General features: G+C 47.5%; 2 long non-coding RNA genes and 1 pseudogene across 2 annotated transcripts; 1 reads left to right on the top strand and 2 right to left on the bottom strand.

Annotated features, from left to right (window-relative positions):
* Nucleotides 1-164: 164 nt before the first annotated feature.
* Nucleotides 165-1413, bottom strand: LOC123090748 (uncharacterized). Its single transcript, XR_006442574.1, has 2 exons — nucleotides 560-1413; nucleotides 165-474 (listed from the first exon to the last, which is right to left on the bottom strand). It is a non-coding gene; the product is annotated as an uncharacterized lncRNA (long non-coding RNA).
* A 2474-nt stretch (nucleotides 1414-3887) lies between these two features.
* Nucleotides 3888-5322, top strand: LOC123121649 (uncharacterized). Its single transcript, XR_006459815.1, has 2 exons — nucleotides 3888-4848; nucleotides 4965-5322. It is a non-coding gene; the product is annotated as an uncharacterized lncRNA (long non-coding RNA).
* A 32446-nt stretch (nucleotides 5323-37768) lies between these two features.
* LOC123121642 (coatomer subunit beta-1-like) lies at nucleotides 37769-43693 on the bottom strand (annotated as a pseudogene).
* Between the last annotated feature and the right edge of the window lie 28396 nt (nucleotides 43694-72089).

Below are 72089 nucleotides of genomic sequence, written 5' to 3'. Positions count from 1 at the left end.
AATTTTGCATCGAAGAAAGTGAGCCGCAACCCAATTCAAAACAAACTGCATGTTTTTTTTGTCGTAACCACCAAGGGGTTTTTAACAGAGAAACTACATCATGCTTTGTAGAAGTTTTTACAAAGTAAACTCCTCTATACTATGCACTGCACTGCAAATCTCAATGGTTAATTTTATTTGAACTTTACCATGGGAGCCCCAATCGAACTCCATGACCCGCAATACAGGACATCAATCAAACTCTAAACAAACTACATGCAGGAGAGCGAGTCTTACGATTTTTTATAATTGGTTGTTCCTCCTTTTTTCTGCATTAGAGAACAGAGTGGACTGATCTGTGCCTTCGTTCGAGCTCACACCGAACAACACACACGCACTGCAAAAAGAAACTTTAACATGCGAATTGCAAAAATAAAAAAGTGGGCTGCAGCACTTGGTCGCCGGGGAGGTCGCTGTCGAACGGGAGCCACACGCCTGCCCAAACCGAACTGCAGCTGATGAGAAGCCGCCTGAATCAGCAAAGAGGAATCTTCGGTCGGGAAGGGAAGTCGGACTCTACCTCTGTTCGTCGGGGAAGTTGGTGCTTTTTGTTGGAGGCTAATTCCCCGGGGACACCATCAGCATCGGATCCAAGGCCGAGGTACAGAGTGCGGCGGCGGTGACGAGGAAGATGACCGCCGAGGGGAGCAAGCAAGATCAGGGGCAGAGTGGTCAAGGCAGTCGCCGGGATGGCGCTGTGGACCGGCGGCTGCCGGATCCGTCGGCTGGGCGGCGCGGTGGGGCTGGATCCGTCGTCTGGGCGGCGCGGAGGCGTGCGGGGTCGTGTTGCGGCTGGGAGGAGCTCCGACGCTGGGAGGAAGTGCTGTGCGGGGAAGAAAGGAGCGAGCGGCCCTGCGGCGGTGGGAGGAAGGAGCCCCGGGGGCACTCTGGCGCGGAGAAGAAAGCTAGGCAGCGGCGCGGCACGGCGATGGAAGGCCGGGGCAGGTGCGGGAGGAGGGAGGTGAAGAAGGATTCCGCCGGATCCGGTTGGCGAAATCGGTGGTGCTCGACCGACCGGGGAGGAAAGGAGCCAGGGAAGTTCTCAAGGCCGGCGCGACGATGTGGGTGGGTGGCGGTGCCAGGAGGCCCGCGCACGGATCTCGTCGTGCGGGTGGATACAGGGCGCCATGGGGAAGGAGGGGAATGGGCGCGCGGCGTGGGTGGTGGGGCATGTTCGCGTGCGGGGAAGAAGGTGGGAGGAGGGAGGTCATGCCGTGGGATGCGTCGGCGGGTAGGGGTGCGACGAAGAAGGTGGGGTGGGTTGCTCCAGGTTCTGTCTGTGGTTCACTTTATCCGCGCCGCAGTTTGTTTGGTGTTAGCAGAATAAGCCTGTTGTTATCAGAATAAGACTCTTAAGGGTGTTATCATAATAGACCCACCCTATATATATATAACCCTATATATATATATACATACATACATACATACATACATAGAGAGAAAATGCATCCTACTACCGGGTGTAGCTACACCCATTTCTTATATACTACCATGTGATAGTATATACTCTACTTTATTATTTTTATTACATTCATATATTATATCTAAGATACTTCAAAGTGAGTTATATGAAAAATTTGCAAGTGAGTTCATAGTTTTATTGTATTTGTGAAATATGTACATATTTGTACGCGAAATGAAGTATGCACAAAATATGATACATACTACCAAAAAAGTAGTATATATACTACCTAAACACGAAAATGGCCTTTGGTGGCCGAGCTACCTGCAGGTCGTAATCACCCCCGTCAATGCTTGTTGCGATCAGCGCCAGGAGTGCATGAGGCTACCGTATATTGACTCTAGTCTTAGAAGAGTCAGCTGGACAGCGCCCGTATTTGGTATTAAATAATCAGTGTGGGCTCATGTACACTAGCAGGCACAGGAGTGCACACCAGCTGCATGTCGCGGGGCATACACGCATCACGTCAGACCCATGTACACGTCACGGGATTTGACTCCATCAACTCCTCAAACCCAGGATAGCCCACGCATCCTTTTCTTTAATTCTTTCTCAAATTTAGCAAATGCTCATACATTTTATGCCATTTTTTTGGTGCACATTTTTCTGTGTGAAACGGAAAACTACACATTGATGAATTTTAATCTAAAAGAAAACTACAGTTTTTAGGTGGCCTTTTTTTGGGAAGCCTGCATTTTTACATGATATACCACAAAGCAACACAATTTAGTCACTGACAGAATGTAAAGGCAAAATCACTAGTTAGGAGTACTCGTTACAAAGATCACTCCCACCTCCCAGGTTACGACATGTGGCGCGCTGTATGTGCGCCACTTGTCGCAACCCGGGAGTTTTCCCTTTTTCGTATATTTGTTTATTCAAAATGTTTTATCTCTTAAACCGTGCGTCCAAATCTTGAACTGTTTTCACTGTTGGATTCTTCGCGTCGAGATCTTCAAAACTAGATCCCGTATTGATATATTTTGACGAACTTTTTTTATGAAAAAAAGGGATAAAAAACAGGACGAAAAAACCGACCCGGGAGCACGGGTTTTTTCCCTTTTCAAAAGAGGCACGCCCGTGCTTCTTGCAAAAGCACGCCCGTGCCTCTCGGGAAATCACAATCGTGCTTTCGCGGAAGAAAAAAAACAGAAAATGTATTTTTTCCGTTTCCGAGAGGCACGGCCGTGACTCTGGCGAAAGCACAACCGTGCCTCTCGCGGAAGGAAAAAACAGAAAATATGTTTTCTTTTCTGTTTCCGAGAGGCACGGCCGTGACTCTCGTGAAAGCACAACCGTGCCTCTCGCGGAAGCAAAACCGTGTCTCTCGCGGAAAGAAAAAACAGAAAATATTTTTTTCCTTTTTCGAAAGGTATAGCCGTGACTGTCGCGAAAGCACAATCGTGCCTTTCGCGGAAGCAAAACCGTGACTCTCGTGAAAGAAAAAAAACGCGTATTTTTCGCGCAAAAGTTTTTTTTCAAATATTTTTATCTAAAAGCTAAGGAAGACCAGTAGAAAATCAAAATGTCAAAAAAGACCCGGAGAAAAAACCATTTAGAAAGCCGAAAACGCATGCGGAAAAATAAAAAAAATAAAATCTGAAGAAAGCGCCAAAAGCGCGACACGTGACGAATGGCAGAGAGCACGCGAAATGGCGCTGATAGTTGCGGGACTCCGAAAGAAGCGCTCGTTAATTAGTTACTCCAAAGCTACATGTGCTACTTTCAAATCAGCCCAGCAGCACATGACGTGCTTGCGTATCCCGCACACTGGAGGCCCACGTACAGCGCTAGCACATCAGCCCACGGCACACATGTATTTGCATTTACTATCTACCGTATACCCGCGAGACAATAGGCACGCACACATCGCGGCGCTATACTGCACGCGCGAGATTCCGGCCTGCAGGCAGCTCGGCCACCAAACGTCCGTTCTCACCTAAACATTCTTATATATTACATACTACACGTACATACTCTTCGATATAATAGACACTACCTAGAACGTATGAAACAAAAGTGGGAGTAACTACACCCGATAGTCACGTACATACTCTTCGATATAATAGATACTACCTAGAACGTATGAAACAAAAGTGGGAGTAACTACACCCGATAGTAGGGTGGTCATATATATCTTATTTGCATGTTCTTGACATCATAACTTATTTTTATCTTCAGGGATCTGGAGCTTCACGCCCTTCAGCAGGGAGGTCCCGGTGAAGTTCAGAGACTCACTCTGTCAGTGCAGAATTCAGACATATAGGGTGGTTCTATTCTAATAACACCCGTTAAGAGTCTTATTCTGCTAACAGCACGCTTATTCTGCACATCCCCCACCCACCCGAACCGGCTTCTTTCTCACCGCCGGACGTCCCCCCCCCCCCCCCCCCCAACCTCCTCCACCGCCTCCTCCCACCTCCCATCCACCATCCACTGCTGGTGCCGCCCCAGCGCCCAGCCAACTCCCTCCCCGGGGCTTGCGGCGAGCCGCCCATCTCCCCGGTCTTCCTCCCCCGCAATCCATTCCCACCCGTTCTCCCACCAGCTTCACCCCCACCGCGCCACTTCTCCACCATGGCCCCGCCACCTCCCGGCGACCTATGAGATCCCAACAACCACCAGATCGGGCGGGATCCTCCTCCACCTCTCTCCTCCCGCGCCTACTCCGCCCTTCCTGCCGCCCCACCTTCCCCTCACCCTCACCTCCCCATCCCAATCTCTCACGCCGCTGGATCGACGTCGGAATGCTTCCACACAACCTCCATCCACTTGGAACCCCCCCCCCCCCCCCCCCCCCCGGGCCATGGCGCCCATCGGCCCCCTGCTGGTCGCCAGAATCTTCAGTTGCCGTCGAGGCCGGTGACCGTCGGATCTGACCTCCACGGCGCCAGTAGCCACGGGATCCGTGGACCAGCCGCGTGTGTGTTCCCCCACCGTCAGGCTCCTGGTGGCTCAACGACGAGCACCATCTTCACTTGGGTGGGCAGCCCCGACAGCTGTGACGAGCACCTTCCCACAGGGATCAACAACTTCACCCGCGGCTCCCCGATTTCATTGTTTTTGTGCGTGCGTTTTCACTGTTTTTTGCTGCAGGCATCCCACCGGTGGCGCTGCCATGCAATTTAGGTAGTGCTCTTGCACAGCTCCTAGTCCACCTCGATGCCGTCCAGACTGCAGGGCAGATCAGGCAAGAACAGGGGCATCACCGGCTAGTAGCTCCACCTCTCTCGAGTGGCCATCGTCGTGCAGTTCTGCTGCCCGACACATGCAGTCAACAGCGGGAGTGATAGCTGTAGACCGTCATATGCTAGCTGTGCAGTGCGCCTCCAGATGCAGTGCTGTCGGTGTGTGTGCCGTTTCAAAAGTCAAGTGCAGTTTATTTTTTCAGATTATTGATCCACATGGAGGTTGAGATTCTTATTTGCATGTTCTTGACATCATGACTTATTTTTATCTTCAGGGATCTGGAGCTTCACGCCCTTCAGCAGGGAGGTCCCGGTGAAGTTCAGAGACTCACTCTGTCAGTGCAGAATTCAGACATATAGCATTGCGTGTGGTTGTTTTGTAGTTTAGTGCACAAGTACATGCACTTTTAGTGCGGTCCAGTGCGTGGAGTTTGCAGTTTGCCGCCTCCTATTTGGGTAGCTGGTGACGAGGAGCTACAGTTTTCTACGATGATTAGGGGACACGGGCGATTACTTGCATGATTGTTTGAATTTTTTGTTGCTGATTTAGAGCAGTTTTCATATTACCACTGATCTGTTGGGTTTGTTCTTCAAGACGGTTCTATAGTGCAGATTCTTCTCTTGCAGTTAGTACGTGCAGCTGTTTTGAGCTTGCGAGAAATTCTTAGCAGTTCTCTTAGTTCTCAAATGCAGCAGCGAGAAAATAAGTAAAAATACAATTATAAAAAAGTACATTATGTAGTTGCCAATTATAAAATAAGTAACAATGAAGAAAATTGAGGCAGTGCACTCATCTTGTCCTCTGCGATGCAGAAACTACTAGAGTCGACCCCCGCAGCCCTCATGCATTTATAATAAAAAAGTTAGGAAAAAAGCTACGAGGAAATGATGCATTTATGATTTTTTTAGAAAAAGAAAGTAAAAAATATGATGCACTAACATCGACCATGGAAGCCGGATGCCCCTATAAAAAAAGATAGAAAAAAACTAAAATAAGTTATATATAAAAGTTACTACAAAAATAGAAATTAAAAAAGATAAAATGCCAGGACCCCGATTCTATGCCACACCGATCTAGCATGTAACACTTCATATCACTTTGCGGCCTCACGCACGGTATTCTCACGGGTGTCGCCTTACCATGCCGGGGACCGCGCCTTTTGGCACACGTATATGATAGTGTCGCTAGCATCTATATGACAAGAACCCGGGCTGACATGGCTAGTCGTGAACCCAAAGTGGCACTAACTTACAGGGACAGGCATACATGACCCAGCAACGAATGTGTCGGTCATCAGCGAGTGAATCCGGGCTATAGCAACTGGGCTAGCAGGACTCCGGTAAACCGGGCTGTAGCAGGCTAACAGGACTCCGGTAGACACCGCGTGACATTTCCCCGAAGGGACAGACACGGGAACGAAGAAGGACACATGCCGGCCAGCCTAAGTGTTCCGGAGCAGTAGCAAGCTACCAGGGCTCAGTGGAAGCACTAGGAGACATTTCCCGGTAAGAGAGGCTACTAAGGATAAACAACTAGATAGTCAGATCCCACACATAGCAATACACATTACACGTACGCATAACATGCAAGTATGTGTTGTACAACATGGCATCATAGCATAACTCAACAACTCAAATAGATAAAGGCTCAGAAGAGCCATCATAGCATTTTATTGCAAACAGGGGTCACAGGACCCATCATACAGAGCATACAAGCAACAAGCGGAAGCATTACATGTCTGGGTACAGACATCTACAAATGAAAAAGGCTAAAGAGCCTGACTAACTACAACATCCGATCAAGATCGTAGCTGAAGTACAAGCTACTTGTCAAAGTCCACGAGAACACTAGTAAGACCGAAGTCCCCGCTGCAAAAACATAAATAAAGCAACATGAGTACAAAGGTACTCAGCAAGACTTACATCAGATCCTATCATACATGCATTTGTATCAAGAGGGTGATGTGGGGTTTAGTTGCAGCAAGCCAGCTTTGACTCTGTGGCTATCCTGTTCTACGACTACCAGAACTTCTTTGAGGTGATATGACGCACACGAGTCCACTAATCACCACACAATACACTACTATGGATTCATCCCCGTCTCCTTATGAGAAGGCCGTCCATAGCACTCACACTTGTCTTGAGCATTTTATAGTATCCACTTCAAGTTATCTATGTACCATGTAAGCATCCAAGAAGTCCATAACCGCGGACCCGGCTATTCGAATAGATCACGTTAACCCTGCAGGGGTGTACTTCTTCACACACGCTCTCGCCACTTACCGCCATGTACACGTCATGTATCTCGGCAACCTTCAAGCGGAAGCCTGGCGAGGGTGTCGGACACGACCTGACTAACCACACAAGACTCTAGTCCAGGTTTATCGCCTATTCGGGTTCCATCCGCAAGGAGATCCGGCCGGGGTGTCGCTCACGGCCCCAAATGATGTGTGCAGGGTTCCCAAGCCCACCTCGCCGGATGGATCTACGCTTGGTACACCGTGCCACTTGTGCCTAGTCTGTCCCAAGCCCACCTGGCCGGGTGCCACTTGGTAGACTACTAACACTACCTACAAACACCAGAAACTAGTTGCAACTCCTGGACAGAGATCAAGTTGGTTAATAAGCCGAGAGGGGTCGAGTTACCGGAACCCAATGTGTGGTAGTATCGAGTCATTGGACGACATACACAGAACTCAGTGCTTAAGGACGTTTCAGTGAGACAACCCACCATGTACTCCTACATGGCCTCTCACCGCTACCTTTACCAAATCGTGTTCACACACTTCACTCTCAGCATCAGAACATATCGTAACACTCCAATTCATTCTCAATGAATCAGACCTGACACAACTCTAAGCAATAGCAGGCATAGCATGGTAGGAACACAACATGGCTCAATCAACTCCTACACATGCTAGTGGGTTTCAACTAGTTACTGTGGCAATGACAGGTCATGCAGAGGAATGGGTTCAACTACCGCATCACAAAGTAGCAGATGAATCGTTGTTGTCCTAATGCAATAACTGAGAGCAGGAGCGAGAGAGTAGGATTGTATCGAAATGAACAAGGGGGGTTTGCTTGCCTGGTAGATCAACAAGGGGGGCACTGCTCCTCAAATAGGTACTCTGGAATGGTCTCCGGAGCAGGACCTATCGAGAAGTAACGGTGTCGGCAATCAATACACAAGCATATGCAACAATATGATGCATGAACACGTGAAAGGGCATTTCCCTACCTTATGTTTTGGATGATGATGACAACCCTTTGTTGGTCTAATCCTGTGCTAAATGTTTCAGGTTCTCGATGATTAGGCTTACATCAGTTAGTGGTTTTCTCTCTAAGGAATCGTTTGAAGACGGAATTCTCTACGCTTTTTATCTCTTTGGTCGTAGGGATCCCGTACTATCAAGAGGGAATCCACTTTGGAAAGTATAGGGTAATCCGTTCATGTACACCTCCATCACCCCTCTTTTGTCGAGAGAGTGCCTCCCTTTTAATTTAATCTTTGCTATGTTTTCCCAGCGGTTGTACCGCTCGTCCGAGCGGTTGTACCGCTGGCTCTTGGCGCTTCCCTGGCTTTGTCGAGCAGTGGTACCGCTGCCTCCGGGCGGTGGTACTGCCACCTGACTCTGCAAAGTCCAGCAGCGGTTGTTCCGGCCATGCACCGCCCATGTACCGGTCAGGCTTCTGTTTTGATGCGGTGGCTGGGCGGTGGTGGCCCGGTTGGTCCGGTTGTTTCTTATCAACCACAACCGGAGGTTCGAGCAGTTCTTCCGCTCATACCTTAGCCGCTCAAGCGCTCAAGGCCAAGCGGTTGCACCGGCCCTGCACCGCCCAACTACCGCCCTCAAGGGTGACTCCGTTCTGTTTCGGTGCGGTAATTGTGCGGTGGCTGGGCGGTTGGTCCGGTTATTTTCTAATAACCGGTACTACCGCCCGTTGGCCCGGTTGTACCGCCTGGTAGGGTTCTGTAGCTACAACGTGAGTCCCGGTTGTACCGGGACAAGGAGCGGTTGTACCGCTGCAGTACTGAAAACGCAGTAACGGTAGGATTTATGTGGGCTGCTATATAAGGTGGTTCTTCCACCTACCACGCTCACCTCTTACCTCTCTCACTCCACCATTAATGCTCTCAATCTCTCTTGCCCGATCTCTCCCTCTCTAGACACTCAAACTCGTTGATTTGCTAGGGATTGAGGGAGGAGACCTAGATCTACACTTCCACCAAAGGATATTTGCTTCCCCCATACTTTCTAGTGTGGATTTTGTTACTCTTGGGTGCTTGAGCACCCTAGACGGTTGAGGTCACCTCGAAGCCATAATCCATTGTGGTGAAGCTTCGTGGTTTCGTTGGGAGCCTCCAATTGTTGTGGAGATTGCCCCAACCTTGTTTGTAAAGGTCCGGTTGCTGCCTTCAAGGGCACCAATAGTGGAATCACGGCATCTCGCATTGTGTGAGGGCGTGAGGAGATTACGGTGGCCCTAGTGGCTTCTTGGGGAGCATTGTGCCTCCACACCGCTCTAACGGAGACGTACTTCCCTTTAAAAGGAAGGAACTTCGGTAACACATCCTCGTCTCCAACGGCTCCACTCTTGGTTATTTCGTGCCTTTACTCTTGCAAGCCTACTTGTGTTGGATCCCTTGATTGCTTATGTGTTAGTTGTTGTTGCATCATATAGGTTGCTCACACAGTTGCATATCTAGACAACCTTTTTGTTGCAAAGTTTAATTTGGTAAAGGAAAGCTTAAAAATTGTTAGTTGCCTATTCACCCCCCCTCTAGTCAACCATATCGATCCTTTCAATTGGTATCAGAGCCTCGTCTCTTTTTAAGGGCTTTACCGTCCGAAGAGTATGGTTGATGTCGTAGATGAGGTGGGAGAGCACTCCGGTGCGAATCCGATGTCATCTATGGGAGATGGGGGTAACTCGATCTCACGTGAGGAATTCAATGTGGCTTTGGAAACATTGAAAACCTCCATGACGACCGAGGTCAAGGACATGTTTAAGGAATTCCTAGAAGGACTTAAACAATCTACCTCGCCGATGAAAGTGGGTGATCCCACCAACAAGGTGACGGATGCTACCTCTGACAAGGGGGAAGCTAACATTGAAAAGAGTCCTTCTATTAGTGGTAGAAATGGTACCGGCATCTTTGCCCATGTGGAACCCCCAATTTATGGAGGGCCAATTCCCTCCACTCATTTGAATCATGCCGGCCCTCCTCCTAAATATGAGAAACATGAAGATTTTGATTCTTGGGTCTATCGCTTTAAGCGTCATTTAAAACATGTGAACACTAACCTTTGGAGAACCATTGAAGAAGGTTTCTATCCTCATGACCCAAGCAACTTCACCCCTCGAGAAGCTGTGGACAATCAATTCAATGAGAGTGCTCTCTTCATCATCCAAGATGCAATCCTTCCCTAAGATCTCCCTCATCTTCGACGTCATGCCATGGCTAAAGAAGCATGGAAATGTGTTGAGTCTCTCTATCGTGGAAGTGCTAGCATCCAACGCTCCAACTATGAAGTGGTGCAAGATGAAGCCGATGAGTTTGCAATGAAAGAAGATGAAGAACCTCGTGAGCTCTTTCGAAGAGTGACCAAACTCGCGGTCTCACTCCGAGATCATGGAAGCAAGGACACGGATGACAATTGGATCAAGCGCAAGTTCCTCATGGCCATGATGCCCTACAACAAGGCCATGTCCTCCGTCATTCGTCAAAGACCGGACTTCCACTCCATGACCTCAAGTGAAGTGTTGGATGAGTTCGTTGCAATGAGCATCTTGGACAAGACCGCCGACAATGCGGTGCTCCGTTCTCAAAGGGCAAAGAAGCCCAATCTTGCTTTGAAGGCCAAGGTCATCATGGAATAAGAGGAAGAAGTGGAAGATGAGGAGAGCAATCCCGAAGACACCAAGTATGATTATCATGAGCACATGGCCCTTGCTTCAAGACAATTTTGGAGCAAGAAGAATACAAGACCCAACTTCAACAAGAACAACTCAAGTGGCGTCAAGGGCAATGTGAGCCATTCGTTGCGGATTGTCCTTACGAGAAGCGGGAAGACAATGGTGGCAAATTCATTCAAAAAGACAAAGCCAAGTCCTTCCCCAACAAGAACAACTTCACCAAGAAGACTCCAACTCGTGGGTTGGTGGTTCAAGAAGAATACCAAGAGGATGACGATGATGATGAAAGTGGAGAAGCAATGGCCATGGCATCCGTTGCCATTGCTACTACTCCCCCGGTGTCTCTCTTTGATTCACCCAATGAAAACATCACCGCCAAGTGCCTCATGGCTAAAGCTTCAAACAAGGTAACACCCAACATCACAACCACCATCATTACTAATCCCTCCTTGGAGGATTGCATTGATGAACATGTGGGTCTAATGAGGAAGTGAATGAATTTGAGTCTTTTATGAGTAAGCTCAAGGGCAAGTCCAAGAAGCACTTTGTTGCTCTCTTGGAACAAATTGGTGAGGCCAATGACATGATCGAGGCTCACGAAGAAACCATCTCTAAGATGGAAGGTCATAGTCGTGACTATGCCGATGAGATACCGGATCTCTCTAATGCTCTTGAGGAAGAGCGTGTGCATCGTTTGACTTTTGAGGAGTCACACAATGATGACCATGCTAAGTTAAAGAAAGATCTTGATCATGCTCTTGTCGTGTCTCGTGTGCTAACTTCCGAGAAGGCTAAACTTGGGGTTGATCATGCTAGACTCAAAGAGGACCTTGAGATACTTGACAAGGCCCACAAGGTCTTGAAGGGTGCTCACGCTAACCTCAAGGAGTCTCATGCTCAACTCCAAGTTAAGCTAACCAAGGAAAAGGCCACCTTTCCTCATATGGTATTAATTGATAATGCATGTGCTACTAACCCGTGTTGTGAGCATGTGCATCTTGTGGAGGAGAATGCCAAGTTGAAGGATCAACTTGAGAAAGGCCTTGTGACATGCATTCAAGGTGAGAAGAACCTTAACGACCTTTTGAGCAATCAAAAGGAAGTTGTGGCCAAGGAAGGAATTGGGTTTGCACCCAAGTCCAAGAGCAAGAAGAAGAAGAACAATAAGACCAAACGTCCTCCTCCTCTCAAGCAAACTTTTGTGAAAGAGGGAGAGGGTGCTCCTAAGGAGAAGAAGGAAAAGTGAAGGGAGTTGATGTCCAAAAGGGCAAAAGCATTTCCTCCAACAAAGCCGGCGACTTTAACCCGTCATATGTGTTGTGCCGTGCTAGTGATGGACATGTTTATGCTAAATTTGTCGGTTCTCCTTATGAGTACATTGAATGGTCTATTTGGGTTCCCAAGACCCTTGTTACTAACATCAAAGGACCCATTACTAAATGGGTACCTAAAACCAAGCATTGATCTCTTGTAGGTGTTTGCTTCCGGTGGGGGATCATGGTTGCTCGATAGTGGAGCAACAAATCATATGACCGGGAGCAAGGACTTGGTGGTGGACGTGCAAAAGATTCCATCTATGCCCACCAATGTCGAGTGGGGTGATGCATCACATTCTAAGGTATTGGGTCTCGGCAAGGTTGTCATTTCTCATGATCTAACGATCGAGAAAGTCATGCTTGTTGAGTCCCTTGCATACAATTTGCTTTCCGTTCGTCAACTTGCACTCATGGGTTTTGCTACTTTCTTTGACATTGATACCGTGGCCCTCTTGTGGAGCAAGACTCTTAAAGTAGCCTTTGTTGGGCATGTCGAGAATGGTCTCTATGTGATTAACTTTTCGGAGCGACCCACTAAGACCGCGACATGCCTAATGGCTAAAGTTGACGTGGGATGGCTTTGGCATCGCCGTTTAGCCCACGTCAATATGAGATCTTTGCAAAGTCTTCTCAAGGGGGACCATGTTCGTGGACTAACAAATGTTAGTTTTGCCAAAGATCGTGCTTGCAGTGCTTGTATCGAAGGAAAGCTTCATGAAAGGCTCACCCTCCATCAACCATCATCTACTCGAAGAGACCCTTGGAGCTCCTTCACATGGATCTCTTTGGGCCTCCATCTTTTGATAGTCTTGGAGGAAGAAAGTATTGCTTGGTGATTGTGGATGACTATTCAAGATACACTTGGGTATACTTCTTCAAGAGGAAGAGTGAGACTCAACAAACGTCATCGACTTTGCAAATGAAGCTCAACGTCAACATAATGCAAAGATCTTGACAATAAGAAGTGACAACGGCACCGAGTTCAAGAACTACACCTTGGATGAGTTTCTTAGTGATGAGGGGATCAAGCACCAATATGCTGCTCCATATACCCCTCAACAAAATGGTGTTGCGGAGAGGAAGAACCGGACGTTGATGGATGCGGCTAGGACCATGATGGCGGAGTTCAAGTCTCCATACAACTTTTGGGCCGAAGCCATCAACACCGCATGTCATGCATCCAATCGGCTCTATCTCCGCAAAGGCTTGAACAAGACTCCTTATGAGATACTCACCGGCAACAAGCCCAACCTCAAGTACTTCCGGGTGTTCGGTTGTAAGTGTTTCATTCTCAAGAAAGGTGTTCGTTTGTCTAAATTTGAGGCTAGAGCTCATGAGGGCATATTTGTTGGTTATGCTACAAACTCTCATGCTTACCGTGTTCTCAACAAGTCCACCGGACTCATTGAGGAGACGTGTAACGTGGAGTTTGACGAAAATAACGGCTCCCAAGTGGAGCAAAGTGGTACTTGTGATGTAGGTGATGAAATTCCTCCCCAAGCCATAAGAAGAATGGGTATTGGTCATATTCTACCCATTGAGGAACCCCTTGTGGCCGAAGGAGAAGGACAATGCTCTACTCAAGTGGAGCCATCACCTCCCCAAGACCCACACGCTTCCGAAGAACAAAGTGAAGGCCCTCAACCTCGTGAACAAGACCAAGGGCAAGATCAACCTCAAGATGGTGGTGAACCTCTAAATGATGCCCAAGGTCAAGTTCTCCCCCTCGAGCAAGTTCAAGATCATGAGCAAGCTCAAGATCAAGAACAAGCTCAAGACGGCGCTCAAGATGATCAAGTCAACCCTCCTCCTTCCACACCCGAGGAGGAATTAGAGCGTCGTGCCGCGAAGATTGCTTCCAAGCTCACCACCCAAGGCCATCTCATGGAAAATGTGGTTGGAAGCCTAAGAAAGGGGGTAAGCACTCGTAGACAATTAGCAAACTATTGTGAACATCACGCGTTTGTCTCTTGTGTTGAACCCCAAAAGGTCTATGAGGCGCTCGAAGACTCGGATTGGCTCAATGCCATGCATGAAGAACTCAACAACTTCGAGTACAACAAGGTGTGGAGATTGGTGCCAAGGCCATCGGGGAACCACAACGTCATTGGAACCAAGTGGATCTTCAAGAACAAGCAAGATGCTCATGGGAACATCGTTCGCAACAAGGCAAGATTGGTAGCACAAGGCTACTCCCAAGTCGAGGGTATCGACTACGGTGAAACCTTTGCTCCCGTTGCTCGTCTTGAATCCATACGTTTGTTGATTGCTTATGCTTCCCATCACAACTTTAAGTTGCAACAAATGGATGTGAAAAGTGCTTTTCTTAATGGTCCTATTAATGAGTTGGTCTATGTCAAGCAACCCCCGGGTTCGAGGATCCCTACTTCCCGGATCATGTGTATCAACTCGATAAGGCACTCTATGGCCTTAAACAAGCCCCACGTGCGTGGTATGACCACCTTACCGAGTTGTTACAAGATCGTGGATTTGAGGTGGGGCTAATCGATCCCACTCTTTTTACTAAGAAGGTCAAAGGGGAGTTGTTTGTATGCCAACTATATGTTGATGATATTATCTTTGGTTCTCCTAACAAAGCTTTCAATGAGGAATTTGCCGCTCTCATGACCTCCAAGTTCAAGATGTCTTCGATGGGAGAGTTGAAGTTCTTCCTTGGTTTTGACATCAAACAAAGAAGAGAAGGAACCTTCATCAACCAAGCCAAATACACTCAAGACATGCTTAAAAGATTCAAGCTAAGTGATGTCAAGCCGGCTACTACACCAATGCCTACCAAGTGCCAACTTGACATTGATCCCAATGGTAAAGCGGTGGATCAAAAGGTATATCGCTCCATGATTGGCTCCTTGCTTTACCTTTGTGCATCTAGACCGGATATCATGTTGAGTGTGGGGATGTGTGCACGGTTTCAAGCCGAACCGAAGGAAAGTCACTATGTGGCGGTCAAGCGAATCTTTCGATATTTGGCTCATACCCCAAACTTTGGCTTATGGTACCCAAGAGGAGCAAACTTCAAGCTTGAAGGATTTACGGATTCCGATTGGGCGGGAGACAAAGTGGATAGGAAGTCCACTTCCGGAGGGTGCCAGTTTCTTGGGTGCTCTTTGGTGAGTTGGTCTTCCAAGAAGCAAAGTTGTGTGTCTCTCTCGTCCACCGAAGCGGAATATGTGGAGGCCGGTAGTTGTTGTGCACAACTCCTATGGATGAGGCAAACTTTAAAGGAATACGGTGTCATTTGTGACAAAGTGCCTCTTTGGTGTGACAACGAAAGTGCCATCAAGATTTCTCTCAACCCGGTGCAACACTTCAAGACAAAGCATATTGAGATTAGGTATCATTTCATCCGGGATCACATTAGGCGAGGGGAGATCGAGCTCAAGTATGTGAACACTCATGATAACCTTGCAGATATTTTCACGAAGCCCTTGGATGAAGCAAGATTTCGCGAGTTAAGGCATGAGCTAAATATCATTGATTCGAGCAATGTGACTTGAACCCTTGCACCCCCAACCACACTCAACTTGTTGTCTAGTTTAGGTGTAGGCATGGACATAGGGGGGTGTTGTTCTCTCAATGAACTCTCCCTCCCCCCATTATGCATAAATCGATCAACTCTGTCACATTAGCCATTTTTGATGGTACTTGTGTTTCAAAGACGAGTTTTGGTCATGGGCCCAAGGATAATTCTTCGCGGTGCCATACCAATTGACTCAAATATAGGTGGCTTCGGCCACCGCCCTCTCTTAGGAGAGAGGACTGAGCTCGCTCTGCTTGTGTGCGGTTGTTTTTGTTTTCCCTTCGTTCTTTTCTCCGTTTTGGTTTCTCTTAGTTGTTGTCCCGTTTGTCTTGTTCTCTTCTTTTGGTCTGGGCTTTGGTGGTCGGGCGGTACAACCGGTGTCATGGGCTGTTCTACCGCTGATACCTGGTTGTGCTGCCCCAGTTGGGGTTGCTTCCGGTGCTTGGGCGGTTATACCGCCCATTTTCACTGGGGCTTCTACGTCTGGTACTACCAGTTGTCTCCGGGCGGTACTTCCGGTGCCCTTCAGGAAATGAAAGTACCGCCCACTACAATCTGTCTGCACCTGACTTGCGGTACAATCGGTCCTTGGAGCGGTTCTACCGCCGCGCGGCTATGGGCCTATTTATATCCGACGGGGCGAAGGGTTTTATTCTTTTTTTTCCTTCGTCCCCGTTCGCCTCCTCCTTGCCCTAGCCGCCGGTCACCTCTGCCCCGCCTCGGAGTGCGCCCCGCGCTTCGGACCCGTGGGCTCTCCGTGGATTCTCTCCGTGGAGGCCTTCCGATCTTCTCCCATGGATGGTGGTAATGCCCTTGTTCTTCGTTCTTTGTTCTAGGGTTTCTTCTTGTTTTAGGGCATTACTTTACCCTCCTAGTTTAGTGTTTGTTCTTTGGTTGGGAGAGATCGTTGTTTTCTTATGTCTGTGCAGTATCTAGAACTCCGAATATTGCTTGTGTGATTTGCACGTCTTGAATAGATCTAACTACCCTGGTAGTGCCACTGTCAGCGGTTCTACCGGCCAGACGGGCGGTACAACCGATGGGGCGGTACTACCGGCGGGAGATCCGGTACAACCGGAATGTATGAACCACACAACAATGTTCTGGTTTCTATGTTGTTGCATTTTTCGTGTGCTTTCCTCTCATTCTTGTTGGTTTTCGTGTGTTCCCTTCGTGTTTGTGTTGAGGTGGCTCTAGTTCTTGCTCTACCCCTCGCAAGACCAAGAAGAGGGCTCGAAGGACTCCACGCCCGACTGTGTATGCTAATGAAGAGGAAGTTGTGATCCCCACCAAGCCCACTCGCCGTGAAAAGTCTGCCGCTGCCAAGCAACTTGTGGTAATGTCACTCCACCGTTGGAAAGCCAAGGATTGGGAAGCCTTCCGATCAAAGAATCCCTATGTGGTTCCCGTAGCTCCTCGTTGGACCACTGTTCAGTTTTAGAATGAGATGCAAGTACGGATTGTTCATGAACTCTTTGAGCACAACAAGAACAGATATGCCAAGCAGTGGACCATCGATCTTGATCATTGGAGGAACAATCTGGAGTATTTTGGTGAGGCTTTGGCTCTTTGTGAGGAGTTTGATCTTGTCAAGCTCATGTCCGTCAACTGTGACTTTGATGTTCAACTCATCCATCAGTTCTATGCCACCGTTCACTTTGGAGAAGATGACACGCGCACCCTCACTTTCATGTGCCGTGATGAGCTCTTTCAAGTTCCCTGGAGGACCTTTTGCAATGCTATTGGGTACGATGATACCGGTCTGGAAGGAAGGGGTGGCATTCGCCCCCATGATCATCCTGACTCCATGCCTAAGGAGAAGCTTGCCCCTCTGTACATTTGGGGCCGTGGTATTATTGGTGAATCTAAGGATTTGGTGAAGGTCTATGACATCATGCATCGTGTTTTCCGCAATGTGTTTCTGCCCAAAGTGGGGAATCAAGATGAAATCCATGGTTATCTTGTTGACTTGATGGTTGCTATGAAGACCAAGGTGGGATCTGGGGACACGTTTGATGTGTCCAACTGGCTATGGCACGAGATGTACAACATGGTCATCTACAGGAAGGTCCCCATTTATGCTCCATTTGTCATGTGCTTTCTGAACTCCGTGTGGGAAGTTCGCCGTCCTGGAGAGCCCCTCACCTCTCCTGACAATCTTACCATTCATGAAGTCAAGCTCCTTAAGAAGAAGAAGCATGCCGAGCCACGTTTCCCTGCTGATGCTCCTGAGGATGTCTATGCCACTTCTGATGATGAGGATTTTGAGTTGGAGCCAGGGGCCAAGCCCTCGTGGGTGGACAAGCTCGCTGCCAAGGTGAAGAAGACTTTCTGCCTTCAGTCTGACATCCAGAAGAGGATGTATGAGGCACATGTCAATGAGAAGCATGCCCGGCGTCGCCAAATTTCTATGATGAGGCACCTCAACATGTCGGTTCTGAGTGGTTCTAAGAAGAGCATCACACCGGAGGAGCGTTGGATATCTTCCCACAGCACCTGGACTGGTGATGAAGCCCCCCCTCAGCCCTCCACCACCTTTACTGCTGCTGATGATATCATGGAGGACTCAGATCGGGACGATGATGAAGTTTCTGATAATGGTGAAGATTCTGACAATGATGAAGATCCAGATGCTACCGAGGAGTCAGAGGAGGACGACTGGGCCTGGGGCGATAGCTTCGCTCTCTTCCTTTTTGGTGTCCTGATGCCAAAGGGGGAGAGAGTGTGATAGGACTCGGGAGTTGCATGGGTGGTTGCGTAGTGTGTGTCTCGTGTTGAACTTGTCTGTGGTCTCCCGTTGAACTTTGGTCGTTCTCGGTTTGCTTTGTGTGGATTTTGTGCCACTCCTGCTTTATTGATCTTCTTTCATTATGTTGGCTACCTTCATGTTATGTGCTTTAAGTGGCGAGCCTATAAAATCTAGGGGCGGTCTCGACCTTGAAGTATGCCCATGCTCTCTTTCAACTAGTTCAACTTGGGGCACACATCTAGGGGGAGCTGCGACTAGATTCTATAGACTTCTATCTTATATCGTGTTGTTGTCATCATCCACCAAAAAGGGGGAGATTGAAGGGCATTTCCCTACCTTATGTTTTGGATGATGATGACAACCCTTTGTTGGTCTAATCCTGTGCTAAATGTTTCAGGTTCTCGATGATTAGGCTTACATCAGTTAGTGGTTTTCTCTCTAAGGAATCGTTTGAAGATGGAATTCTCTACGCTTTTTATCTCTTTGGTCGTAGGGATCCCGTACTATCAAGAGGGAATCCACTTTGGAAAGTATAGGGGAATCCGTTCATGTACACCTCCATCACCCCTCTTTTGTCGAGAGAGTGCCTCCCTTTTAATTTAATCTTTGCTATGTTTTCCCAGCGGTTGTACTGCTCGTCCGAGCGGTTGTACCGCTGGCTCTTGGCGTTTCCCTGGCTTTGTCGAGCGGTGGTACCGCTGCCTCCGGGCGGTGGTACTGCCACCTGACTCTGCAAAGCCCAGCAGCGGCTGTTCCGGCCATGCACCGCCCATGTACCGGTCAGGCTTTTGTTTTGATGCGGTGGCTGGGCGGTGGTGGCCCGGTTGCTCCGGTTGTTTCTTATCAACCGGTACAACCGGAGGTTCAAGCGGTTCTTCCGCTCATACCTTAGCCGCTCAAGCGCTCAAGGCCAAGCGGTTGCACCGGCCCTGCACCGCCCAACTACCGCCCTCAAGGGTGACTCTGTTCTGTTTCGGTGCGGTAGTTGTGCGGTGGTTGGGTGGTTGGTCCGGTTATTTTCTAATAGCCGGTACTACCGCCCGTTGGCCCGGTTGTACCGCCTGGTAGGGTTCTGCAGCTACAACGTGAGTCCCGGTTGTACCGGGACAAGGAGCGGTTGTACCGCTGCAGTGCTGAAAACGCAGTAACGGTTGGATTTATTAGGGCTGCTATATAAGGTGGTTCTTCCACCTACCACTCTCACCTCTTACCTCTCTCACTCCACCATTAATGCTCTCAAGCTCTCTTTCCCGATCTCTCTCTCTAGCCACTCAAACTTGTTGATTTGCTAGGTATTGAGGGAGGAGACCTAGATCTACACTTCCACCAAACGATATTTGCTTCCCCCATACTTTCTAGTGTGGATTTTGTTACTCTTGGGTGCTTGAGCACCCTAGACGGTTGAGGTCACCTCGAAGCCATATTCCATTGTGGTGAAGCTTCTTGGTATCGTTGGGAGCCTCCAATTGTTGTGGAGATTGCCCCAACCTTGTTTGTAAAGGTCCGGTTGCCGCCTTCAAGGGCACCAATAGTGGAATCACGGCATCTCGCATTGTGTGAGGGCGTGAGGAGAATACGGTGGCCCTAGTGGCTTCTTGGGGAGCATTGTGCCTCCACACCGCTCTAACGGAGACGTACTTCCCTTTAAAAGGAAGGAACTTCGGTAACACATCCTCGTCTCCAACGGCTCCACTCTTGGTTATTTCATGCCTTTACTCTTGCAAGCCTACTTGTGTTGTACCCCTTGCTTGGTTATGTGTTAGTTGTTGTTGCATCATATAGGTTGCTCACACAGTTGCATATCTAGACAACATTTTTGTTGCAAAGTTTAATTTGGTAAAGGAAAGCTTAAAAATTGTCAGTTGCCTATTCACCCCCCCTCTAGTCAACCATATCGATCCGTTCAACATGGCATGTAGATGTGATGTTGTTTGTGCTAATGCATCTAGCAATCATTTCGTTGAAGTTCATTTGAGCCAAGAGTTCAAATGCAACTCCAAATTAACTCTTTATAAATGCCATTTACATGTTTTCACTTATACAGTAGGTATAAGTTGGTTTGTCATGCATGAAACTAGTACAGGTGGAAAGATTGCATTTTTCTGATAATTTTTCATATATAAATTATTTCAATCTGAGCTACGGTTGAATTTCTATGATTTTCTGAAGTTTATAACAATTCCTGGAATTTCCTGATTTAAAATAATTCCAGAAATCATTATTGCGTCAGCTTGAGGTCAGCACTGCGTCGACAGTCAACCTGGGTCAAACCTGACGTGTGGGGCCACACGTTAGTGACACAATGGTTAAGCCCGGGTCAAACCTGCACTGACCAGGGTTTGACTTGGCCCTGGGGCCCACGGTCAGCGGCTGGTGGGGTGGTTTAGGCTGTGGGATTAGGCGCTAATGACAGCCACGTCGGTCTCGCTGGAGTTCGGCTGACGACGACCTCGAGCCGCGGCGGCGACTCGCCGGGCTTGCGCTACGAGCGGCGGCTGGACGCGCGGAGACCATCGGGGCGTAGCCCGTCGTCGACCGCGTCCAGGGGAGCAGGTTGGAGGCTGCGGGGGCGCCGGAGCTCGCTGGAGCGGAGCTCGGGGCGGCGGCCGGAGTTCGGCCGAGTGCGCGCGGGTGCTGCGGGGCACGGGGGAGTGAGCGGAGAGGCTCTACGGCCTCCTGGCGTGACCAGGAGCACGGTGACGTGCTCGGTTGCGGGCTGCGGTGGCCAGGGCGACGGCGGCGAGGAGCTACGGCCGTGAAGGGGGATGGAGCTACGTAGCGCAAAAACGAGGGGGAGAAGAGGGGTTCGGTAGAGGAGCTCACGGCGAGGCCTTCGGTGATCTCAGCGCGCTCGGGGACGGCTTGGAGACGACGACATGTCGGTGGCGATCTCCGGTGGCCGATGATGAAGACGACGGCGGTGAAGGCTCCACGGGGTGTCCGGCGACGCGTGGCTTAACGGAGAGGACGAGGACGACGACACGAAGCTGTTGGACTTGTCGAAGAGGCGAGGCCGCGGCGGTGGCGCGGCAACAGCGAGCGGCGGCGACGGGCGCGTTTAGTCCAGCGAGAGAGAGAGCGGAGGAGGCAGGGAACGAGGGTGAGAGTGAGAGGGTGGGGCTCAGGGACGTGCGTGGCGTCCTCAGACAACTCCAGGCGATCGGCGGCAAGCAGGAGGTGGCGATGCATGTGTGCGCGTGCCGTGGGCACACGCCCCTGTCCTCCTGGCGCGGTGGAGACGATGACTGGCGTCGGCCAGTCAGCTGGGCCGGCCTGTTGGGTCGCTAGGCTGCACAGTGCCCGGCTGCACAGGGAGGTAAGCGCCAGGTAAGGTTTTCCCATTTCTTTTTCTTTTCTATTTTCTGACATTTGTTTTGATTTAATAAAAATACTAAATCATTTTATTTTCTTATGCCAATTTTTGTAGGAACTAGTGGTATTAATCCAGAGCACCTCAACAAATGGCATAATTTTTGGACATATATTATATATATAACAAATATATATCCAATGCAAATATTTATGCATTAACTCCAGATGCCCAAAATAAATACTTATGGGCTCTTAAAAATATTGGTTTGATTTTTATCTCTCTCCAATATTTTCAGAGAGTAACATGAGCATTTTCTTGGACCCTTTTGGAGCAGTTTTTTTATTTGGGTCATTTCCAAAAATGATTCTGAGGGTTTCACAAATCCCCATTTCAAATTTAAATGAAATTTAAACATCATGCACAAATGACTAGCTAGCCTAGGTCATACCAGAACTAGGGATGTGACATAAAAAAAGGTAAAGGAAAGAATGTGTTCGTTGTGTCGCTGTGTAGGCCTCCGCTGGTTTGTATCTAGTGTGCGGTTCAGCTGGTGATCCCATGTTTCTGTGTGTGCCTATTAGAAGTTTTATTTCTGCTACATGGGCGGTTCATTTTTTTTCAAGCATATTTTTGAGAAAAATATATTTGCTGAAAAAAGTTACGCCAGTTCTCTTTGAGGCAGTGCACTTTTATAAAGAAAAAGTAAAAAAGAAAGTTATCACAAATTCGCTCTAAGAAAATGCAGTCACAATAATACTCCTTTGAGGTTCACAGAAACAAAAACATCTTAAAGAAGCTCACTTCTCATTACATGTAGTTCACTCGCTCAGTCCTTGCGGTCCATTCGTCTTGTCTACGTGTGTAAAAAATATTAAGTTTGAAAAAAATCACGGGGTTCACTTTCGGGAGTGTCACGTTCCGTTTATGGTAATCTTGAGGTTCACTTTTTTATAGTATTGCGGTTCACCAACGCTTGACATTAAGTACACTTCACCTCGTTTTGGAAATTTATGTCCCACAAAAAAGAAATCACGCAGTGCACTTGTCTGTCCAATGAAATGCGGTTTTTAGTTTAAATAAGTGTGGTTTTCTGTCTGATGCAGTATGACCCGTTTACGGTAGTCTCGAGGTTCACTTTTCATAGTATTGCGGTTCAGCAACACTCGACATGAAGTGCACTCCACCTCGTTTAGGAAAATTTATGTCCCACAAAAACAAATCATGCAGTGCACTTGTCTATCCAATGAAGTGCGGTTTTTAGTCTAAATAAGTGCAGTTTTTTGTCTGATGTAGTACGGCCCGTTTACGGTAGTCTCGAGGTTCACTTTTCATTGTATTGCGGCTCAGCAACACTCGGCATGAAGTGCACTTCACCTTGTTTGGGAAAAAATATGTTCCAAAAAAAGGAATCATGCAGTGCACTTTGTCGGTCTGATGAAGTACGGTTTTTTGTCCGATGCAGTGCGGTTTTCAGTCGGATGAAGTACGCACGTCGATTTGGGTGTCGCGAAAAACAGAGTGTCCGCATTTCGGTAAATTCGAAATTCCTCTTAAACCGTAAAGAATTAGAATAGGGTGTTCTACATGAAAAAGTTGAGCCTCATTGATACCTTTCCAACGGCGTACCTTTTGAATCATTCAGACTAGCACTTTGTAAAAAATTCGCAAAAAACGGACGCTGCCACTCATCGTCCGCCACACGATTTTCAAAGTTAACTTAAAACCGTAAGGAGTTTCGAAAATATTTCAACATATGAAAGTTGCGCCTCGTTCGTAGCTTTCCAACGGCGTATCGCACGCCTCGTTTCGACAAACGGTTCAAAAATTGAAGCGAAAACAATACTGAAAATTTAAAAAAATTTGAAAAACAGAATTCCACGATTTAGTAAATTTGAAACTGCTCTTAGACCGTAAGGAATTAGAGAAATACTTATATATGAAAAAGATGCGCCTCGACGATATCTATCCAACGGCGTGTCGTTTGCTTCATTCCGACAAGCGGTTTAGAAGAAATCGCGAAAAAACGCTCGCTGCCACTCGTCATGGGCCGCACCATTTTCAAAACTGCTCTTAAACCGTGTGGAATCTCGAAAAGTGTTCAACATGTCGAAGTTGCGCCTAATCCATAGCTTTTCAACGGTATATTACACGCCTCATTCCGATAAACGGTTAGAAAATTTGAGTGAAAACAATACCGAAAAAATAACGCGTGCAGTTTTTTCGACGAGAAGTTCACTCGTGTGAGTACTGCAGCACACTTGGTTCAAAGAATGACGTGCACTTGCGTTCAGCGTGCAGCGCGGAAGTGGTGTGCAGAATAGTTATTCTGCTAATAGACCGTCTGTATATATATTTAAAGGTGGTTTCTATTAACAATTTCATAAATTGGTTAATGGTCGAAAACAAAGATACAACACCTCTTTTTATTATATGCAGAATTATGGAGTATTTATGCAAGCCACATGTCAAGATGTGAGATGAAGACACAGATAATATGTGCACGCATGCCGAAAATAAACCATGGAGAATAAAGACCGAAAGAGGCTCACTTAGAGATGAAAGATGACGATGCATGTTTAAATCTACAAGGAGTAGCACTTGCATGCACGTCCCCTGCCAGATCGTGCATCATGCATGCAACATCCACAAGACCACAAGACCAATACCACTGATGTAGGCCTCCCATATAGGCCGGCTCCTCATGATTATTATTTCCTTCAATTCGTAGCAGTTCAGGATGCAGCGCCAACAGCTAGGCGGCGAACGGACCTAATAAATAGTTAGCTTTTGTTTAGGTTTGGACTCGGTGAAAGGATCGATATGGTTGACTAGAGGGGGGTGAATAAGCAACTAACAATTTTTAGCTTTTCTTTATCAAATTAAACTTAGCATCAAAATAGGTTGTCTAGATACGCAACTAGGTGGGCAACCTATATGATGCAACAACAACAAGCACACAAGCTAGCAAGGGATACAACACAATATAAGCCTGCACAAGTAAAGGTGAGAGATAACCAAGAGTGGTGTCGGTGGAGGCGAGGATGTGTTACCAAAGTTCCTTCCCTTTAAGTGGAAGTACATCTCCGTTGGAGCGGTCTGGACGCATAATGCTCCCAAAGAAGCCACTAGGGCCACCATATTGTCCTTAGGCCCTCACACAATGCGAGATGTCGTGATTCCACTATTGCTGCCCTTGGAGGTGACGACCGAACCTGTATAAACAAGGTTGGGGCAATCTCCACAACTTAATTAAAGGCTCCCAATGACACCACGAAACTTCACCAACTGGAATATGGCTCCGCGGTAACCTCAACCGTCTAGAGTGCTCAAACACCCAAGAGTTAACAAGATCCGCAATGGATTAGCAGGGGGAATCAAATTTCTCTTAGTGGAAGTGTAGAATGGGGCCTTCTCAACCAATCCCTAGAAAATCAACAAGTTTGATTGGCTAGGGAGAGAGATCGGGTGAAATGGAGCTTTGAGCAACAATGGAGCTTAGGGAGGGAAGAGGTGGTCTTCTTGGGGAAGAATACCCCCTTTATATAGTGGGGGAAAAGATCCAACCGTTACCCCCTTACTCAGCCCGTCACACGCGGTACTATCGCACAAGCTTGCGGTACTAACGCAAGGGGTTGCGGTACTATCGCTGAATGGTGAGGTACTACCGCTTGCACGGTAGAGACCAAACGAGGCCTTGTTGCACATGGCAACGAGCGGTAGAACCGCCGGAGCATTACTACCGTGCGCCACTGCGGTACTACCGCAAGGTAGGGCTCTACAGGGCTGGAAAAAGCACAGACTAAATAAATTACGTCTGTGACTACTTCCACTGAGTTTAGGACTGTGCAAAAATCTGGCACGGTACTACCGCTCACAGGGAGCAGTACTACCGCGTAGGGGCGGAAGTAAAAAGTTACTTCCGCGCCTACTTCTCCATGCGCCAGTGTCAGGGCCAGAGTCAGCGGTACTACCGCTCACCGGGAGCGGTACTACCGCTGGTCCCTGCGCTACTGCCGCTACCTTGAGCGGTACTACCGCAAGCCCGTGTTGTACTACTGCTTCCTTAAGCAGTACTACTGCATGCCACAGAAACTCTGGCATTTGGATGCCTTCATTTCGCAGAGACAAGGATAAACGGACAATGCTCCAATGAAGCAAAGGAAAGGTGGTGTAAATGAACAGATGTGTACGTGTTGATTCCACCCTAACCTTTCTGAAGCGGACCCCCTCTTAATATTACGGCTTTCCTACGACTCAAATCCACCAAAAAGAAACGTAGAGAACCGTCGTCTTTGATAGGCTCCGAGGGGCACCGAATCGTCTTGTGCCTAGACATGAGATATCTGAAATGCTCAATGCACATGATTAGTCCGCAAATGCACTGCCATCAATCACCAAAACCACATAGGGAGAAATATGCCCTTAGAATCTCCCCCTTTTTGGTGGGTTGATGAAAATACGGGATTTGCACATAGGGATATGGAATGAACATAAGCAGACCCAAAATCTATAAAATATAGACAGGCTCCCCCTAGATGTGTGCACTCTATAGATATGCTTTGGACGGCACAACACACATACTAGGATCAACACTCCCCCTATATTTTATAGACAAGGCAATCCTTGCAACAAACTAAGTGACAATAAGCATGGAGGCAAGGAATAGTAAGAGAGCATGAAGTAAAGGACACAAGATAAAGTAAGCTCACAATATACTACTAAACATACTAGACAATAAAATATAAGCTCGAGGGCATATGTCTCACACGGTATGATAGAATAAGTCTCCTGGTCTCACACACACAAACACAAACCAACAAACCAAAGCAACGAAGGTTCAACAAAACGAAAGCAAAGAGACACAAGACTAGCAAATCCTACATTCTCTCCCCCTTTGGCATCGAGACACCAAAAAGGCGGAGAGGACACCTATGACACATGTGGTAGCTCCCACTGACGAGATCACCCAGCAAGCTCCTCATTTGTCTCTGATGTAGGAATGGACTCTTCATCTGACTCAGCCCACTGATATCCTTGCTTCGTCATCCAGGCAGCCTCGGGAGTGATGTTCTTCTCGGTCCCGCTAGAGACTTGCTCGCCAAGCTTCCTCAAGACCCTCTTGTCACACCGGCAACTCTCCTTCTGAGCAACGTGGGCCTTGTACTGCCCCTTGGCCTGCATGCAAAACAGAGACTTCACCTTGGCCTTAAGCTTCTTAGCCCAAGATGGCTCAGAAGAGTGAGGTGCATACCCCGCAGAACTATCCTCAGCCTCCTCCTCCTCAAACTCATCCTCATCAACATCCATGCGTGCAGCCTCGGCCTCAGCCCGGGTAATGGTGTTAGCCCACTTGTTCTTCTGGCGCAGCTTAATGGACTCATGGTGAATCCAGTTGGGAGCAAGAAATTCTTTACCCGGAAAGAGCTTCTCCCAAGTCTTCGAGATCAAGAGGATCAAATAAGGTCCGTAGATGGGCACCTTACAATGGAACACAGCAAACTGAAGCTCACTCCACATGATATGAGAGACATCAAGTGGCTAGGTTGTTGGAGATGCGCTTCCTCACACATGAGCATCATGTCCACAAGATAGGAGTGCACCTTGTCCTTGTCGCCTGAAAAAGGGAGTTGCGGAAGATCCAGTGCATGATGTCAAGAAATGGGTTCAGCACAAAAGACTTCTTGCCACTGGGGAGGGTCTTCTCAACAAGAAAGGGTTGAAGCTTGTTCTTGGTAGCAAACTCTGGGTTGGCATGTGGGCAGGCACCAATGGGCACATCAAGCCCCTCATCACGAATGTTCAACATATCCATGAACTCCTTCCACTCAGCAGACATCCTCTTGCCATTTGTCATCTAAGTCATGGTCCGCTTCTCATCCGTGTGGAAGTGAACAGAAGCAAAGAACTGAGCCACCAGCTCCGGGTCAAAGTCAAGATGGAAAGTGATGATTTTCTCAATACCAAACTGCTCCACCAAATCCGGAGTCTCACCAAATATGCCCGGTTCTTCTTCAGATGGTCCATGTCAATCCATTGAACTAGCACATAGATGTTCTGCTTGGCCTTGATCACATCTATGAAGATGAGATGTTGTTGCTTGGTCCAAAACAAGTCATTTCCCCTGCTGAGTTCTCTAGGCTTGACGTAGGGGTTTAGCTTTCTTCGAATCAAAAACTCCGCTTGAGGCATTTCATCCATGCCGATAGTTGGCTCCTTGAACTTGTTAGTTGTGGTATGGACGTGGCGTTGTGGGGGCACTGGAGCCCTCAGGAGCTTCTTGGTTGCGAAGACGCTTGGATCTCATGTCACGGCTGGGATTCAAGTGCCTTGCATTGGAACCGGAGCCACCACCTATGACACACAACACAAACACACGAGATAAGCGAGAAGGATTATTGCAAAGACCAAGGCCAAAACCAAACGAAACATGTAGAAATGAGATCGGGTGGACAAAGCAAAGTAATTTTTAAGACAACGGTAGTACTGGGCCAGGATGCGGAGGTAAAAATTTACATCCGCTCTAGCTGCGGTAGTACTGCGCCGGGTTGGCATGGTAGTACCACGCTTAGAGCAGAAGTAAATTTTTACTTCCGCGCGCCGGGCGGTCGTACCGCTCTACTGGAGAGGTAGTACCACATGGGGCGGATCTCGCAAGAGCGGGTGGTAGTACCGCATGGAACGGATCTTCGCATGAACAGATCGAGGAACATCCATAAAATTAGATCGGTACTACCGTTGATCAAAACTACATTGTTGCAACACACCAAATAACATATCTACTGCACTAGCACTCTCCTACAACCTCCTCTTGCAAAGATTTAGCCAAAAATCACAAGAATTACACATGCATCTCCCAAAACCTAGAAGCACAACAACGGGGCAAAGAGAGAGCGACTAAGGGAGATACCGGGTTCCATGGCAAGAGGGCAAGGTGGTGATCGATCCCACCGGTCGGAATGCGAGGAGAGTGGCCGGAGACGGAGATCCGATGAGGTCCTTCGGTGTCATTCTTGGGCAGGAGAGAGAGAGAGAGAGAGAGAGAGAGAGACGATGTGAGGGGAAGAGATGAATGGGTATGGGGGAGTTGGAACTCCCCCTGCCTGCTCTTAACCCCCACGCGCTCACGATAGCGCGGTAGTACCGCAGGTCATCGTGGTAGTACCGCCCGGGCAGAAGTACCACACACAGGGCGGTAGTACCACTCTTCCAGCGGCAGTAAAAATATCACTGTCGCGATGGAAGCGATAGTACTGTGTCGTGGGCGCAGCTATGCAAGCACAGGAGCCATCCATCTCCAGCGGTAGTACTGTGGCGAGCCACGGTAGTACCATACACCCAAGAAAGTCCATGTTTCTACAAAACGGAAAAACATGGCCTTTGCAATGCAAACTTCAAGCAACCGGACACGCAAACGAGCACACACGAAGCAACTCAAACACAAACACGGCTCAAAAGAAAGTAAAAAGACAACGAGGACCAAACACGAACCAAAACCTCTCAAGGAGAGAGGGCGGTGGCCGGAGCCACCTATGTTTGAGTCAATTGGTATGGCACCGCGAAGAATTATCCTTGGGCCCATGACCAAAACTCGGGTAGCGACTCTTCTAGCGGCGGCCGCGGCCAGCCTCCACGCCGTCGCGCCTGCTTGGAGGGCGGCAGCGGGTCCGCTCGCCGTCGCGCCCCGGTGAAGCGCGAGAGGGAGTCTGCCTGAGCTCCGGAGGCGGTCGAGTCTTCCAGGAAGGCCGGCGCGAGACGTGCTTCATCTGCTTTTGTTCTTTCCTTTCTTTTCTCCTGCGCAAAAAGGACAACAATGTGTGGCCCCGTGGGGGCGCGTTTGGGTTAACGTCGTCAATCATTGTACTGTTTTTTGTTATCCCGGTATTGTTCCTTTGTGTTGTATGCCCATTCGCAAGTAATCCCTAGCCTCAGCCGCAGGGGCGACCGACCCAGGCCCTGTATTCGTGTCGTGGTGCCTGTGAGGCATGGTCCGGAAGGGTGCTCCGGTGGTGGACCCGGGCCGTGAAACTCGAGGGATAGGGGCAGGAACGCTCGCGAGGGCTCCCGGGGCTTCCGCCTCACGAGCCCCCGTGCAAGAGAAATCGCGGCTAGAGAGCGAAAAAAGTCGAAGAACCACAGGTCAAAAGGCGGCGACAATTTCGATAAAAACTCCAAATGAGAATGAACTAGCCAACTGCAGAAAGCAAATGAAAAAGCCGCGTCCGGCACCTAGTCTAGTCTTCGACGTCTTCTCACCAGCGCGGAGCTAAGTGCTGCCACTGGACGTGGGAGGGAGCCCCAGGGCCTGAGGCCGGCACCCCTGAGACTCCGGGGCATGTACAGCCCCAACTCATTATTACGTGAGAGTGTCACGAGCGGCGAGCTTCACAGGCGTTGGCCTTCTTCACAGGCTCCGGGCCTTTCTTCGGGGAAGCAAGCTTCACGGGCGTTGGCCCTCTTCACAGGCTCCGGGCCCTTTCCAAAATGCGACAGCTTCACAGGCATTCGCCTTCTTCACAGGCTCTGGGCCTTTTCCAAAAAGATGAGCTTCACAGGCATTTGCCTTCTTCACAGGCTCTGGGCCTCTTCCAAAAAGATGAGCTTCACAGGCACTCGCCTTTTTCACAGGCTCTCGGCCTTTTCCAAAAAGATGAGCTTCACAGGCATTCGCCTTCTTCACAGGCTCTGGGCCTTTTCCAAAAAGATGAGTTTCACAGGCATTTGCCTTCTTCACAGGCTCTGGGCCTTTTCCAGAAAGATGAGCTTCACAGGCATTTGCCTGCTTCACAGGCTCTGGGCCTTTTCAGGGGTAAAACCTCCGGAGGTGCTGGATGTTCCACGTGTTCTATACAGGTACTCCCTCCTGAGTCTCCAAGTGCACGGAGCCGGGCCTGGAAACATGAACAACCTTGAACGGGCCCTCCCACATAGGAGAGAGCTTATGCAGTCCCTCCTTGGAGAGGACCCGCCGGAGCACGAGGTCCCCTACCTCGAGAGTTCTGGGGCGGATGTTGCGGCAATGGTATCGCCGGAGTGCCTGCTGGTACCTTGCCGCTCGCAGCGCGGCTTCTCAATGACACTCCTCCCCCAGCACGAGGTCCGTCCCCCGCATGGCGTCCTGCAGCGTCTCATCAAACGCCAGGACCCGCGCGGATCGACGCCTGACCTCGTGAGGGAGGACCGCTTCGGCTCCGTAGACTAGGAAGAAGGGGGTCTCTCCAGTCGGCTTGGTCGCAGTTGTGCGGATGGACCACAGCACGGACTGAAGCTCGTCATACCAGCCTCTGCCGCAGGCCTCCAGTTTCTTCTTGAATGTCCTGGTCTTGAGGCCCCTCAGGACTTCTGCGTTGGCCCGCTCGGCCTGGCCGTTGCTTCGGGGGTGCGCCACCGAAGCATAGCATATCTGCGTCCCAAGGTTAGCACAATATGTTTTGAAAAGGTTACTGATGAACTGCGAACCGTTGTCAGTGATGATGCGGTTCGGCACTCCGAACCGGCTCACAATGCCCTTGATGAACTTGACCGCAGAACCAGCAGGGATGGTGCGGACGGCCTCGACTTCGGCCCACTTGGTGAACTTGTCCACGGCGACGTAGAGGTAGCGATAGCCCCCTGGCGCCCGAGGAAAAGGGCCCAGGATATCCAGCCCCCAGACCGCGAATGGCCATGTGAGGGGTATGGTTTGCAGACCTCCTGCCGGCTGATGGATCTGCTTGGCATGGAATTGGCAGGCCTCGCAAGCCTTCACAAGTTCAACAGCGTCATTGAGCGCAGTGGGCCAATAGAAACCGCTGCGGAACGCCTTGCCGACGAGGGTCCGTGACGACGAATGATGCCCACAGTCTCCACCGTGTATATCTGCCAGCAGTTCCTTTCCTTGTTCCCTGGTGATGCAGCGCAGGGACACATCGTTCAATCGTTTCCGGTAGAGCTCTCCGTCCATGATGCAGTACGCTGTGGCTTGCCGCGCCACACGCTCTGCCTCCTCCTTCTCCGGCAAGGTCCCTTGCGTTAAGTAGCTCCTGAGCTCTGTGATCCAGCACCCCTCCTGAGGCTCCATCGTCAGGAGCAGGCGTGCTCCTGAGGCCGGGCCACAGGCTGGGGCTCCCGAGGCAGGTGGCTGAGGAAGCTCCACCCGAGGTTGTGCTGTGCTCGACAATGGTGGCAGGCCGAAGGCTTGAAGAGCCGTTCCTCAAAGACGCCCGGCTCCTGGGGCAACCGCCTGGAGGCTCGTTTTACGATGTCGTCGGCCTCTTGATTAGTGCCGCGGGACACGTGCTGCAGCTCCAACCCCCAGAACTGCTTCTCCATCCTGCGGACCTCCGCTAGGTAGGCCTCCATGTGCTCATCTCTTGGCTCGTATACCTTGTTGGAGAAATTGACAAGGAGCTGCGAATCGCCCTTGATAGTAAGACGCTTCACTCCCAGGGCAGCGGCGGCCTTCAGGCCCGCTATCAGTCCCTCGTACTCTGCTATATTGTTGGAGACCTTCTCGCCTTGCTGGAAACAGAGCTGCACGGCGTAGTAGAGCTTGTCCTGAGCGGGAGATATGAGCACCGCCCCAGCCCCAGCGCCCTGCCTGGAGAACGCTCCGTCGAAGTACATGACCCAGCCTTCTGGCACCTCGCTTCCTGGGGAAGGGATCGATCCTCGCCGGCCCTGAGGCCCGGTGCCTCTGTCCATTCGGCCACGAAATCTGCCAGCGCGGCCCCCTTGATGACTCTGGTCGTGCTGAATTCGAGCTGGAATGCTTGCAGTTCAATGTTCCACTCGGCGACCCTTCCGGCTGAGTTAGGGCTCCTGAGCACCCTTTCCAAGGGGTATGCCGAGACAACCTTGATTGGATGACCCTGGAAGTAGTGCCGCAGCTTGCGCGAAGCCACCAGCAGCGCGAGGAGGAGCTTCTGCGGCATGGGGTACCGTGCCCTCGCATCCCGTAACACCGTGCTGACGAAGTACACCGGGTGCTCGACGAGGCTTGGGGCGTCGGTGCTGGTGGCGTCCTCCGGAAGCCATGGTGCCTCCTGAGGTGGTGGAGGCTCCAGAAGCTGGTTGCCTGGAGGGAGGGCCTCTCCCGCCCCTGGTGCGCTCCGCTGCGGCGGATGATCTTCCTCCGTCATGGTGGTGACTTCCACAAGTCCCTTTTGATCCAGCTTTGCCTTGGCTCGGGTGGCCGCCGTGGTCTTGGCCTGACGCTCCTCTCTAACTGCCACCAGGGCTGCGATAGCGAAGTAGGGAGTGGCGGCAAGGTAGAGTACCAAGGGCTCTTGAGGGCGCGGGGCCACCATCACTGGAGGGCTGGTTAGGTATCTCTTGAGATCTTGGAACGTCTTGTCGGCCTCTTCAGTCCATTCAAAGGGCCCCTTTTTCTTCATCAGCTGGAAGAAAGGCAGCGCCCGCTCCCCCAATCGGGAGATGAAGCGCCCCAGCGCCGTCACGTGCCCCGTGAGCTTCTGCATTTCCCTGAGGGTCTTTGGTGGGCTCATGTCCTCAACTGCCTTGACCTTTTCTGGGTTGGCCTCGATGCCTCGGTGGGATACGAGGAAACCCAAGAGCTTGCCCGAGGGGACTCCAAACACACACTTCTCCGGGTTGAGTCGCAGGCTCACTGCGTTGAGGCTCGCGAAGGTTTCCTCCAGGTCTTGTATCAGGGTCTTGGCCTCGCGAGACTTCACTACGATGTCGTCGGCGTAAGCCTCCACATTCTTCCCGAGCTGCGGGCCCAAGGTGATGTGCATGAGCCGCTGGAAGGTTGCCCCCGCGTTGCGTAGTCCGAATGGCATGCATGTATAGCAGTACACCCCACACGGGGTTAGGAAGGCCGTCTTCTCCACGTCTTCCACCGCCATCTTGATCTGGTGATACCCGGAGAAGGCATCCAAGAAGCATAACAGGTCACACTCAGCGGTGGAATCGACGATCTGGTCGATGCGAGGGAGCGGGAACGGATCTTGCGGGCATGCTTTGTTGAGGTTTGTGAAGTCGACACACATGCGTTCCTTTCCTCCCTTCTTTGGCACAACCACGGGGTTGGCCAACCAATCCGGGTATCGGACCTCGCGAATAACCCCTGCGGCTTCTAGCTTGCGGGTCTCTTGGACGATGAAGGCCTGCTTTTCAGTGGACTGCCTCCTCGCCTTCTGCTTCACGGGACGCACGTTGGGACACACGTTGAGGTGGTGCTCGATTACGCCCCGTGGGATCCCTGCCAGCTGATCGGGCTCCCAGGCGAACACCTTCTTGTTTGCACGCAGGAACTTGACCAGGGCTTCCTCCTGCTCGGGCTCGAGGTTGGCGCCTATGGTGAAAGTGGCGTTAGTGGACCCGTCCTCGTCGACAGGTATCTGCTTGGTCTCCGCCTTGTCTTGGGTGAACAACTGCTTCTTCTTGGTCGGCGCAGCCCCCTTGGGCTTGGGGGTTTCGGCGTCGGCCGGCCGCGCGGCCGCCGCCGTCTTGAGGGCGAGCTTGAGTACTCGTAGCGCACCTTCAGTGTCCCCGGGCACGGTGAGGACGCTGTTGCTCCCGGGCATCTTCATGAGGTTGTACCCCGGGTGAGTCGCGGCCATGAATTTGGCCAATGCTGGATAGCCGAGGATGGCATTGTAGGGGAGGCCAATGGGGGCAATGTCGAAGTCGACCAGCTCCGTGCGAAAATTGTCGTAGGTGCCGAAAGTCACCAGAAGTCGGATCTGCCCCAAGGAGCTGGACGACCCGCCTCCGACGCCCGAGAAAGGCCGGCTGGGTTGCAGCCGCCCCCGAGGTATGCAGAGGAGGTTGAAGGCCTCAACTGAGAGCACGTTGAGGCCCGCGCCACCATCAATGAGGGTCCTAGTGACGGCCACCTGGCAGATGGTGGGTGTGCAGAGCATGGGGAGCGCACCCGAGCAGGCCGAGTTGGTGGGGTGGTCCTCAGAGTCGAAGGTCAGCCCGGCCGACGGCTCCGTCCGGCCCGAGGGAGCCCCCTGCCGCGTGGAGGCGGCGCCGACCTGGCGGACGAATGGCTTGACGTGGCGGCTGGAGGGCGGCGCCTGCGAGCCGCCCAGGAGGGCCGCGACGACCGAAGGAGCCGGCGCGACGGGGTGGGTGAGGAAGAAGCTGCGCGGCTCCTCCCTAGAGGTCGCTGGGGAACGCAGGGACGATGCCCGCTGGCCGTTCCCCGCCGGGCCGGTGGCGGTGTTGACGGCAGGCGACGAGGAACGACGAGGACGCCCGCCGACGGGAGCCGTCTGGACGACATGGGAAGCAAGGGCGGCTCGGCGCCCGGCGCGAGCCCGACGAGCGTCAGACATGGATGCGATGGTCGAGAAGAGCGAGACGACGGAAGGCAAATTCCGACGCACCCCTACCTGGCGTGCCAAATGTCGGATTTCGGGTTCCGGCAGACCCTTGAGGTTCGAACACTGGGGTGCGCGCGAAGATTCAACCCTCTACCGGCTTGCTCCTCGCCGAATCGCTAGGATCTAAACTACCAAACAGAGCAGCACAAGAGACACAAGGTTTATACTGGTTCAGGCCACCATTGTGGTGTAATACCCTACTCCAGTGTGTGGTGTGGTGGACTGCCTCTTGGGCTTGATGATGAACAGTACAAGGCAGAACAGCCTCGCGAGGGTCTGTTCTTGGCTGGTGCGACGAACTGCTGGGAGGAGTTCAATCACTCTCTCTACTGATTTTCTGGTGAGGGTTTTGGATGCCCTACCCTGGGGGTGGCTAGTCCTATTTATAGGCAAAGGCCCTGGGCCTCTTCCCAAATATTGAGCGGGAAGGGCGCCAACAATTGGCCATTTTGAAGGGGAACAGCGGGTACACTTATCCTGACTAAAGTTGGTCCTCGCCTGCCAAAGGCTCTGGTGGTGACGCCGGCTTGGGCTCCACAATGACTTCCTTCCGGCCGTTGGGCTGGTCTTGGTCTTGTTGCACCGAAATGGACGCCTTTGCTTGATGCTCTCGCCTGCGCTTGCTCCCTTTGCACCAAAGAGGAAAGAAGGACATTGCGCAGGCTGGCGCCCGACTGGCGCCCTTGGTCGTCATGGCTTGCGTCATGGGCACCTCGCGAGGTACCCCGCCTTGAACTCTCCGCCTCCTCATGAGCCAGCCTGACGAGGCCATGCCTGAGGAAGCTCCTTGTCGTCCGCCCCGCGAGGCTTGGCCCCTCGCGAGGGTCTTGAGCTTGTGTTGATGAAGATGGGTTGTGCTGGGCCTCCTTTGTGCCACGCCGCAGGCAGGCAAGTCTGAGGACCCCCGTTCCCAGAACGCCGACAAGTTTACAGACTGATCCTTCTCCCCTGACTAATCTCTCCCCTCCCTGAATTCCAGGGTGGGCCCGCTTCCCCTAACCGTGGTGGCTTTTTGATGCCAACCCCATGACGACGAGTGTTCAACCCAGCATGGTGGAGCTCTGGCATGCCCATCTCCACTGCTTCAATGCTGCGTAGGTTCTCCAAATTTAACAACTGGAGGACGTAGTCCTGACCCAAACTGTCAGCTTCCACGTCCAGGCTGACATACAAAGGCGAACTAGGTCCCGTAAGGAAGCCTAGCTGGAGGATGAGGGAACGTTGGTCGATGCAGAGCTGGGATAGCGCGGCAGGACTCTGCACATGGCTATATTTGGGCACCACTCAATGTCGAGCCTCATGACGACTTTGCGGGGGCAGCCATTGTACACAGAATACACCTCCTCAAGCAAGACCTCCACACCCACGCCAGCCGCCAAAGACATAACAATGATGTCGAGCACCTGCTACCCCCAAACCACGTCGGTGACATTTATACATGTTGCCAGTGGCGGAGCCAAGATTGGACCAAACCCCAAGCCTAAAAAAAATCCAGTGCCGCATATTACTACCCACAATACCCCATGAGAAAACATACAAAACATACACAATAAATCAAGCCTTTAAGTAAACTATGAAGCATCCAACAAAATGGAAATGAATTTGATATCAAAATGCATCAATTTGAATTCAATCAATACACACGTGCTCGCGCGTGCGCGCACACACACACACACACAATTCCATTGCAATTCAATTTCAGTTCAATACTTCAATCTTCAAATGCATCAATCATCAAAACCACACGACTGAATATATACACATGGTCTCGGCACAAGAAAATTACCTAGTGCAGCACTACAACCAGGTTGAGACGGGAGACCAGAGTCCTGCGGGCAGCAGAGGCATGGACCGGCACCAGGCGGCTACAGCAAGGCAGGCGGGGTGGACAGCGGCAAGCAACAGCAGTCCAGCAAGGCGCTAGGCAGACTGCACTGCAGCATGGCGGCCATGGCGCGGCAGTCTCGCAGAAGTATGAATTCATAATCAATTCTCGGAAACTAGCAGGGAAGAATTTTGATGCGGAATTGACACTTGAGAAGAGAAGGGGCCGACAATGGATAACATCCATCGCAAGGCAACAATGCAGACACATCAAACATTACATTTGCAAGGAGATGCAACAAAGAAGAAACAAGCAGGAACAAGCACGTATCGCATTCTCTCTACTGCTCTTTTAAAAAAGGTAAACGCCTACTTTGGGACAACCTTTGTTTCATCTTGACACAACGAAGCATCCAGAGGGGATACGGGTGGGGCACCGTGTAAAAATAGAGGACATGATTCCACGGGGAAGGCGTGGAAGGGAGGTCTTGAGGCATGCCTACTAGACTGGGACATTTGATGTTTTCCTCCCGTTGCAAAAAAGGGGCATGTTTGCTAGTATATGTTAACGTAAATTTAACTTCTATATTTTGTGTTTCCACACATTTACATAATTCCTATCATTATACGGAAAAATCAACAAATGCTGCAACACATTCATGATATAGTACTATAGATTATGATGGTAAATCTTAGAAAAACTTTTTTTACATATCATTTTGTCACATACTACCACCGTTCAAAAATACTTCAAGTTCTAGTTTTGTCCAAAGTCAAACTTCTTAAAGTTTGACCTACTTTAAAAGAAAATTTGCTAATATCTACAACATCATATACATAGGTAGTAGATGTATAAACTTGGTCCAACTTAAAAAGGTTTGACTTAGGACAAACCCAAAACTTCAAGTATTTGGAACAGAGGAAGTACTTCGTAGGTTTATTGTTTACAAAATATAAACCAAGAACCTTTGTAAATTTGATTTTTCATTATTTTTTGTTGTTTTTAAGCACCTATTCATGCATTTGTTTTCGCACGGTTTCCGCAGCAACGTGGGTGGGGCATTATGTAGTGATACTCAAAAGAAGTGGCATGCATGCGAAATTGCTTATATAACATAGATGCACCATATCCCACTTCATACTGACATCAGTAATGCTGACCATCTAGTTTGTAAGGTTAACCACAATACTTGTGACACACTTCTGACAAGCTCATGGCTGCGTCAACTGTAGCCTGCTGTGTAACGATAACTGCATGCGCCAAATTAAGAACCAGTCCTTGGACATTACCACGTATAGTGATGCAGCCACTGAGTTTACAGTTGGCCTGCTTCTCGACGCTGATGTTCACCAAAGCATCCTCACCAAACACACTCTTCGCGTAGAGATTGGCAGCAACTAATCCACAGTCCCCATCAAGCACAGACCTGGTGTCAAAGTTTCATATGAAGTAAGATATACTATGTACAAAGGACACCTACCTTAGCAATCTGACAAGCAGTGGCATGCAACTACATTTTTTCAGCATGCTCTCTGCATCAGTAGTTCTATTTCCTACTACCAAGTCCCACACTTACAAATCCTAAAACAAAGTAGTTGATCCACTAACATATTTGTCTAAAGTCTTATGGAAAAAGGCCCACCTCAACACGCAACATGCACGCAAAAAGGCTCAAACGTGTTAATTATATTATGATAGTTATGTTAAATAAATATTTTAAAATTACATGTATTTTCAGTTTTACTTATAATATTATTAATTTCAATATTCATGTTCATATAATCAAATCAAATCTTACTGAAATATATTGCAAGCAATTCCGCAGCAATGCAGGGGGTATCACCTACAGCTATATTCTTAAGTGCAACAACTTCTCAGTGATCCAAAAAATTATCTCAGTAAAAGCAATTCTCGAAGTGGGAATGTACCGCTACATTGAAAATATGGTCATCTGGATAGTTTTAGCATATCAGTTCCTGTAAAGGGAAGTAAAATGTCCATTTGGACCTCTAGTGTGTGCAGGTTTGGTTTGGTGAAAAGAACTGAAGTATATTTCTTCTATTAGTGTGATCCGATACTCAGTTCTTAATTACATCAGAATCTTACATCCGAAACCTAGGAAACAAACATTTGTACCTTAATGGTAATGGCCAATGCAAACAAACAACGGTCAATCTAGTATATCTTCTGGAATACAAAAACAATATATTAAACAAATCCATGGCTCTGTTGCCATTAAATATACATCATGCTCTTTACAGGTTGTTGCGTGTTGCTGTGCTTGAGGTATACATAGCATTCATGAAGATACTGTGTCACTAATGCATCAAAGCAGGAAAAACAGTTGCCCAAAGATTAAGGTGAAAGGTAAGTTTTCTTTGAACATACATTGGTGTTAGACACGTCATGTTTGTTGACTTGATTATAAAATATACAAATTCCTTCTCATCATGAAGCACAGTATTGACCTTCAACTGATGAAAAAGAACAGTAAAATTAGTATAAGACAAACACATATGAGTTACAGTAGAAAAAGAGCAGAAGAATGATAGCAAGACATGCTGTTTTTAGCAGAGTGAAATGCAAAGAACTATAGGCATCTATTGTACCTTAACTTTGCAACAACATTCAGCCCACATATTGCGGAAAGCTACATCAGTACATGTAGCAGGTGTCATATAATCTGCAATGTTAATGAACATATCTTTTAGGATCACCTCTGAAGACTCCATTGCATCTGAAGTCTCATAAACGATGCGACTAATTATAATTCCAAGGTTTGTTGAAGAAAGCTTAATGTTAGCCTGGATTTTCTTGACTGCCTGAGGAGCAACGGTGTAGTTCCGGGAGCGCTCAACTACTGTGGTTTTACACGATGTTGCAAACTCCAAATACAGGTTCCGCATTGTCTCTTTTGTCCGGTTTATGACTGTAATATCAAGTACAGTATCATAATATTGATTAACAGTAACAAATCCTTCAGCATACACAGGATCACTGAACCCTGTCAACTGAACAGGGGGGTTCAATTTGTTTGCACAACCTGCATCCTTCATAAATTCACCCGTTGCAGCCTTTAAATAATCTCGGACCTCATCTTCCAACTCAAGTTGGCACATTCCCTACAAAAAAATACAAAAAATTAATAGAATATAGGAAGCACGGAACAATAATTCAATACGCCCCCAAAAAGAGACTATGGCTTTGATATTAGCTATGATTATTATACAATAATATAACTAACAAGGCTTTGCTATCCCTCTGATATTACAACAAGAGAGCCTTTTAGTTCCAAACAAGGGGTAGGCTAGAGTTCAAACCCGTAAGATCTCAAAACCAAGTCATGGTCCGGCACGTGGTTAGCCAACTTCCACACACCCCTGTCCATGGCTATAGTTCTTTGGTGAAGTTCCAGTCCTTCATATCTTTCATATATCTCTAAACGGAATCCTCCCATGTCAAATTTGGTCTACCACGACCTCTCTTGACATTATCAGCACGCTTTAACTGTCCGTGATGCACTAGCGCCTCTGGAGGCCTGCATTGTATGTGTCCAAACCATCTCAGACAATGTTGGACAAGCTTCTCTTCGATCGGTGCTACCCGAACTCTCACGTATATCCTCATTCCAGACCCGCTCCTTTTTTGTGTGGCACACATCCATCTCAACATGCGCATCACTGCTACATCTAAATATTGGACATGTCGCCTTTTGGTTGGCCAACATTCAGGCTCCATACAACATCACAGGTCGAATCGCCTACCTACAGTACCCGCCTTTTAGCTTTTGTGGCACTCTCTTGTCACCGAGGAAGCCAGAAGCTTAGCGCCACTGCATCCATCCAGCTTTAATTTGATGGATCACATCTTCATCAATATCACAGTCCTTCTCCAACATTGACCCAAAATGTCGAAAGATGTGTCCTTCTAAATTACCACCTGCCCACCAAGGCTATCCTCCTCCTCGTGCCTAGTAGTACTGAAGCCGCACCTCATGTACTAAATTTTAGTTCTACTAAGCCTAAAACCTTTGGATTCAAAGATCAGTCCCCCCAGCTCTAACTTTCTATTAACCCCTGTCCGACTATCGTCAACTAGCACCACATCATCTGCAAAGAGCATACACCATGGGATATCCCCTTGTATGTCCCTTGTGACCTAATCCATCACCAAAGCAAAAATATAAGGGCTCAACGCAGACCCAGTCCAGGTGTTGCCATATTAAAGGATAAGGTCATATCTTTGTGCCGCATATCAACCATATGGCCTATGTCTCTTTATATTCAACAAACAGTTCCAGATACCATTGTTGAAGGATGTATTCTCTGTTACACTTCTATATCTCAAACAAGGACCAATTTTCCTAATATAAGTGATTGTATACTAAGATAAAGATTTATTGAAGGATATAAAGTACGCCTAGTAGGAAAATGTTCATTTCTGTGTTGGAGGATTTAATTTGGGATGAAAATGCACCACTGTATTGATTAATGAATGTTTCAAGGCATATGCTTCGTGACCAGTGTTCAAATTAGGCAGTACAATGGATTATGAATTCCATGAAACCAAAAGTAAGAGAAGTCAGAAGTAATTTCTCTCACCCTCCTGCTCTTCAGGTGGTCGAAATCAACGGAATCATCAGGATATGCATGGGAATTCTGTGACTCAACCCTCATCTTCTCATTCTTCCTGAATTGCTTCTCCGCAAGCATCTTTGTGAAGCTCTGACAGGATGACAGCAACTGAACTTTCCTTGCATTATTACCAGTCCTACAAAGCAACCTAACACAGAACATAATCCTGTCATATGAGTCGCTGTCAATAGGGTGGGGAAGATGAGAGGACTTCCCCAGCTGCAGTATGGACACCATAATCAGCAAGGACTCTGCTGATGCCTTGTTTGCTAAAACCTTAGATGGCTGAACCTCCCCCAGCCTCAACACAAGTTTGGTCAATGTACATGCAACAACAGCGGCCAAGTGAAAATCACCCGACATAATGAAAACTCTGAGATTATGCGTGGGATTTGAAAGAACAGCACATCTCTTAGAACATACAGTAGATGAGTCCATCGCTGGATGGGTTGGCTTGGATGAATCACTTGACTCTCTTTCCTGGGAGACAGCATGGAAAGGCTCATCTCCAAGTGCCTCCTTAATGGTAGAAATGGCTCTCTCAACTACAGATAGCGAACATGAGTACTCCCCAATGATCCAGAGAGCACATGAACAGATGAAGGATTCCTTGATCCTACATAACGTACCAATCAGCCCACGTAAAATGGGCGAACGCAGAAAACGTTCAGTCGATGAACTCACCAACAAACAGAACAATATCATATGCTGAAGCAACGTCATCACAACCAAGGAAGTTCAAGAGGATGGGCACCACTGAGACAGCCACTTTTGGGTACTCCATGGCACAGGCATGGATCGCCTGCACCAGCATATTGCAGTAGTCATCGGCCATCTCAAGCAGAACGCTCGGTGTCTGAAAAACCTTCTTCTTCAGGTAATACAGCACGTCATCCACATTTTGTGTGGTGAGCAAACCAAGCACCAAATCCAGAACTTTCCTGCTTACATCCAGATCATGGCTGGCGAGTGAGCGCAGAATGTCCATGGTAAAATTGACCATCAGATAACGGTGTGAGGTGCAAAGCTCATGCAGGCGGTCCAAGATAATGAGCTTCACCTTGTTGTCACTCTGTGAAGTGAGCAGCTGGCAATAGGTTTTTGCGGCAGCGTGGATCAAGGTCGGTTCATTGGACATACGCAACAGCGTCCACACGCAGTCATATATAACAGCAGTTGTGCCAGTGGAGAGGAGGGAAATGATGATCTCAATATACCTTTTCCTGAGAACGCGGATGCAACGGTTGTAGGGCTTGTAACAGAGGTTGCGATGGACTTTGCGAACGAAACCGAGGGCGACCATCTGGAGGGGGGCAGGCCACTTGGCGAAGCGGTCAGCATTGGCGAGCAAGTAACTGGTGGCCAGAACCTGCGAGCAGTCGCAGAGCATGAGGAATGCGTTCCTCCGTGCTGTTGGGTCATGTTCCATGGCGAGAGCACGCTCCACAACAGAAGGAGCATCTGGGATGAGCCGCCGGCCATAACGCCGACGGTAGATCGCTGAGATGGCAGAGAACACGTGTCGGCGGACGAAAGGGTGCGGGTGGTTGAGGTTGGCAAGAATAGAGGGCATAAGCGGCTCAAGCAGCTCGGGCTCGCGCAGCCGACGGAGGAACCGCAGTGTCACGCCGCGGATGTACTCATTGGGGTGGTGGAGGTTGTTGCGTAGGTTGTGGGAGATGAGGATCATCTCTGGGATGATCTTGCCGGAGACTTTGTCCCGTTTGTGGACGACCTCGAGGTAGAGAAGGAGGAGCCTTTGGATGATGTGTTCCTTGGATTGGAGGACGTAGCGGACGACGGTGACGAGGAGGTTGGGGACCGTGTAGCCATTGAGGAGGAGCATGATGGCGCGCTTCAGGGCGTCGACCTTGGCGCCGACGTCGCTCCCCTCGAGGTCAGCCTGGATCCCCTCGGCTGTGGAGAGGCAACTCTTGTCCAAGGGCACCAGAAGGGTGCACGGCGATCTGTCGCTCATGGTCGGCGGTGGCTGGGCCAGATCTAGATTTGATCTGCAGTGCCTGAGATCTGCGACGCTGGATCTCGCCTGTGGGTGGATCTTGGATTCTTGGGGGAGGAAGGCGAGGGCAACTAACCAACGACGAGGAGTTCGAGTGGTAATCGGCCGGAATACGTTTGGATCTCAAGCAGGCCAAACTCTAGCCTTGCCCAGCCAGGATGGCTGTTTGGTGTAGTAGAAAAAAGCTAGCTTTGCCTAGCAAACTAGCCTGCATGGGCTAGAAAATCCATGCCCGGAGAGGAGAGCCGATTTGGCTCGCCTCCGTCGGCAAGAATTGATCACAAGCCTATTAAGCAAGTAACTGCCGTTGTGAACGTGGTTTAGTGGAGGCTAGGCAAATAAACCAAACAAGTAGCCTTGCTCATACTCCCTCCGTTCCAAAATAGATGACTCAACTAGTATAAAGTTGAGTCATCTATTTTGGAACGGAGGGAGTATGAGCTATGCCTTAGATGAGCTAGAATTCTATTGCCTGGCTGGGCATGTTTAGCTAGAGAACCAAACATATAATATAACTCATAGAATTCTAGCTCATCGGACGGGGACTGGAGGCACGATCTTCCTTTTTTATAATATAACTAGCACAGATGCCCGTGCGTTGCAACGGGAGATTTTTTGACCGAAACTGCTACCCAGACGACACTGCTGCCCGATATATGCACGACGTGCTAATCCAGCCGCTGGTGTCCTTCTCAATGATGTGCATGTGCGGCTGGATTTAAGTATCGTCCATGAATCGTGCGCAGTGTGTCGTGTGTGTAGCACTGCTCTTTTTTGACGTGGATTCAAAATTTAGTGAGAATTGTCAAATCTTGTTCATTTCACCAACTTGCTCCGTGTGCACCTTCTTCTAGTCAACTTTGACAAAGTGCCTGTTCTTCTGTCCAACTTTGACAAATTCTATATGAATATGGATAAAACAAGGTAATGTTGGAAAAAAATCTAGTGCACTCCATATCTTAAAAAGTCACAAATATGGTTACTCATCCCGCAAAAAAAGTCTACTTTCCTCTCTAATGATTGTTCTTGTGATTGTGTAAACATAATGTAATTGTCGTCGTGTCTACCAGAGTTTCACTAGTAGGGAAAAACAAGAGCAATGAGCTAAAATCAGGAACCGAGGAAGAAAATTGTGGAAGTTACAATCTTTTGTTCAAAATTGTACAATTAAAATATGTCCGTGCGTTGCAACGGGTGAAAAACTATTATCCCCGCATGGCCTCATCCTCCTACTAAATGAACACGTTTTCAAGACTCAAGAATAGCTATAGAGATGTGCTAGAGATAAAAAAAAACTATGAAATTATATACTAAAATGAGATGAGGACCTTTAAAATGCAATCGAAACTAAAAAAGACTACGATGTCAGCATGGCCTAATTTAATAAAAGCATCCACGGTAGTTTTGCTCCTATAAAGGCAGCCTCCATACACTTCAAGCATCAGAGTCGTTGTATCCAAGCTTGATGTCCCTCTAGCCTTAAAGTACGTCCGCAACAAATGAAAAAAGTAAAATCAATTGGTCTCACATACTGTATCTGAAAGCGTTGTAGCTGGTGTGTTTATTAAGGTATCGATTAGAAGCAAGCCGATCCAAGACATTTGAACAACACAAAATGATGAGTCAAAAAAGTGAAATCACTGTTTGGAACAAAATAATAAGAACAAACCAATATTTAAGAAAGAATTCCAATGCAATTCAGGGTTCGTCTCTGGTAAACCTTTTTTCTATAGGCTAGCCAGCAGCATGTCTAGCTCAGCTAGACAAAGGCTACAAAAATCCATCCAACGCCACTTTATTCTGCTTCATGTGGCCGGTTAGCACTACCGTCCGTCGAGCCGCCCCCACTGCTCGACTTCTCTCTCCCCCGCACGCCTCCCTCTCCATCTTGCTCCGTCCGTCGTGCTGACCCCGCTAATCAAACTTCTCTCTCCCCCTCAGGCCTCCCCCGTTGACCTTTGCCCCCTGCTCGCTCGCTGCCGCGGCCGCACACATCCCGCCTCGCTGCATCACCCGGCCTCCGCCGGAGCTCGCCATCTGGACACCAATCCCTCTTTTTGCCCTCTACTTGTTTCATTTCCGAGCTTGCTTGTTGATTTGCTAAGCAACATGTATATAAACTTGACTGATTCGATCTAATGAAGCGAGGTGGGACTATTCTATGGATGCACGAGAGTGGAAGGGCTGATCAAACTTTTGCAACCAGGATAAACCAACGAATCGTTGATCGATACTGGCTGTGTGATGGCGACCAGAGCAGTGAGGGTCGGCGTTGAGCGCGAGGCCGTGGGCCGGGCCGCCGGGGACGGTCAGCTCGTCCATGTACCCGACGTTCAGGGACGCATCTGTCACCGGAGCTTCGGCGGCTACGGGCGGTAGATGAGGCACACGGTGAGCACGATCACACCGATGACGACCACCGCTAGCCAGAACACGATGCAGCAGAGAGTGAAACAGAAGGCCAGCAGCTGCCTGGCTTTGCCTCCAGCGAGAGGAAGCCCGGGGAGCCTTTCCGGAGTCCTCCTCCCTGGCGTCTAGCGGGATGTCCTGGCAGCGTTTGCAATGGTGACCACTGGTGATCATGGTGCTGGTGCTGCTTCCCGCCAACCTGACCTTCGCCGGCAACTCCAGCGTCACCCAGAACACGCTCCAGATCACCCCGGACAGCAACAGCGCCAGCGGGCCCGACAACTTCCTTGTCAACCAGACCGGCAGCGTCTTCCTCTCCTCCCCGTTAGTCTTGTGGGCCTCTGAACCCGCCGGCGACAGGTACGTCGCCTCCTTCTCCACCGTGTTCCGGATCAACCTCTACCGCGCCAACGCGACAAGCAAGGGCGAAGGCCTCGCGTTCGTCATTGCGTCCAGCAACGGCGGCGGCGGCCTGCCCCCCGGCAGCCACGGCGGGTACCTGGGCCTCACCAACGCGTCCATGGACGGCGACCCCGCCAACGGGTTCGCGGCCGTGGAGCTGGACATGGTGAAGCAGCCCTACGACCTCGACAAAAACCACGCCGGCCTCGATGTGAACGGCGTCCGCTCCACCCACGCCCTTCGGCATCCAGCTCGCCCCCATCGACACCACGGTCAACGACGACTTCTACATGGTCTGGGTCGACTACAACGGCGCGTCGCGACGCTTGCGGGCATACGTGGCCAAGAACGAGAGCAGGCCCGGCATGGCCGTGCTGATGATCCTCGGCAAGCGGGCCTACTTCAGCTTCTCGGCGTCCACCGGCGTCAAGTACCCGTTCAACTGCGTGCGCATGTGGAACATGATGGTGGAGAGGCTCCCCGGTTGATATGGGTTGTTTCTTCGCTTGGCCTTTTCTTGATGGGTTGTTTCGTTAGCTTTCTCGTGTTAGGGACGTACTAATTTCAAAAAAATTCCTACGCACACGCAAGATAATGGTGATGGCATAGCAACAAGAGGGGAGAGTGTTGTCTACGTACCCTCGTAGACCGTAAGCGGAAGCGTTATGACAACGCGGTTGATGTAGTCGTACGTCTTCACGATCCGACCGATCCAAGTACCGAACGTACGACACCTCCGAGTTCAGCACACGTTCAGCTTGATGACGATCCCCGGACTCCGATCCAGCAAAGTGTCGGGGATGAGTTCCGTCAGTACGACGGCGTGGTGACGATGATGATGCTCTACCGGCGCAGGGCTTCGCCTAAACTCCGCGACGATATGACTGAGGTGGAATATGGTGGAAGGGGGCACCGCACACGGCTAAGGAACGATCCGTAGATCAACTTGTGTGTCATGGGGTGCCCCCTGCCCCCGTATATAAAGGAGCAAGGGGGAGGGGGCGGCCGGCCAAGGGAGGCCGCGCCAGGGAGGAGTCCTACTCCCACCGGGAAGGAAGGAGAAGGAAGGGAAGGAGAAGGAGAGGGGAAGGAAGGGAAGGAGAAGGAGAAGGAAGGAGAGGGAGGAAAAGGAGGAAAGGGGGCCGGCCCCCTAGTCCAATTCGGTTTGGCCTAGGGGGGCCGCGCGCCCTGGCTCCTCTCTTCCACCACTTGGCCCATGAGGCCCATTACTTCTTCCTCGTATTCCCGTAACTCCCCGGTACCCCCGAAAATACCCGAATCACTCGGAACCCTTTCGATGTCCGAATATAGTCGTCCAATATATCGATCTTTACGTCTCAAACATTTCGAGACTCCTCGTCATGTCCCCGATCTCATCCGGGACTCCGAACTCCTTCGGTACATCAAAACTCATAAACTCATAATATAACTGTCATCGTAACGTTAAGCGTGCGGACCCTACGGGTTCGAGAACTATGTAGACATGACCTAGAACTATTCTTGGTCAATAACCAATAGCGAAACCTGGATGCCCATATTGGCTCCTACATATTCTACGAAGATCTTTATCGGTCAAACCGCATAACAACATACTTTGTTCCCTTTGTCATCGGTATGTTACTTGCCCGAGATTCGATCGTCGGTATCCAATACCTAGTTCAATCTCGTTACTGGCAAGTCTCTTTACTCGTTACGTAATGCATCATTCCGTAACTAACTCATTAGCTACATTGCTTGCAAGGCTTATAGTGATGTGCATTACCGAGAGGGCCCAGAGATACCTCTCCGACAATCGGAGTGACAAAACCTAATCTCGAAATACGCCAACCCAACATGTACATTTGGAGACATCTGTAGTACTCCTTTATAATCACCCAGTTACGTTGTGATGTTTGGTAGCACCCAAAGTGTTCCTCCGGCAAACGGGAGTTGCATAATCTCATAGTTACGGGGACATGTATAAGTCATGAAGAAAGCAATAGCAACATACTAAACGATCAAGTGCTAGGCTAACGGATGGGTCATGTCAATCACATCATTCTCCTAATGATGTGATCCCGTTAATCAAATGACAACTCATGTCTATGGCTAGGAAACTTAACCATCTTTGATTCACGAGCTAGTCAAGTAGAGGCATACTAGTGACACTATGTTTGTCTATGTATTCACACATGTATTATGTTTCCGGTTAATACAATTCTAGCATGAATAATAAACATTTATCATGAAATAGGGAAATAAATAATAACTTTATTATTGCCTCTAGGGCATATTTCCTTCAGTCTCCCACTTGCACTAGGGTCAATAATCTAGTTCACATCGCCATGTGATTTAACACCAATATTCACATCTGTATGTGATTAATACCCATAGTTCACATCGTCATGTGATCAACACCCAAAGGATTTACTAGAGTCGATAATCTAGTTCACATCGCTATGTGATTAACACCCAAAGAGTACTAAGGTATGATCATGTTTTGCTCGTGAGAGAAGTTTAGTCTCCGGGTCTGTCACATTCAGAGACGTATGTATTTTGCAAATATTCTATGCCTACAATGCTCTGCACGGAGCTACTCTAGCTAATTGCTCCCACTTTCAGTATGTATCCAGATTAAGACTTAGAGTCATCTGGATTAGTGTCAAAACTTGTATCGACGTAACCCTTTACGACGAACCTTTTGTCACCTCCATAATTGAGAAACATATCCTTATTCCACTAAGGATAATTCTGACCAATGTCCAGTGATCTACTTCTAGATCACTATTGTACTCCCTTGCCAAACCAGGGCAGAGTATACAATAGGTCTGGTCCATAGCATGGCATACTTTTATAGAACCTATGACTGATGCATAGGGAATGACTTTCATTCTCTTTCTATTTTCTGCCATGGTCGGGATTTGAGTCTTACTCAATTTCATACCTTTGCAACACAGGCAAGAACTCTTTCTTTGGCTGTTCCATTTTGAGCTACTTCAAAATCTTGTCAAGGTATGTACTCATTGAAAATCTTATCCAGCGTCTTGATCTATCTCAATAGATCTTGATGCTCAATATGTAAGTAGCTTTGCCGAGGTCTTTCTTTGAAAAAAATCCTTTCAGACACTCCTTTATGCTTTGCAGAATAATTCTACATTATTTTCGATCAACAATATGTCATTCACATATACTTATCAGAAATGTTGTAGTGCTCCCACTCACGTTCTTGTAAATACAGGCTTCACCGCAAGTCTGTATAAAACTATATGCTTTGATCAACTTATCAAAGCGTATATTCCAACTCCGAGATGCTTGCACCAGTCCATAGATGGATTGCTGGAGCTTGCACATTTTGTTAGCACCTTTAGGATTGAAAAAACCTTCTGGTTGCATCATATACAACTCTTCTTTAAGAAAACTATTAAGGAATGCAGTTTTGACATCCATTTGCCAGATTTCATAAAATGTGGCAATTGCTAACATGATTCGGACAGACTTAAGCATCGATATGAGTGAGAAAATCTGATTATATTCAACACCTTGAACTTGTCGAAAACATTTTTGCGACAAGTCGAGCTTTGTAGATAGTAACACTACTATCAACGTCCGTCTTCCTCTTGAAGATCCATTTATACAATATGGCTTGCCAATCATCGGGCAACTCCACCAAAGTCCACACTTTGTTCTCATACATGGATCCTATCTCAGATTTCATGGCCTCCAGCCATTTTGCGGAATCTGGGCTCATCATCGCTTCCTCATAGTTCGTAGGTTTATCATGGTCTAGTAACATGACTTTCAGAGCAGGATTACCGTACCACTCTGGTGCGGACCGTACTCTGGAAGACCTACGAGGTTCTGTAGTAACTTGATCTGAAGTTTCATGATCATCATCATTAGCTTCCTCACTAATTGGTGTAGGAATCACTGAAACTGATTTCAGTGCTGAACTATTTTCCAATTCGGGAGAAGGTATAGTTACCTCATCAAGTTCTACTTTCCTCCCACTCACTTCTTTTGAGAGAAACTCCTTATCTAGAAAGGATCCATTTTTAGCAACGAATATCTTGACTTCGGATCTGTGATAGAAGGTGTACCCAACAATTTCCTTTGGGTATTCTATGAAGACGCACTTCTCCGATTTGGCTTCGAGCTTATCAGGATGAAACTTTTTCACATAAACATCGCAGCCCCAAACTTTAAGAAACGACAACTTGGGTTTCTTGCTAAACTACAGTTCATATGGTGTCGTCTCAACAGATTTAGATGGTGCCCTTTTAACGTGAATGCAGTTGTCTCTAATGCATAACCCCAAAACAATAGTGGTAAATCAGTAAGAGACATCATAGATCGCACCATATCCAATAAAGTGCGGTTACGACGTTTGGACACACCATAACGTTGTGGTGTTCCAGGTGGCGTGAGCTGTGAAACTATTCCATATTGTTTTAATTGAAGACCAAACTCGTAACTCAAATATTCGTCTCCGCGATCAGATCACAGAAACTTTATTTTCTTGTTACGATGATTTTTCCACTTCACTCTGAAATTCTTTGAACCTTTTAACTATTTCAGACATGTTTCATCAAGTAGATATACCCAAATCAGCTCAAATCATCTTGTGAAGGTCAGAAAATAACGATACTTGCCACGAGCATCAACACTCATTGGATCGCATACATCGGTATGTATTATTTCTAATAAGTCAGTAGCTTGTTCCATTGTTCCGGAGAACGGAGTTTTAGTCATCTTGCACAAAAGGCACGATTCGCAAGCATCAAATGATTCATAACCAAGTGATTCCGAAAATCCATCTTTATGGAGTTTCTTCATGCGCTTTACACCGATATGACCAAAACAGCAGTGCCACAAATAAGTTGCACTATCATTATTAACTTTGCATCTTTTGGCATCAATATTATGAATATGTGTATCACTACGATCGAGATCCAACAAACTATTTTCGTTGGGTGTATGACCATCGAAGGTTTTATTCATGTAAACAGAATAACAATTATTCTCTAACTTTAAATAAATAACCGTATCGCAATAAGCATGATCAAATCATATTCATGCTCAACGCAAACGCCAAATAACATTTATTTAGGTTTAACACTAATCCCGAAAATATAGGGTGTGTGTGATGATGATCATATCAATCTCGGAACTACTTCCAACACTCATCGTCACTTCCCCTCAACTAGTCTTTGTTTATTATGTAACTCCTGTTTCGAGTTACTAATCTTAGCAACTGAACAAGTATCAAATACTCAGGGATTACTATAAACACTAGTAAGGCACACATCAAACACCTGTATATCAAATATACCCTTGTTCACTTTGCCATCCTTTTTATCCACCAAATTTTTAGGGCATTTCCGCTTCCAGTGACCATTTCCTTTGCAGTGTAAGCACTCAGTTTCAGGCTTTGGTCCAGCTTTGGTCTTCTTCACTGGAGTGACAACTTGTTTGCCATTCTACTTGAAGTTTCCCTTTCTTTCCCTTTGCCCTTTTCTTGAAACTAGTGGTCTTGTCAATCATCAACACTTGATGCTCTTTCTTGATTTCTACCTTCGTCGATTTCAACATCACGAAGAGCTTGGGAATCGTTTTCGTCATCCCTTGCATTATAGTTCATCACGAAGTTCCACTAACTTGGTGATGGTGACTAGAGAACTCTGCCAATCACTATCTTATCTGGAAGATTAACTCCCACTTGATTCAAGCGATTGTAGTACTCAGACAATCTAAGCACTTGCTCACTAGTTGAGCGATTCTCCTCCATCTTTTAGCTGTAGAACTTGTTGAAGACTTCATATCTCTCAACTCGGGTATTTGCTTGAAATATTAACTTCAACTCCTGGAACATCTCATATGGTCCATGACGTTCAAAACGTCTTTGAAGTCCCGATTCTAAGCCGTTTAAGCATGGTGCACTAAACTATCAAGTATTCATCATATTGAGCTAGCCAAACGTTCACAACGTCTGCATATGCTCCTGCAATAGGTCCGTCAACTAGCGGTGCATCAAGGACATAATTTTTCTGTGCAGCAATGAGGATAAACCTCAGATCACGGATCCAATCCGCATCATTGCTACTAACATCTTTCAAAACAATTTTCTCTAGGAACATATCAAAATAAACATATGAAAGCAACAACGCAAGCTATTGATCTACAACATAATTTGCAAAATACTACCAGGACTAAGTTCATGATAAATTAAAGTTCAATTAATCATATTACTTAAGAACTCCCACTTAGACAGACATCTTCTAGTCATCTAAGTGATCACGTGACCCAAATCAACTAAACCATGTCCGATCATCACGTGAGATGGAGTAGTTTTCAATGGTGAACATCACTATGTTGATCATATCTTCTATATGATTCACGTTCGACCTTTCGGTCTCCGTGTTCCGAGGCCATATCTGTATATGCTAGGCTCGTCAAGTTTAACCTGAGTATTCCATGTGTGCAACTGTTTTGCACCTGTTGTATTTGAACATAGAGCCTATCACACCCGATCATCACGTGGTGTCTCAGCACGAAGAACTTTCGAAACGGTGCATACTCAGGGAGAACACTTCTTGGTAATTAGTGAGAGATCATCTTAAAATGCTACCGTCAAACAAAACAGAATAAGATGTATAACAGATAAACATCATATGCAATCAAAATATGTGACATGATATGGCCATGATCATCTTGCGCCTTTGATCTCCATCTCCAAAGTACTGTCATGATCTCTATCGTCACCGGCACGACACCACGATCTTCATCATCTTGTTCTATATCAATGTGTCGTCACATGGTCGTCCTGCCAACTATTGCTCCTGCAACTATTGCTATCGCATAGCGATAAAGTAAAGCAATTATTTGGCACTTGCATCTTATGCAACAAAGAGACAACCATAGGGCTTCTGCAGGTTGCCAATAACTTCAACAAAACATGATCATCTCATACAACAACTTATATCTCATCATGTCTTGACCATATCACATCACAACATGTCCTGCAAAAACAAGTTAGACGTCCTCTACTTTGTTGTTGCAAATTTTACGTGGCTGCTACGGGCTGAGCAAGAACCGTTCTTACCTACGCATCAAAACCACAACGATAGTTTGTCAAGTTAGTGATGTTTTAACCTTCGCAAGGACCGGGCGTAGCCACACTCGGTTCAACTAAAGTTGGAGAAACAGACACCCGCTGGTCACCTGTGTACAAAGCACGGCGGTAAAACCAGTCTCGCGTAAGCGTACGCGTAATGTCGGTCCGGGCCGCTTCATCCAACAATACCGCTGAACCAAAGTATGACATGCTGGTAAGCAGTATGACTTGTATCGCCCACAACTCACTTGTGTTCTACTCATGCATATAACATCAACGCATAAAACCTAGGCTCGGATGCCACTGTTGGGGACGTAGTAATTTCAAAAAAATTCCTACGCACACGCAAGATCATGGTGATGGCATAGCAACGAGAGGGGAGAGTGTTGTCTACGTACCCTCGTAGACCGTAAGCGGAAGCATTATGACAACACGGTTGATGTAGTCGTACGTCTTCACGATCGGACCGATCCAAGTACCGAACGTACGGCACCTCCGAGTTCAGCACATGTTCAGCTCGATGACGTTCCCCGGACTCCGATCCAGCAAAGTGTCGGGGATGAGTTCCGTCAGTACGATGGCGTGGTGACGATGATGATGCTCTACCGGCGCAGGGCTTCGCCTAAACTCCGCGACGATATGACCAAGGTGGAATATAGTGGAAGGGGGCACCGCACACGGCTAAGGAATGATCCGTAGATCAACTTGTGTGTCATGGGGTGCCCCCTGCCCCCGTATATAAAGGAGCAAGGGGGAAGGGGCGGCCGGCCAAGGGTCGGCGTGCCAGGGAGGAGTCCTACTCCCACCGGGAGTAGGACTCCCTCCTTTCCTAGTCCAACTAGGAGAGGGGAAGGAAGGGAAGGAGAAGGAGAAGGAAGGAGAGGGAGGAAAAGGAGGAAAGGGGGGCCGCCCCCCTAGTCCAATTCAGTTTGGGCTAGGGGGGCCGCGTGCCCTGCCTCCTCTCTTCCACCACTTGGCCCATGAGGCCCATTACTTCTTCCTCGTATTCCCGTAACTCCCCGGTACCCCCGAAAATACCCGAATCACTCGGAACCCTTCCGATGTCCGAATATAGTCGTCCAATATATCAATCTTTACATCTCGACCATTTCGAGACTCCTCGTCATGTCCCCGATCTCATCCGGGACTCCGAACTCCTTCGGTACATCAAAACTCATAAACTCATAATATAACTGTCATCGTAACGTTAAGCGTGCGGACCCTACGGGTTCGAGAACTATGTAGACATGACCTAGAACTATTCTTGGTCGATAACCAATAGTGAAACCTAGATGCCCATATTGGCTCCTACATATTCTACGAAGATCTTTATCGGTCAAACCGCATAACAACATACTTTGTTCCCTTTGTCATCGGTATGTTACTTGCCCGAGATTCGATCGTCGGTATCCAATACCTAGTTCAATCTCGTTACCGGCAAGTCTCTTTACTCGTTACGTAATACATCATTCCGTAACTAACTCAGTAGCTACATTGCTTGCAAGGCTTATAGTGATGTGCATTACCGAGAGGGCCCAGAGATACCTCTCCGACAATCGGAGTGACAAAACCTAATCTCGAAATACGCCAACACAACATGTACCTTTGGAGACACCTGTAGTACTCCTTTATAATCACCCAGTTATGTTGTGACGTTTGGTAGCACCCAAAGTGTTCCTCCGGCAAACGGGAGTTGCATAATCTCATAGTTACGGGAACATGTATAAGTCATGAAGAAAGCAATAGCAACATACTAAACGATCAAGTGCTAGGCTAACAGAATGGGTCATGTCATTCACATCATTCTCCTAATGATGTGATCCCGTTAATCAAATGACAACTCATGTCTATGGCTAGGAAACTTAACCATCTTTGATTCACGAGCTAGTCAAGTAGAGGCATACTAGTGACACTATGTTTGTCTATATATTCACACATGTATTATGTTTCCGGTTAATACAATTCTAGCATGAATAATAAACATTTATCATGAAATCGGGAAATAAATAATAACTTTATTATTGCCTCTAGGGCATATTTCCTTCATCTCGGTGCCGAACGATCTGAGCAAAATCGATCAACGCTTTAGTACCACCTCACGTATATGTTTTAAATTCAAACTGAAAGCGTAAATTCACATGAAGAAAGCGTACTGTGACGGTGAACCCACGGAGTCAATCCGTACTTTATTATTAGGAAAAGATATAATTGAGATGGAAAACACAAGGGCCGATTTTTTTAGATGAGATGAACAAGAGCCTAGCTCTGCCAGCCAACAATAGAGCGTTCCTTTCGGTGGCACGACTAGTTAGAACCGGTTTTTTCTTTTTTTTCTGGATTTTTAGAATTTTTTTCTTTATTTTTTCTGTTTATTTTTACTTTTTAAATTATTTTTTACTTTTATTTTCTTGTTTTCAGATTTTGTTTTACTTTTATCAAAAAATCTTCTTGTTTTCAAATTTTGCTCATAAACCCAAAAAATGTTCATGCTATTGGAAATTGTTTGGAAATTCAAGTTTTGTGTGATATTAAAAAAACTTTGTTTTCAAAAGGAGATAGCAATTTTCAAAAAATGTATGTTCTTTCAAAAAATAGAATTTTCAAAAAATGTTCATTTTTACAACAAAAATCTCAAATTCAAAAAATGTCCTAGAATGTCAAAACATATTTTTTTTCAAATTATTGGTGTTTTTCAAAAATTGTTTAGAAATTCAAAAAATGATCTTGCTTTTGAATTTGATCCCCAAATTCAAAAAATGTTTCTGCTTTCAAAATTGTGTTCAAAATTTGAAAAAAAATCCCATTTTCAAGAAAGGGGACAAAAATGTGTTTGTAGAAAAATATTCGGAGTAAAAAAGTTTGTATATGTGATTTGCTACAATTTTGCTTCCAATGGTTTGCTATGATTTATCAAGAATTATCTTATTTAAGAAATGTGTGGCGGCCGACTAACAACACCGCCACTAGGAAATTAAAAAAAAATATTTTTAGCGTGGCTTGCCGAAATGGAGTTGTGGCGAGCGTAATCCATGCCCACCACTTGTATATGACAAACCAGTGGCAGGCACATATAGAGTGCTCGGCGTTGTCGTTTCCATCTCGTGGGCTAATTTTGGAAGAGTTTACGTGTGACTAGTATCACCTGATGCCCGCCACTGGAATGGGTATAGCCGTGGCGGGTAGTGTTTTTTACCCGCCACTGTTACTTTTCCAAAATAGCAATGGCAGGTTCCTGAGGGTGTCCGCCACTCATTTGAGGTCACCTATAAGCCTTTTCCCAGTAGTGCTCAGTCTTAACACATTGGATGGCAAAAGAAAATAATGATGGGGATTTATAAGAAGACAAAAGTAAAGAGAGATGCTCATAAACGTGACTTGATTGTTAGACAAGAGGAACTCTTAGAGTCGATATTAATGTGAGGAGTATGGATTGTCATGCAACGGATGCACTAGAGTTGTAAGTGTATGAAAAGTTCTCCTAATGAAGCTAAGTGGCTGTGCATCCAACTTACTTACTCGCGAAGACCTCAAGTATTTGAGGAAGCTCGTCATCAGAATATGCAAGTCAAGTTCTAATAATGTAAAAATCTCACTCATATATGAAAGTGAATAACATGAAAACTCTCTATATGAAGTGCATGGTGCTACTTTGAACCGAAAGTGTGGTAAAGGATAGTAGTGCACCCCCTCTCACTTTTCCTCTCATTTTTTGGTGGGCTTTTGGCCTTTCTTTTTTATGGGCACCTTTTTGTCCTCTTTTTATTCCTCAGTAGTAGCGGCACACTCTAGAAATGCATCACACTTTTATTTACTCACAACTCATATCATGAAGTAAAATGATGACTATTAACTAATGCCTCTGGCAGTGTACCAGGATGTACAATAATACTAGCGAAACATGTATAAAATGATGAATGATGGCCTTGCCACATATATCATGTCAGCTCTATGATCATGCAAAGCAAAATGATAATGAATGCTCAGGTCATGTAATGATTAGTACAAAAGTTGCATGGCAATATATCTCGAAATGGCAATGAAAATACCATAATAGATAGGTATGGTGACTGTTGGGAGGAAAAATATAATTAGACTTATGTGTGAGAGAGTATCATCCCACAAGGTTTGGATGTATTAGCAAAGTATGCTCCATGTCTCGAGGTGAGAGAGGGAAATGCTCGATATCGAAGAGGCTGGCAAAATATGGAAGGTGGAAGTGTTCTAAAGACCTTAACTCATAATTCAAAACATCTCGCTAATACTTCACAGTCTACACCGGGTAACCATGAGACGGACTACTCCTAGGCAATGTGTTTGGTGAAGCCGAAGCCATTACACATCTCCGACCAATGATACATGAGAGTGTTATTTACAACCCCTTTCAACTTAGACCTTTCATAATCAGTTTCACTTAAATGACGAGTACTAACATGTATGACCTTACGACACCTTTCCATTACTTTGCGCAAGTGTTTAAGTTTACTCATAAATTAATTACCTACTTGATTATCTCAAAATTATTGGAAAGAACCCCAATTGTAAAAGTTCAATTGATCTACAAGTTCATGCAAGTTTTTGTTATACCACTGACATATACCCGTTATTTTAGACCAACCATATAATTCATGCAAATTAGCAATTCCTAGTCAACTCTATAAAAAGATTTAAGTGAGGCAAGAGACTTCTAATCTTTTCTATAAAAATATAATTTAACACCGTGCTCTAACATATTTAAGTGAAGAACTAGAGCAATTTTTATAAACGCCTCTACTCAAATTGATATAAGTGAAGAACAATTAAGCATTCTATAAATGTAAGATGATTGTGTGTCCCTCTTAATAGGTGTGATCAGGAAATAATGATTGTGAAGACAAGCAAATAAAACCAAATAAAAGAAAACAACGCTCCAAGCAAAACTCATATCATGTGAAGAATATAAATTTAACTTTATGTAAGATATACCGATAGTTTTGAAGACGAAAGAGTGGATGCCATCCGGGGCATCCCCAAGCTTAGTGATAACCTATTAGGACTGAGAGTATATCGACCATAGGGGTGAATGGGAGATTCAAATCTTCTTTTGAGACGTTGAATAAAAACCAATCACGGCAGCAGAATAAACTAAGTAGACAGAGCACCGAAGGGAAACTGATCGATCACAATCAAAAGTAATTATGTTACAGAGGACTGAACAAATCTTTCAAAGAAAGATATGATGATTGTCAGATTATAGTAGAACAAAACTTTTTATACCAACGATGGTGGCACAGAAAGATATTAAGATTGATAACATGGATGACCAAAGGACAACCAAGGGCCGAAGAATAAGATGCTAACAAGGAGTGAAAAGCTAGAGAAAGAGTAATACACACAATTGTGATAATGAACAAGGAGCAACAATGACTATACTGTAAGCACAGATACAAGATCAGGGTAATCTATCAAACATGAAGCACTGAAAGTATTGCAGTAAAATAGAATGGACCGGTGGTGCTTGATGGCGAAAGATGATTTGGTAGACCAGTTCATTATTCTGCAAAAGAGGCTCGTCTGGTTGGAGGGACTTGTGATTGAACACATGAGCAAACCTTGCTCCGTCCTATTCTCCTCCAACCTGAAGCTGATCAAACTTCAGTTGAATTCACTTCGAGTAGATACTTGTCGGCGATCTCCAAACCTTTGACAAACTTATTCGTGAACCACAATTAGTCTTGGTTGCTGAAGACTTGCTTGGTGAAGACAATTATCACTACAAAAAAATACACTTCCGTGATGATACGTGTTTGTCACTGTAGGTCGCGTTTTTTGTCATGCATGTACATCCATGACAAATTTATGACAGAATCGAGATAGTCATACCTGTGCTGTCGTAGAAGTGTTCGATGACATTACCAAAATTATCATCATGGAAGTGTCCACTTCCATGACGATAAATCGCGTGTCACAGAAGTGCTTTCGTCAAGGGTGACCGACACGTGGCATCCACTGTAACGGAACGTCGTTAAGCTATCGGGTCGGGTTTTGGATCCTGTGACGCCCGGATAATTAAGCTACAGTAATCTCCTGCTAATGATGCCAGGTCATCATTCTTACTGTTTCTAATCCTCATTTGATCCGAAGCATAATTCAAATTCAACTCAAATTAAAGTCCAAAATTCAAGTTTGTCAAACATGCAAAATAAATTGTTCAAAGTGTGGCAAATAATCCCTTGATATTTGCCATGTTGGAACCAACCTCTTTTGAATTCTCAAATTGCCCCTGAGAGTTAACTTTTGGTCCAGCAGTAAATTAAATGGCCTTTGCAAAATAAATAATTATTTATTTAACTCCAATTGCCTCCAAACTTTATGTGCCACTCCAAAATATTGCGTTGGAATATCGTGCCAAATTTCAAGCTCCACTAAATTCATTTGCTTTGGCAACTAAATAGGAAGCAGTATCTAAAATTCAAAAAATAGTTGTAAAAAATGTAAAAAGGAGAAAAGCCCCCCCTCTCTCAACTAGGACGACTGGCCCAGCTGGCCACCGCGCCCCCCCCCCCTTGGGCCTCAACCCACCCCGGCCGGCCCACCTTTCCCTGCATAACCCCCCACCCCGAGCCGAACCCTAGCCGGTTCCATCCCCACTCGCCCCCACTCCTCTCTTCCCACGATCCCCTTCTCCTCCTCCCATCTAGATCTGGGCAGAGTGCCCGAGCCCACTGAGCCCCGTTGCGCCCCCAGCGCTCTCCCGTCGCCCGACAGCCGCCGCCGCACTAAGCCTCCCTCGTCGGACCGCCTACCCGACGCGCCGGCCTCGTCACCGTCGCCTCCCCGCCTCTCCTCCGACACGCGCGGCACCCCGAGGCCGACGTCGCCACCCATCGACGTCTCCCTCGTCGCCTCGCCTTCCTCCACGGAGCCCGGACTTGCTGGATGCCTCGTCGCCCCCGTCGCCACCTCGCCGGACTGCCTCCCCGTCGTCCCCTACGCTGTCGCCTCCTCCCCTGCGCGGGCCGTCCCCGTCCTCCTCCCCAAAGGCTCCATCGAGCCTCGCCGCCCGTTCCCCTGCAACATGGGGTGAGGACCTCCTCCGCCTCCCCCTCTGCCCTCTGTTATGCCGACCACCGCGCCCGCGGTCGCGCCCGCCTCGCCGGCCACTGGCCCCGTCGTGGCCTCGCTCGTCCCGTGCACCCTGTGCCGCACCCGGCCCACGCCCCCTGTCGACCCTGGCCGCCGGTGCCCCGGCGCCCGCTCGCCCAGCTCGCCTCGCCGTGCGGGCGTACACCCGCGCCCGATAACCCCCTGCACCCGTTAACCACGTGAGCCCCCTGGGCCACTGGCAACCGGGGCCCACAACCCCCCAGTTTTGTAAAAATAAATAAATAAACGTTAATAAAAATAAATATTTAATTAATTAGTTAAATGGTTAATTAACTTAATTTATTAATATAATGAACTAGATTAGTTAGTTAAAACAGTAATTAGTTAGCTGAGACAATGACAGGAGGGCCCCACCCCCTGTTGACCAGTCAAACATTGACTGGTCAACTGGGACCCCTTGTCCCACCTGTCAGCCACCGGGTGCACCTTTGTGTACACTGTGTTGGGTGCGCCTAGCATTTTAGCATTTATTTTCGAATTAAATTAAATTGCTAAATATTGTTTAAAACTTTGAAAATTCATAGAAATTAAACCGTAGCTCAGATGAAAAAGTTTCCTACATGAAAGTTGCTTAGAATTTTGAGATGAATCTGAACACGCGGTCTGTTCGCCCGCCACACATCCCTAGCATAGCAAACATTGAAATTTTCCCCTCTAGTTCATCTGTCTAACAGACGTCCGGAACCGGGAAAACTTTTCCGGTTGTTTTCCCCCTTCGCCTGTATCGCCTAGCACCGCGTTAGAACACGTCGCTCTGCTTGTGGTCCTGTTATGCACTCGTTTGCTCTGTATTTATTGTTTATTCACCCTCTTCTCTCCGGTAGACCCCGAGACCGATGCTGATGTCGCTGTGATCGTCTACTTCGACGATGACCCTCCTTCTTGTCTGAGCAACCAGGCAAGCCCCCCCTTTGATCATTCCGATATCGCCCATTCTATACTCTCATGCTTGCATTAGATTTTGCTACTGTTATTGTTTGCTCCTATTCTGATGCATAGCCTGCTTTTGTACCTACTTATTGTTACCTACCTGCTTATCCTAAACTGCTTAATATAGGTTGGCTAGTGATCCATTAGTGACCCCACTTGTCCTTGTTGCCCCTGCTTCATCATCAATGCCTCGATCGACGTGATCGACGACCAGAGCCCGACACCTCACATCACATCACGCCCCTTTAGTTGCTCGACTCTGCAGAGCTACTATCGAGTGCCGAGGGTGATCCCTCATAACGCACTCCTAATGATAATTCTGTAGTGTAGCTATTCGGTCGTGGTCATCGAGGGTGATTTCCTCTTTCACCATTCCCGATACGGCTCTGTCGTTCAACACCTCAAGTGTGAACCTCGAGGGTGGTCCCTCTTACGTTCACCTTGATGATTACATCGAGTGGAATCCTCCGTGGGTGATTCCTCGGGTTTTCCCCTTGATGTCTGGACACATAGTTACCTTAACTTTGACTTGAGACCTTGGTGGAAGTCGAGCGGGCCCGGAGAGCACCCGCAGGATGGTTACGTGGCACGGCCGGGCATTCTAGGCCCTTGTCGTAAGTCCACGAGACGGGGCGACGGGGTCACTTTCGATCGTGAGTCTCTGCTCGTCTCCGCAAGCTAATAATACACTATGGTTTGGGTATTTGTTCTGAGTTGGCCTCTGGCATTTACGCACTAACCACCACGCGAGAATAGATATGGGCCTCGACGTCGTGGTATCAGCCGAAGCTTTGTCAGACGTCCAGTTCAACATTGTGGCCGGGCCGGATCGTGCCATCCACTTCACGGGTGGTGCTGGTATCCCCTTGCGCACAACGATCCGGAGTGCAACGGGCGATGGGCCCAGACCCCGGAGTGCTTAGGATGTAGACCGGCGGGGACCTCTCTGCTGAGCCTAGGTCGGGCTGCGATGTGTTGATCTTCCGAGGGCGGGCATTGACCCCAGAAAGGTGTGTCTGGCCAGAGTGATCGAGCGTGTTGGGTAATGTGGTGCACCCCTGTAGGGAAGTTATATATTCGAGTACCGTGTCCACGGTAATGGACGTTCAGACTTATATCCTGATCTTATACAACTACAAATGGATACTTGAGATATGTGGCTCCGGGATTGCTCTCTCGCAGGGAGTCGAGGAAGGATCTCTGGGCATTATTGTTACAACATGCTTGTTAAAAATAAACTGCTATTCTTTACTCTTCTACATGCTGCAAGATGCGAGGAGCTGCGTGAAGATGCTAGTCTTCGATAGGCTAGGCTTTCCCCCTCTATTCTGGCATTCTGCAGTCCAGTCCACAGATACAACCCTTCCATTTGATACAAATGCATACTTAGTATAGATCTGATGCTTGCGAGTACTTTGGATGAGTACTCACGGTTGCTTTGCTACCCCCTTTCCCCCTTTCTTTCTTCTTTCCGGTTGATGCAACCAGATGGTGGATCCTTGGAGCCAGATGCCACTGCCGATGGATGCTGCTACGTGAAGGCCGCCAACGACCAGGAGTAGTTAGGAGGTCCCAGGCAGGAGGCCTTGCCTCTTCGATCGTGTTGCTTTTGTGCTGGCCTTCTTAAGGCATCCTTGTTTAACTTATGTCTGTACTCAGATATTGTTGCTTCCACCGACGCTTGTGTATCGAGCTTATGTATTCGAGCCCTCGAGGCCCCTGGCTTGTAACATAAAGCTTGTATTATTTTATTTGTGTCTAGAGTTGTGTTGTGATATCTTCCCGTGAGTCCCTGATCTTGATCGTACACATTTGCATGTATGATTAGTGTACGATTGAATCGGGGGCGTGACAGATCCGATAACCCGTTAATAGCCCCGACCAATGGGGATTTTCCACGTGTAAAATCATCATTGGCTGGAGGAAACACATGTCGGCTCACCGTTGGGACAGATGTCATCCGCTCATTGGACCGAAGGTGCCTATGATACGGCGACACGTGGCACGGCCCAACAAAGGCCCATTCCTGTGAAAAGGCCGGCCTGTTTGACTTGGTCAAAAGGTGGCGGGCAAACGGGCCGGCCCACGGAAAACATGTTAACGACATGTTCGCATATAGCCCATTTACAACCCGCTAACCCAGGGCCCGTTACGCCCTATCCGAATTAGGCCCAGTAGCGTTATTTGGGCCGTCCAATATGATTCAGCCCGTTTTAACTTCCGGCCCGTGTGTGGCCCATGACTTCTTTCGGCCCATATTGAGGACCTTTGTAACTCTTGGCCCATTAACGGCCCGTGGTGAAACTGGCCCGTAATAAATAGTGTATCACTTTATACCCATTAACGGCCCGTTATTCCATTGGGCCATTTCCATCCCAAGTTATCTTTCGGCCTTCTCAGGGCCCATTGATTCTTGGGCTCATTTGCAGCATTCGGTTACATACGTCCCGTTACTGTCATTTTCTGCTTGTGGGCCAAATTCAGCCTGTCGTTACAGTCGGCCCGTTTGCGGACCGTTAATACGTTGGGCCGTTTTCATGTCAAAAAAACCCGTTGGGTTGTTTTCATAGAGTTATCAAATACGGCCTATTAACGACCCGTAGCGGTCCACGAATAGTACGGCCCATGATTGGCGAAATGATGATACGCCCCGTAGAAGGCCCATGGGTCCTATGGCCCGTATGAGGCCCATGGATAGTACGGGCCGTAGAAGGCCCATGGACCCTACGGCCCGTAGAAGGCCCATTGATCCCTAAGGCCCGTATAGAAGGCCAATGCTCCTACGGCCGAACGAAGGCCCATGGATCATACGACCTGCAGGAGGCCCATGGTTACAACAGTCCGTGTGTTGCCATGATTATTTTGGCCTAGTTACCAAAAATAGGCTATTGTGGCCACTAGAAAAACATAGAAAAAGAACTGCAGTGACTACAAGCAAACAACTAAACAAGACAATAAGGAAATAAATAAGCAAGCAATTAAGGCTAGCCTATTACCGCTATTACACATATTACATCCACTGGGCATCAAAGTTCGCCACCAGTGCAAATATAGGGAACAAAGTAGCATATTATATACACTTGGCCGTCAAAATTGGCCACCAGTGCAAATAAACGTGGCAGCAAAACAAGAGCATAACTGAAACAACTTCAGAAGAGCTCAAGAAACGTTATCATGGGTATCCACCATGCTGGCAATAAGCTTAGCAAGCTGATTAGCTTTGTCCTGTTTGGCGCTAAAATCCTCAAATGCTTGCTGTTGCACCAGAAAGTATGCATCTGAATGCTCCAGGGACTTCTGCAGTCCTTCCGCTTCTTGTCGCAGCACAACTGATCGATGTCTTTCAGGTTGTAGTTGAGACTCAAGAAACCGAACTGATTCAGACAGTGAGTTTGAATAGCTTGAGCAAGCGGTAGTGGCCAGTAACTCGAACACTAAACCAAGACAGGACTTTGGGGTTGTCTCCCTGTCTTCAAGATAGTCTTCCTTAGTTGTTTTATCATCTTTGTTGGAGACCAACAAGGATGGGTCACTATCCTGAACCTTATTTGCATTACTTCCTTTACCATTGTTTAATAAGGCACTCTTCCCCAATATTTTGTCAGCATTCTAAAAGAAGAAACAAGCAGACACATAACAAGTTTAGCATGTACTAGTATATGAAACTCATTTCGGTGAACCAGTAGATTAAACTACCAAGTCTTATATTGCCAAGTACTAGTACATAATAAAAGCATCAAACAAACATATATCTATGTCCTATGGTCACTGCATTGTCTTGCCAAATCAAAATAGAGACACGGTTCAAATCATATCAGTTCAAGACAAACCAGCAGTGAAAGAATACAAAGCGTGGGAAACTACACGGCACAACAAGATTTCAGATGGGTACCACTGGTCTACATGTACAACAACACTATTGGCTCTGTTGTGATGCTAGTAATGTGCATGATATGAAAGTCAACTGTATACACAATTGAAATTGAAATCAAAAGAGCTATTGATAAGAGCAAACCTGTTAAAGAAACATGCGTGAACATACCTGCCGTGCCATTGGAGTTTCGATTGGATCCTTCAATTTAAAAATAAGTTTGTATGAGTAAATAAAATGATACAAGAGCAAAGCAATCATAGTTAAAAAAGGCGCGCCTAAGCGAGCGCTTAAGCGCGCCTAGGCTCTAGGCGTTGGCAAAACGCATTGCGCATAACTACGCTTAATCTGTGCATAACTGCGCATAAGCATGCGCTTTGGTCAGTAAAGTGCAAGGCGGTGGCAAAACACACAATTAATGCCTAGCGCTTTTTTGAACTATGATAGCAATGGAATCTTAAATTAGAACAATTGTTCTTCAGGTTTAGGCACTTGTTCTACATGAACAGAGTACAGTAAGACGCAAGAATAATACTTATAAATAGAAAATGAGCTCACAGACCTTACCACATTCTTGGTTCGGGACCAGTACAGAACAAGGCGTTCCCAGTCATCGTCCAGTAAATGTGTCTCAGGAGAACGTAAGGGAATTTGATGAGTCTCTTTGCCGGTGAAGTACGCTTTCTTCAGGTAATTCCGATACTGTCATAAAGCATTCTTGAAGATAGCAGAGGTATTAGCACAGGTTACCTCATCCTGAGTTTCCAAATCGGTCCTTCTCTATAGAGAAAAATGGGAAAATTTGCTGTATTATAACCATTATGGAGGTACGATGTATGGGACGAAGCAAAGTAATTGCCATGAATAACATTACTTACACATAACTCCTAGACAAACACCTGCAACTGGCATTTTCCTTCATCTTCAGTATAATATTTCCAAGATGGGAAGATACACATACGATTTAACAACATCAAATGCGATAGATGCTAAACTACGACTGGCTGGTTGTGCTTCCTCCACGGGAATAGGCGTACTAACTAGTGGAGCTGGGGTTCGCCGTGATAGTACTGGCCCTTTGGGCACTGGAGCTGCCTTACTAACTGCTCTTGTTTGGGAGCTTTGTGGTGGAGATGGTGCTGTGTCAACAGGAACTGGGTTACTATCGGCTGGGGTTGGGGTTAGATTGGGTGAAGCTGGTTCTCTGTCCATCGTAGTAGGGGTAGAATCTACAAGAGTTTGGGTTATGTGTGGTAGGGCTGGTTCTTGTGCATGTACAACCGGGGTGCTATCTCCACCAATAGGTAGCACTGTTTTATTTGAAGACCGTATTTTTATTCCGCTAGATACTGGCATCACACGCTCCAATTCAAATGGCCGATAAACAGGAAACATAGTTGAATGTACAGACATTGTATGAGAGATAGATGCAATAGATAGTATGGAAAAAAGAGGGCATAAAATAGTTGACATGTATATTGTTTGACTAAAACGGATAGCATGACATAATTTCACATATATGATGTCTATCTAAACTGGATAGCATAGCATAACATAATTCAAAGATATGATGAATAACAAAACAGGATCGCATGACATAATTCACCTACATGTTATCTAAGTACTCATGATCGCATCATTCAATTCACATATGTGATTTATATGCTAAACAGAGGGCATTCGATATGATGTCTGAACTAAGAACATGGTGTTGAATATTGTGTATATGATGTCTAAACTATGCAATGCAAGACACCGTATGCATGATATGAGTAGTATAACCGTACCAAGTTAGAGCATACACCTCAGTAGGGGAATAGGACTGGTCATCTGTCTCTGAATCCATCTCTAAGGAGCTAGCGGGACCCAACAAGAGATCTGCTTCGACAGGTAGCACTGTCTGCTCTGAAGGCCTTGTTTTCACTCCAGATTTTTCCATCTCCCACCCAAATGGCTGATTCACAGGAAGAGTAGTTTAATGTGCAAACATTGTCAACAAATGGAAATGTAATGAAGAAAAGGATGGGCAAGATATCATTCAAATATATGATGCCTGGTTAAACAGGATGGCATTGCACATTTCACATATATTATGGCTGGCTAAAAGACATGAGACTGCATAATTCACATATATGATATAGAAACTAAACAGGTGGCATTACAGAACATGTCTAAACTAACATATATGATGTCAAAAGTAGGCACTGCAAGGCAACATATGCATGATATGACTAACATCATCATGCTAAGGTAGAGCAAACACCTTGGGGGGTAAATAGGAGTGGTCAGCGGCGTCTGAATCCACCTCAGAGCAGATATCTTCCTCTGGATTACAATCTGTAGAGGGGTGGGGAGGGTTTGCCATTGAACCCACCATGGAGCGATGTCTGCATGACATTGTATTGCCGCGCAAAACTCTTCTCTTTTTCTCTACATGTTCAACATGACTGTGTACAATATCTGACATGCATACGAAAAAATATGGTGAGATTATGTAAGGAGAGCATGCAGAAATTTAGAGTGATGGTAACAACCAGTGGATGGATCCCAAAATAATGATAGCAGGCTGATGATTGCTTTAAATTAATAAAAAGACAGATGATGACACTTTACTATTTGTTTCCCACCCAAGATGAACAACATAGGCATACCCTAGGTGAACTAGATATTAGACAGACATACTATTCATTGCTGCCTCGATATGTGCCCCACAACTAATTTAGAACTCAAGTTTGAACATGAATTTGGACCTGAGTTGGGAGTCCAAGAGCTGAACAGGATGATAAAGTAGCAGGTAAGTTTAAGCAATGCATAACATAAGCAGAAACAAAAGAGTGCAACCTCTCTTGTGGACCCGTGTACTCCTCAGGTTCATCTGCTGAGTCGATGATGGTGATGCCGTTGGGTCCACCCCCAAGACTACCAAAGGATGAAGGCCCAAAGAGATTCAAGTGAAGGAGCTCCAAGGGTCTCTTCGAGTAGATGATAGTCATGGGAGGGTGAGCCTTCTCATGTAGCTTTCCTTCGATACAAGCACTGCAAGCACGATCTTTGGTAAAACTAACATTTGTTAGTCCACGTACATGGCCCCCCTTGAGAATATTTTGCAAAGATCTCATATTGACATGGGCTAAACGGCGATGCCAAAGCCATCCCATGTCAACTTTAGCCATTAGGCATGTCGCGGTCTTAGTGGGTCACTCCGAAAAGTTAATCTCATAAAGACCGTTCTCGACATGCCCAACAAAGGCTACTTTAAGAGTCTTGCTTTACAAGAGGGCCACAGTATCAATATCAAAGAAAGTGGCAAAGCCCATGATTGCAAGTTGACGAATGGAAAGTAAATTTTATGCAAGGGACTCAACAAGCATGACTTTCTCGATCGTGAGATCACGAGAAATGACCACCTTGCCAAGACCCAATACCTTAGAAGACGAGGCATCACCTCACTCGACATTGGTGGGCATATATGAGACCTTGTGCACGTCCACCACCAAGTCCTTGCTTCCGGTCATATGATTTGTGGATCCACTATCGAGCAACCATGATCCCCCACCGGAAGCAAACAGCTACAAGAGATCAATGCTTGGTTTTAGGTATCCATTTTGTAATGGGTCCTTTGGTGTTAGTAACAAGAGTCTTAGGAACCCAAATAGACCATTCATTGTACTCATAAGGAGAACCAACAAATTTAGCATAAACATGCCCATCACTAGCACGGCATAACATATAGGAAGGGTTAAAGTCGCCGGCTTTGTTGGAAGGGGTGGCATTGCCCTTCTTGACACCACCACCCTTCACATTGTTCTTCTTCTCCTTAGAAGCACCCTCTGCCTCCTTCACAAAAGTTTGCTTGAGAGTGGTGGTCGTTTGGTCTTGTCATTCTTCTTCTTGTTCTTGGACTTGGGTGCGAACCCAACTCCCTCCTTGGCCACAACTTCCTTTTGATTGCTCAAAAGGTTGTTGAGGTTCTTCTCACTTTGTATGCAAGACACAAGGCCTTTCTCAAGCTGCTCCTTCAGCTTGGCATTCTCCTCCACAAGATGCACATGCTCACAACACGGGTTAGTAGCATTTGCATTATCAATTAAGACCATATGAGGAAAAGTGGCTTCCTCCTTGGTTAGCTTCACTTGGAGTTGATCATGACACTCCTTGAGGCTAGCATGAGCACCCTTCAAGGCCTTGTGAGCCTTGTCAAGTATATCAAACTCCTCCTTGAGTCTAGCATGGTCAACCCCAAGTTTAGCCTTCTCGGAATTGAGCACATGAGATACAACAAGAGCATGATCAAGATCTTTCTTTAATTTAGCATGGTCATCGTTGTGTGACTCCTCAAGAGCCAAACGATGAACACGCTCTTCCTCAAGCGCATTAGAGAGATCCGACATCTCATCGGCATAGTCACGACTATGACCTTCCATCTTAGAGATGGTTTCTTCATGAGCCTCAATCATGTCATTGGCTTCACCAAGTTGTTCCAAGAGAGCAACGAAGTGCTTCTTGGATTTGCCCTTGAGCTTACTCATAAAAGACTCAAATTCATTTACTTCCTCATTAGACCCCTCACTTTCATCAATGCAATCCGTTAAGGAAGGATTAGTAATGATGGTAGTTTTGATGTTGGGAGTTACCTTGTTTGTGGCTTTGGCCATGAGGCACTTGGCGGTGATGTTCTCGTTAGGTGAATCGAAGAGAGACACCCGTGGAGTTGTGGCAGTGGCAACGGAGGCCATGCCCATGGCTTCACCATCTTCATCATCCTCCTCCTCCTCATTGTACTCTTCTTGTGCCACCAACCATTTGGTCGTAGTCTTCTTGGTGAAGTTGTTCTTGTTGGGGAAGGACTTGTCTTTGTCTTTTCGGATGAGCTTGACACCATTGTCTTCCCGCTTCTTGTAAGGTCACTCCGCAACAAAGTGGCTCGCATTACCACAATTGTAACATGTCCTCACACGTTGCTTGCCCTTGATGCCACTTGAGTTGTTCTTGTTGAAATTGTCCCTTGAGTTCTTCTTGCTCCAAAATTGCCTTGAAGCGAGAACCTTGTGCTCATGGTAATCGTATTTCGTATCTTCGGGGTTGCTCTCCTCATCTTCCTCTTCATCCTCTTCTTCCACACTAGCCTTGGCCTTCAAGGCAAGGTTGGGATTCTTTGCTCTTTGAGAATGCAACACCGCATTATCAGCGGTCTTGTCCAAGATCCTCATCGCCACAAACTCATCCAACACTTCACTTGAGGACAAGGTGTGGAAGTCCGGCCTTTGACGGATGACGGGGGACATGGCCTTGTGGTAAGGCATCATGGCCTTGAGGAACTTGCGCTTGATCCAATTGGCATCCGTATCATTGCTCCCATGATCTTGGAGTGAGGCCGCGAGAGTGGTTAATCTCCGGTAAAGCTCACGAGGTTCTTCATCTTCATTCACTGCAAACTCATCGGCTTCATCTTGCACCACTTCATAGTTGGAGCGTTGAATGCTTGCGCTTCCCTTGTAAATGGAAACAACATGGTGCCATGCTTCCTTGGCCACGGTGAAAGGTCGGAGATGTGCAATATCTTCGGATGTAATTGCATCTTGGGTGATGAAGAGCGCATTCTCGTTGAATTGATGGTCCGCGACTTCTCTAGGGGTGAAGTTGCTTGGGTCTGCGGATAGAAACCTTGCTCAATGATTCTCCAAAGATTAGTATTAACATGATTTAAATGACGTTTAAAGCAATACACCCAAGAGTCAAAATCCTCATTTTTCACAATGTTAGGAGGAGGACCAACATGATTCAAATGAGTGGAGGGAACCGGTCCTCCATAAGTAGGTGGAGGTTCAACATGGGCAAAGATGCCGCTACCATTTCTACCACTAGAAAAATGAACTTTATCACAAGAAGCTTCCCCCTTATCGGAGTTAGCATCCACCACCTTGTTAGTGGGAGCGACCACTTCCAACGGTGCGGTTGATAACTTAAGACCATCAAGAAACTCCTTGAACATGCCTTTGACCTCGGTCGTCATGGAGGTTTTCAATGTGTCCAAAGCCACATTGAATTCCTCACGTGAGACCGGGGATCCCCCATCGGCCGTAGACGAAGAAGGACTCACACTGGGGTGCTCCTACTCACCGTCTATAGTGTCAACCATACTATTAGGACGGTAAAGTCCTTAATAAAGAGATGAGGCTCTGATACCAATTGAAAGGATCGATATAGTTGACTAGAGGGGGAGGGGGGTGAATAGGCAACTAACAATTTTTAGCTTTTCTTTACCAAAATAAACTTTGCATCAAAGTAGGTTATCTAGATATGCAACTAGGTGAGCAACCTATATGATGCAACAACAACAAGCACTCAAAAAAGCAAGGAATTCAACACGATAAGCATGCACAAGTAAAGGTGAGAGATAACCAAGAGTGGAGTCGGTGGAGACGTGGATGTGTTACCAAAGTTCCTTCCCTTGAGAGGAAGTACATCTCCATTGGAGCGGTGTGAAGGCACAATGCTCCCCAAGAGGCCACTAGGGCCACCGTATTCTCCTCACGCCCTCACACAATGTGAGATGTCGTGATTCCACTATTGGTTCCCTTGAACGCGGCAACCGAACCTTTACAAACAAGGTTCAGGCTCTCTCCACAACCGAATTGGAGGCTCCCAACGAAACCATGGAGCTTCACCATAATGGAATGTGGCTCCGAGGTGACCTCAACCGTCTAGGGTGCTCAAACACCCAAGAGTAACAAAATCCACACAAGAAAGTATGGGGGAATCAAATATCCTTTGGTGGAAGTGTAGATCTAGGTCTCCTCCTTCAAATCCCTAGCAAATCAACAAGTTTGAGTGGCTATATGAAGGAAATATGCCCTAGAGGCAATAATAAAGTTATTATTTATTTCCTCATATCATGATAAATGTT

This window comes from Triticum aestivum, chromosome 1B (assembly GCF_018294505.1).
Source record: "Triticum aestivum cultivar Chinese Spring chromosome 1B, IWGSC CS RefSeq v2.1, whole genome shotgun sequence".
In the NCBI taxonomy this organism is placed as follows: domain Eukaryota; kingdom Viridiplantae; phylum Streptophyta; class Magnoliopsida; order Poales; family Poaceae; genus Triticum; species Triticum aestivum.
Note: the sequence above shows the minus strand (reverse complement) of the source record. Positions and strands in the feature narration are given on the sequence as shown.